General features: G+C 42.7%; 1 protein-coding gene across 1 annotated transcript; it reads right to left on the bottom strand.

The window, feature by feature from the left end:
• Window positions 1-19549: 19549 nt before the first annotated feature.
• Apob (apolipoprotein B) lies at window positions 19550-59606 on the bottom strand. Its single transcript, XM_090337587.1, has 31 exons — window positions 59546-59606; window positions 59265-59350; window positions 58531-59176; window positions 58397-58432; window positions 57153-57265; window positions 55655-55800; window positions 53064-53217; window positions 52334-52489; window positions 50640-50764; window positions 49923-49999; window positions 48615-48834; window positions 47741-47968; window positions 47419-47536; window positions 47178-47324; window positions 46267-46478; window positions 45765-46002; window positions 45164-45340; window positions 43135-43326; window positions 41798-41965; window positions 41141-41352; window positions 38479-38658; window positions 37785-37906; window positions 36312-36522; window positions 35642-35817; window positions 35332-35519; window positions 34800-34945; window positions 31969-32342; window positions 24055-31551; window positions 23134-23248; window positions 22846-23032; window positions 19550-21401 (listed from the first exon to the last, which is right to left on the bottom strand). Exons 1-31 carry the CDS (start codon window positions 59604-59606, stop codon window positions 19776-19778), a joined length of 14334 nt encoding a protein of 4777 aa, XP_090193713.1. The 3' UTR covers window positions 19550-19775.
• Between the last annotated feature and the right edge of the window lie 12483 nt (window positions 59607-72089).

Here is a 72089-nt window from a genome sequence, read left to right as displayed (position 1 = left end):
AACTCATTAATCACCACACTCTTTGGGGGCCTTTCTCTTGATGGTTTGGAAAAGGAAGTGATGAAAGGAGGACCAAAGGATATTTCTGAGAATTTTTTCAAAGACATTGTTAGCATATATTAATTATGCAAAGGGATTTTACTTATCATCCTGTATGTTTATTATTTATTCATTATTACTTATTTCCATATTCACATATGAATACTTATTTTCTACTTTAATTTTTCCTCCTTGATTAATCTTTCCTAGCTCTCTCCCCTCTTTTTAAAATAATTTTAACTGGTTGCATAATTTTATTTCCATTCATGCATATAAAGTATTTTACTCTTATTCACACCGTCCATTATCCTCTCTGTCTCTCTCTTTGTCTCTGTCTCTGTCTCTCTCTTTGTGCTGGTCCTGGGGATTGAATTTAGGGCCTGTGTACCGTTCCTGAGTGTTTCCACGCAAGTCCAACAGCTACCACTTGAGCCACAGCTCCATTTCCAGCTTTTTGGTGGTTAATTGGAAACAATTTCATGGACTTTCCTGCCTGGGCTGGATTAGAACTATGATCCTCAGATTCCAGCCTCTTGAATAGCTAGGATTAGATGTGTGAGGTATTGCCAGATGTCATCTTCTCTTATTATTCTCCCTTCCCACTCATTTTCACCTTGAAACAGCGAGTACCTATATTACACCTGTGTCATTTTTGACACAGATTTTTCATATTAAAGAGAAGCTGCAATATTTGTCTGTCTCAGTAGGCTTATATTGCTTAATATAATGATCTCCTGTTTCTGAGATCTTAAAAAACATTGCTCCAGCTGACCTGACATTTGACAAACGTTCTGAATATTGGGTCATTTCTTTGTCTCCTTTTCCTAACTTTGTATGGAAGGGAAAAGCAGAAACCCCTTGGGAGAGCTTGGATTAAAGGTAACTGTGCCCCAGCCTAATTCCTTCCAGCTGAGAAATGCTGATTTTGACCAGTGTGTTCCATTGGCTCACTGGGTGGGGTCTACAAGGGAAGACTCTGTACTTAGACAAACCAGAAAGGAATGAAGATTAGGGAGGGGCAGAGGACCAGCCCATGGTCTGGAACGAGGATGAAGCACAAGGTTCAAGACTTGGGGCCTTAAGGAATCACTTACCCTTTGAAGACACAGGACTTTGGGGCCCCTTCAGCCTCTGGAAAGCCTGGAGGTCTGATGGAGAGAGACTGGATGTAGGCACTGTGTTTTAGATTGAATTGTGTTCCCCACATTCAAATGTTGGAGTCCTTACACCTAGTTGGAACCCTCAGTCACCCATGAATGTGCCTTTTTTCAAAGGAGGCCCTTTGCAGATGTAATTTGTTAGGATAAGATTACTTAAGGGGGCAGGGACCCAATATTACTGGTCCCTGTTAGAATTTGGATTCAGATGAAGGCAGGAGTTGGAGAGATGCTGTCACACATCAAGAAATGACAGAGATTGCCAGCAAGTATCAGAAACGAGGGTAAGAAACATAGGGCAGGTTCTTCTCCATAGACCTAAGAAGGAGCCAGACATGCCAATGCCTTGAGTTGAGAGTTCTGGACTTTACCATGTAATGAGTGACTGTGGTCCTTAATGTACTGTTATCTCTCATCTCTTTTGCTATCCCTTGGTTATCTCATATTGTTATAATATTTCACCTTGTTATCTGATATATTTTATATGTGCTTAATTGGTTATTTGAAATTGGTTAGGGAAGGGGGAATCAAGATAAGTGGGGGGGGAAGGAGGGGAGGGAAATGGGGACCATGTTATAAGAAAGGGTATCAATGTTTGTGAAGTTATGCACCTTCTATCTGGTGAATATAATGTAACCCTTCTATTCATCGCAATAAAAAATTATTTAATAAAAGAAATGTAAAAACACACAACATATGTAAATGGCTTTTGACTTATCCAAAATCTTAGGCTTATTTTCCCCTTCTGTCATAATTAAAGATTTCTATACCTAAAAAAAAAAGAGTTCTGGCCTTTAGAATCAAGACAATAGATTTCTGCTGCTTAAACCACGTGATTAGTTACAGGCGCTCTGGGATACTGAAGCACAAAGTACAGCTAAGTAGGCAGCAGAGGAATTCAGGCTCATTCTAGCACTTTCTTGTATAGGATTTTGTGTAAGATCTTATACAGGATCCTCATTAAACATGGAGATGAGCAGAGTAGGCTAAAGTTTGTTTTCTACCAGTTTCTCAGTTTCTGATTTAATTGTGTGAGGATTCGTTTAAGCCTATGAAGCAAAGTTTAGTTTGGTAGGAGCCTACACAATCAACAGGAATAGGATGTCCTTATAAGTTTGTAGGACATGGCTTTATACTCGATGACTTAGGGTCTGTTCAAGGTTTTAGGGCTTACTAATCACATCTCCAGCAGGTTAGAGGCCAGAGTTCAAGAAAATGAGAGCCTGTATTTATTCAGGAAAGGAGTGGTTCTGGCTCTCAGTGTTCAGACCTATTGGTTCGGGGACTGAGGACCTAAAGTGGAGATGCCAAGCATCTCAGAAATTTTGGCTGTTGCAGTGCATGTTCCATCCTTGATAAATTCACCATAAAGTTAGTAGAGAGAGACCAAGTGACCAGATTATCTTCAGAGCTCAGCCCACTGACCCAGCCGAAGGCCAGGAACATGAACTGTAAAGTCAGGGTAAGGCAGGGGCAGGGGAGAAGGCATTTTGCTCCACAAGGGGGATGGAGAGTAATTCTAGGGTCTGCTCCATCATGGGTCTTCCATCTCAGTGAGTTCTGCATGGTATTCCTGATAATCCCATTGAGGGTAAAAAAGCCCTATGAAGGCCATGGCAGGCTGGGGCTGTTGGTGCATAATTTGACTCTGGCTTGAAAGCCAGTAGAGTAACCTCTCCAAAAATAGACACCATGTATAAGATATCAGTCTCCTTTGGATGGAGATGGACCAAGTTGCTTTTTCTGCCCTGACATGCTTGTAGATGCAAAGGGCTGGTAAGAGTGAATATTGAGGAGAATTCTTGTCTACTCTACGGAGACACGTGCCGCCCAGGGATGTGCCTCCCATTCTCATTTTCTTCTTTGCAGCCAGGTGGCACAAAGGAGAATTAATAGTGAGGGGAGATCGACTAGATACATGCACTTTGCAAAGTAGATTCTTCTGATCCAAATCAGCAGTAAGTTTATGGGTCCATTGCTTCTGTTGTGAAGCAAGGATTTGCTACTTGACGTGGGTGGAAGTCAACACTACAGCACTGATATTACAGAAAGAAAGCTGGTGGATCAACAGAGACAGAAGGTATGTTTAAATCTGCCTCTCGAAAGGCTTGTAATGAGGGAATGTAAGGGGCCTGGAGGAGGAGGAGGCATAGAGGTGGTTGTTTGTAACCTGAGTCTTAGAGGAGTATGATGGCCCAGGTTGGACTTGCAACTGGAATGTTGACAAGTCATTCTGGCCTCTCTGCAATTGTTGACAACATTCCTCCCTTCTAAAGCTAAGGAACTTTATTTTCATTCATTGAGTGGGCTCAGCCTTTTCATTTTGTTAGGCTCTCAAGGTCACTTTGGGTCAGAGTGCCCGCAGACAGCTTCAAGACCGTTTTTTAAAAATAATATTTTGTTTTCTTTTAAAGGTGATGTACAAAGGGGTTACAGTTACATAAGTAAGGTAATGAATACATTTCTTATGAACAGTGTTGTCCCCTCCCTCATTTTCTCCCTTTCCTTCCCTGCTGACTCCTCTACCCCCAAGTTGTAAAGCTCATTTCCAGTATAGTCTCTGTGAGTATCGCTATTGCATTGGTTCACTCTTTGTCCTTTGTCTCACCATTTTGTGATTCCCCTTCCTTTCGCCAAATCAGATAAACATATATACAAGACACAGGGCATCAAAAGGAAAAAATAATGACAACAGGGTATAATCCAGAAGAAAAAAATGAAAGAGGAAAGAAATAACTTCACACAGTACATTAAAAAACAAAACAGAAAAAGCACCTCTTGGGCTGGGAGTTTGGCCTAGTGGTAGAGTGCTCACCTAGCATGCATAAAGCCCTGAGTTTGATTCCTCAGTACCACATACACAGAAAAAGCCAGAAGTGGTGTTATGGGTCATGTGGTAGAGCACTAGCCTTGAGCAAAAAATGTCCAAGGGGCCAGGAGTTTGGCCTAGTGGTAGAGTGCTTGCCTAGCATTCATGAAGACCCAGGTTCGATTCCTTAGTACCACATACATAGAAAAAAGCCAGAAGTGGTGTTGAGGCTCAAGTGGTAGAGCTCTAGCCTTGAGAAAGTCCAAGGACAGTGCTCAGGCCCTGAGCTCAAGCCCAGGACTGGCAAAAAAGAAAAGTATCCAAGGACAGTGCCCAGGTGCTGAGTTCAAGCTCTAGGACTGGCAAAAAAAGTAAATTAAACAGAAAAACCCTCGTTTCCATATCTTGGAGTTCATTTCAATTAGAATCATTTTCTATGGTTGTTAAGTACATAGCTATTGAGCTATTGTTCACTCATTTGTAATAGTTGCTTTGTTCTTTTTAGATCAGGGAAGTTTCTGCTTTGTGGCTTGGTTTCATCTCTGTACCTGGTCTTCTGCTATGTGGGGAGATGTCATAGATGTTGTAACACATGATCTCTGCACACAGCAGAGGCACAGTGTTCTCTTCACGCTGGAGGCAGGTGGGTAGCAGTAGGATACAGTGGCTTGGTCTAGGGGCAGTCTCTCGGAAGAATGGATCCTGAAGCATGACTCTGTCCCTCTTGACAATCAGGCCTGAGAAATGAATCCATCAGTGTCACCTCTGGAATTCCCAAGAGGCTCATCTGTATGGAATGGAACAGGGACAGTGTGCTTTTCTTCACTTGCAGGACTCTAGCCCACTCTTGGATGGAGTCTTCTGGGTGAGTAAATTTAACTTTTGGAGGATCTTGCTATAGTCAAACACTCTGCAGAAATTTGATCCTGGAGAGAAAGGGCAATTATCTCTACACCTGACACACTCAGATATTGAAGGTCTTTCCTTGCAGTCTCAGAGTGTGTTTCTGGCTGTAAGATGAGATGTCTCAGGAAGTTACTGAATAAACAGTCTGAATTGAGAGGGATGTGTGTGGTTCTCACCCCCAAATGGCTTGTGATGGCTCTAGCAGAAGTCACAGAGGCAGACAGCTATGACATTACTGAGAGACAAGGGGAAGTTATGATAGAATATACTCCATCTCCCTTCTGTGCTTGTTTCTTGGCACTGTGTGTTACCAGCTAGAATAGGAGGTAGCGATCTGAGGGAGTCCTGCTTCCTTGCTCAGGACTGACTTGCACAGTGGATTGTAGAACAAAGTGCTATTTATAATGCTTTGTGCTGGAAAGTTCAAGAAATGTCCAGAACCACATTCACTGTGTGTCTTAGAGTACCCCATAGAGAGCAACAGGCCAGCTGAGGAATGATCCAGCAGGAAAGCTGGGCTCACATGGCACTGGCAGAATCAAAAGACTCCTATGTCATTCCTGAAAATGGTTGAATGAATGGTTGACTGGTCCAGCTAGAAGCTCAGTGACTATTGACATTCACAACTGACTGCCTGTGACTAGATTATTTTCTCTCTTAAGTCAAGCATAGATGTATACCAGTCCCACGTGAGTCCTATGCGATAGGACTTTCTTTTGGTTCTCTCAAAGTCTGGCCATCTAAACATTGCTGATGAGTCCTCTCTGCTTTTATGTATCAGGTAGTTCAGATCTTGGTTTCAAGAGTAGAGGCTGATAATCAGGCTAGACTGAGGTCTCTGGAAGCTGCAGAAATGCACTCAGATGGAGGCTAAGCTAGGAATGTATGTGGAGGTTAAGTGGGAAGTGATGCTTCTCTTTGTGTATATGGGGGCATACATTTATGCAACGTGTGAAGAAGCCTGTGTCATTACATGTACATCTCTGTCTCCTTGTGTTCTCGATGTGAAGATATCAGGTAGTTGAAAGTGTATTGTGAACTTGCATGCCTGTTTAGATACTTAGGGTATTGTCATGAAGGAGTAGCACTTAGAATATTTAGTATCCAGCCTCCTGCAGGCACTGACCAACCACAGTGGATACTGTCAGTTACTCAGAATTGGCTGTAGAAGGCCCACAGGATCCCATGGGAGCGTCCAGAATGACAGAAGTGCAGGAGTATGTGGGGAAATGAGGCAGCAGCTAGGAACCAATTGGTATAATTCTATTACCATATTTTTATTTTTTATTAAAGAATTTATTAACATTGATTTTTACATCATATTTCAAATGACATGTTTAACAAACAAGTATTCAAGAAGGGAATCTCTATAAACAATCACTGGCACTTAGATTTTAGAATATAATTAAAATTAGGCTGAGGGTTTGCATGTCATAGATACATATTAATCTATGTAATAAATGTCTATAGAGTCATAGATTTTTATGTCTATGTAGTTGTGTTTATATTTCCAATACCATATTTTAACAGTTGGAGCCCTTCCTTATGTTACTGGAACAAATATCAGTTCTGCTGCACCAAAGATAACCTTGGGTGAATAATTAGGAAAATGTTATGGTTAGAGTTCATTTTATTTTCAATACAAGGTGTAAGACAATTAGATTCGCACATCAGAGAACTCTGTTAATTAATCTGGGATAAAACTGGGATGATGTAACCTTCTTTTGTAAAGTTGGTATGAAGGTGTGACACCTATGCGAATGTTCCTGACATGAGGGTCTTGTGAATATTATCAGTGTAACAATTTTTATTACAAAATTACATAACATATTTCCAGGTATGGTTTAGGAGATAATGCAGATATAAATCTTAATCACACTTGGCTATTTATAAATCGCATTTAACTTCCTTGAATGTGTCCTCATTTGTAAATACAGATCACCGTAGGTCACTATGGGTTTGCGGTCACATCATTAACACTGCTCTGCATCTACAGATGAATCTTGCCATTATTTCTACTGGTGATATCAGTAATGAGGATGACAGTGGCATTGTCTGCAGAACCTGATGCCTTTAGAGACTATTTGATGCAATGGTGTCATTGCACAGATCGGCCTGCTGAGGCCTGAGAGGTATAACAGGCATAAGGAGCTTCCACTTGAGGGTAGCTGGGTTACTTTGCTGCGTCCTGGGCTCTATGGCTCATGAGGAATTGGTGTTAGGTTTGTCTTCATTTCCTTCAGTGGACTTATACGTTCATCACCAGAGTCACTTGTTTCCCTTCTCCTCTGTGGAACCTGTGCTCCTAGTGGCCCTGGGAGGAGGTGCTCACTGAGGTCCTTCCCTGTTGAATGGAGCAGTTGCTTGACTGACTCGTCCATCACCTGAGGAATTTCTCATCCACACGTGAGGTCGTTAAGTTAGGAGAAGAGGCAGAAATGCAGTCAAGACCCAGAAATTACAGAATTACAAAAACCAGTAGGTACTTTTGAGGACAGTGAGGGAAGTAGAGCTTGATGGCTAGTGAGGCTGGTTTCAGAAGGAGATCGCAAGAGGATAAAAATAGCAAGTACTTAATAGAGAATTTACATTAATTTTTTTTTATTAGCTGGGCACCACTGGCTCACACCTGTAATCCTAGCTACTTCGAAGGCTGAGATCTGATGATCACGGTTCAAAGCCAGCCCAGGCATGAAAGCCCATGAGACGCTTATCTCCAATTAACCACCAAAAGTTTGAAGTGGCGCTGTGGCTTAATATGATATAGAGTGATAGTCTCAAATTAAAAAGCTCAGGGACAGCACCCAGGCCCAGAGTCCAAGCCCCATGGCTGACAAAAGAAAATTATTATAAAGGTGATACACAGAAGGGTTACAGTTAAGTAAGTCAGGTAATAAGTACATTTTCTTTTTGAACAGTCACCTCTTACCTCGTTTTTTTTTCTTCTGGTTTTTCCCTCCTTACTTTCTTCCTGCACAAGTTCTATAGCTCATTTTCAACATAGTGTCTAGTGGAGTATCACTGTGAGCATTTACACTATGTCAGATACTACTCAAAGAATTACCACACAACAAGTTTTTATAACCTGCACAGGGATCTTCTGAGCCAAATACACTAATTTCCTCCATTTCTGTAAGTAGAAATGGAAGTATAGAACAGCTCTGAAGCCTTGACTGTACATGAATAAGTAGAATTTATGATTTAGGTGACCTGAAGTCTTTTCTTTGTAAGCCTTACTTAGAGATGGGAACGAAGGTGAAGCCTCTTTCCCTTTGGTGAAATTTGGGCTGGATGCTGAGAATCTGTGAGTGTGGATATTTCTTCAGGCAAAGAGAGAAGCCCTGGCACTTCAAGGAGGGGTGAAGAGGGTCGGGAAGGCAGCTTGCACTGCATTCCATGGCAGCCATGGCAGTTGCTTAGAGAACCTCAGGGAATTCTGGGAAAATCATTAATCATGGTGATCCCCCCTCGAGAGGACTGGCTCTTCCTCACCCTGATTTCCCTCTCACTGGCCTAATTCTCATTGAGAGATGGACCACAAGTGGGCAACTCAGCCTTTCCTGTTGGGGTGGGTTCCTAGCATCCTTAAAGATGCATGACTGGGACTAGCTCTGCCCAAGTTGATCTCAAAGGTTTTGCTGAGCCTTGCTAGGGCTCTGGATCCTGGTTGAGGCCTGTGGATCGGGGACAAGGCTAATGAGTCTCAGGCCCAGCGACATGTGTAGGGGGAGAGAGGGCTGACAGCTGGGAAAAGAGGGAGGGTTCTGTAGGCTGTGTGGTTGGGGTGTGGGAGGGATCACTAGACAAAGCATTTGGGGAGCTTTATGAGAGTAAAGAGCTGACATATCACTGAGAAAGAGAAGAGAAGAGGCTGGAGACAGCTGGGAAAGTTTTGGAGGTGCATTTGTGAACCCCTTTCATTTTATAACCTGGGGTTGATTGTGACTCAAGGAGGAAGCCAGCATTCTGGTCAGAGGGCTTCCTCCTGTGGGAATGAGCGCAATGTGGTATATTTTCTTATGCCTGTGTGCTGCTTGTGTTATCTAGCTCATCTATATGCCCCATAGTAGACTCGAGGGAACTAAGAAGTGGGTGAGATTATCTCACCGCCCTGAAAAAAATATCCTAGCAGAGTCCACCTGGGAAGGGAAGGGTCTGCCAGGCTTGCATGGACTCTATGTGGTTCTTCCCTGGCCCTTTGAATTTCTGGAATCGGGTCTGTTTAGGTAGTGTTGCAGTGGGGCTATGTATGCTCTGGCTCCTGGGATCCCGCTGACAGTCTTCTTGGCTGGGACAGTGATGTAGGATGTCTCAAAGGGAGGCTCATCTCCAAGGGATTCATCTTATTCCTCAGCTTCTAGGGAGTGAGTGGCACCACTGGCCCAGTCTTAATGTGGCCCAAACCATGGGATTTCCAGGGAGACAGGGCATGGATGGGCCCTGTTTCTTACCAAGGGAAGACAACAAAAGATTCTGGCCCACCTTCTTTCCTTTCCCCTCAGAGTCTTCCAGAGTCTAGGGAAGGAGCCCATGCAGGTTTGTACATACTGAAGAATTTTGATTTTTCTGTCTGTGGGGAGCTGGGGAAGTTAGTAGCTAGGAGCTCCTTCTTCCTACCTCTGAGCAGGCTGGAGTGGGCAAACCATCCTTACCTCTCCAAGATGGAGGCAATGAATTCTCCGGGGTCAACAGGATTTAGATCTGAACCTCTCCTGGGAGATTATTTTATACTCTCACCTCGAGGTATTTGGTCTACAACTGCTCACACTATACTTCTTTCTGTACTTCATTTACAAGCTATTGAAGATATGCTCTTTCTTATTTTTCTGTTTTTAAAAAGATCTTTTTGCCCTAAGATCATGTTGGTGTCAATTTCCTTTTAAAATAATTCATTACCTGTAGGCCACTGGTGTGAAGTCCCAGCGGTAGCTCCCACCCCTCCTCCCTCCATAATCCCACAGCCTCCCCTCGCTCACCCTCCCTTCAGGGGACCTTGGCCTCTGTGTTTATACACTAATGTTTTTTTCTCACACATTCATTGTAGGGCTTTCCTTAATTTGGTGTCTTGCTGGGTGCCAGTGGGGGACCACTCAAACATTATGTCAGTGATCTCAAAATTGAACCACGGGGCTTTCTTCTGCCAGTGGCTTGAGCAGATGTGTGGCACACTTTATTAACTCAAGTACTCAGGAGTTGAAAATTTCATTAGTTTGAAGGGAGGGCTAAGTCTCATCAAGAGACCTGGTCCGGACAGATTCTTTGTGTCAATCTGACCCCTAGCAAAATGGATTATTGTTCTAAGTGAGACAAGTGACCTAATGTTCTGCCTATTATGCACACATGGTCTGTAACCTTTTAAAATACGAGTGTGGGAAAACAGCGCATTCTGCCACATCCCTGATCGCACATTCCTGACAGGTGGCAGCCAGCCTCTTAGCAACACCACAAGGAGTTTGAATTATCCAGGGGCCATGGTGGTTCCCTTAGGCCAGGTATGGGGTGGTGTCAAGAGACCACCTGCTAAGGAGGAAGGGGCTCCCAAAGGCAGATCTCAGCCTCCAATGCCACCCTGTGACAGGCCAAGGGACAGCTTTAGCCTGGTGGTGAAGTGGGATGATTGTAGAGCAGTTCCACTTTTCTTGCCTTGAGCCTGTGGATTTGAGATTTGCAGCAAGATTGGAAGATGGATGGAAAAGTGTGACTGTTTTTTGTCCCCTCAGGGTATGTGTGTGTGTGTGTGTGTGTGTGTGTGTGTGTGTGTGTGTGTGTGTGTGTGTGTGTAAATCAAGACAATATCCACACTTGGTCCTCAGCCTCAAGTGCATCCTAGCAAGAATACCTTGCCAACTTATTTCATCTGTTCGCGCGAGTTTCCTCCCAGCCTTGTTATGTTCTCTCTTGGTCTATGTATGTTTGTTTGCCTGTTAGACACACATAGTCTGTGGCTTTTTAAAGTGAATATGGGAAAATGACATTTTATGCCACAATCCTGACCACCCATACTGAGTAGTAAGTATCCAGGCTATGTGGAAAAAGGCTTGCTTAGTGGAGTTTGGATCCTGACCCTGGAGTTTTAGAGAAAATAGAGGAGCTTCTGTATGTCCCAGGTGTGTGCAAAGATTGACAATGGGAAGGAGGAAGGACACTGAAGAGGAATATTTCACGTGTGGAGGGTGGATGGAGGGAGAAGCAGTTCTGACTATGGCCCTTGGGACGGATTCCAGGAAGGCTCAAACAAGGCTGGAACAATCAGAGGAAACTTCATTCTGGGAGTCATTCTGCGACTAGAGTTGGGTCTTGAGGGCACTTTCAGAGAGTATAAAGAGGTGCCCGTGATTGTCCACAACACACTTGCCCAGTTTGGTGCTTGGGCTCAGATATATGTTGAGAAAAAATCCCACCACGGGAGCATTCAGACAATGTCTCTGGTAGGCTGTCAGTGTCCAGTGGGGCCTGTGACGGGGATCTAGTTGTTGATATACTTAGCCATTGTAGAGTGACTAAGAAGGCTGGAGACCACAAAGCACAGCCACAGGGCCTGAGCTTGGCTCTCCTGGAGTCTTAGTGACCCGGCCTCCCAGAGAACTGAGGGTAGCACTGCACTGGCCTGCACCTTCTGACAGATACAAAGCAGAGCAGGTTGTAAAAACTTCATTAAATGAAATATTTTAACAAGAAATTCCAAGAACAGAATGCCCTGCTCGTAAGCAGGCCATCATGAAAATAAAAGCTGACGGGAAACGTGTGTTCTGTCCAGTGAGAGAGTTTCTGCAAGAAACAAGATAGCTCAGAGAAGTTGTATTGGAGAAGTATGTGGTGGCTGGCTCCGAGAGGCAGTTCCCCAAAGATCCAGGTTCAGCTGGCTAGGGTGAGCCACGGACCCCTTCCTCCCTATTTGTTTGTACATTCAAACCCTTCCTTAGCACCTGCCATTTGCCAAGTAGGGTGGGGATACAATGCTGTCAAGTCTATTATGTGCTGCTGGGAGAGGGATGGAGACATGTCGTCAGGATGTGGTATGACACAGGCTGAGGCTGAACTGGAGTTAGCTCCCAGAACTGCAGACCCACACTCTAGGCTATTTTTACAACTGACCAATTCTTTCCACTGTGTCTCAGGTGGAAGAGGTGCTGAAGAGGACACAGCATCTGCATTTGTGTGAAGTTATAGTGGCTCTAAACAGGGTCATTTCCAGACATGGAGTTTGCCATCCAGATTTCCTGGTGGGGGAAAACCAAATCTCATCTTCATAGTCGATTGAGGGTGGTCTAGAGCCCTTGCTCTGCACTGAGGTTTGAAGACTGTGCAGCATGCCCAGGGACTGAGGTGCCTTATCTCAGATACATGCCAAGAGAACACAGACCTGAAGGAGAACAGGATCAATTGTGGGCCAGAGAGTCAAGGCTGAGGGAACTTAGGAGAGGGGCAGAAGGTCTTAGAAGGCTTCCTTCAAGAGGTAGACTTGAGAGGACCTGGGTATGTAGAGTAAGTCCTGAGAGGAGGTAGCAAGTATGAGGTATTACAAAAGGACAAGAGGAGTTTTTCCTGGCAGATGGAGTAGAACCCTGGTCAGAAGGAACTGATTGTGCAGGGAGTGCTGTCGTCTGCATATGTCAGCGTGGAGGAGACCATGGTATGTCTCCTGCCACTGTGACAGTCTGGGGCCAGTAGGAGGAAGAGGCTGTGCACGTACCAGGAAAGCAACTTGCTTTATTTCTCTTGATTGATTGTATCATGGAAGGAAATGGAGTATTTCTATAATACAGAGCCAAATCCCATTCACCTCCCAGATCTCCATTTTAGACTGTCTTCCACTGGCTTTAGCTGACTTGACATGGTACAAACTAGATTAAGAAAATGCCATTAAAAACTCCTGAAATTTACAAGAAAAAACTCATCTTCGATCTAATGGTTCACAGAGTAAGAGAAAACTTTGCTTTATGTTCAGCAAAGTAAACCAGGCTCAGAAGGACACAGGTTGCATTTTTTCCCTTCATATATGGATGTCAGGATTATAATTTGAAACCAGCCCAAGTAGGAAAGCCATGATATTTTTCTTAAATTTTTAATTAACCACCAAAAAGCTGAAAATAGAGTTGTGGTTTCAAGTGGTAAAGTGTTAGTCTTGAGCAAACAAGTTCAGGGACAAAACTCTAGCCTTAATTTCAGTCCTTGGATCAGAATAAAATATTAAAAAAAACACACACATACCCCCCACCCCCACACCATGCCTCCATGCTTGTAATTGGAGGATTGTTGGAGGGAATTAGAGGAAATAAGGAGAGGAAAAAAGAATGTTGAAGGGTAAACAAGGTTGCAATGCTTTGTGTCTACTCACTGAGAGCTGTTGAATGATAGGCGGTGGAGGGGATGAGCAAAGTGAGCGTTAAACAAACAAGAGGTCAATCTGATTAGTGTACTACAAAACATGTGTGAAGTTCCATGGCAGAACCCCCTTTCAACAACTGATAGATACTTAAAAAATGATTGGCAGGTATGTAAAGCAGACCCTGCCCTGGGAGTGAGTTCTGGTAGGAGAGGTGAGAATGAATGGAGAGAGTACAGGAAGGTGAAGGTCACCAAAGTGTTTTATATACATGTATGGGAATGGAACAGTGAAGTTCATTGAGACAGGTTTGGGAAAAGTGTGGAGGGAGGAAGGAGAATAATGGAGGGTGTCTGATCAGGGTATACTGTGTGTCTGTATGGACTTGTTGAGATGAATCTCCCCTTATAGCTAATTGATGTCAACAAAAAAATGTAGAAAACAATATTTCCCATCAGGTTCTCTTATCTTGTAAGTTTCAAGTATTATTTGATTTCTTCAAGTGAATGTCCAAATTTCCTGCCATCAAGTGAACTTGAAGTGAAGTAGGCCATTATCCATTCAGAAATGATGTTGCAAGGTAAACGACTCCTGTTCTTCCTTTAAGCATAGAAAAGGAATTATGTTCTACCAGGGGCAGGAATCTCTAGGGCCCTTCCTTCTGCTCAGTATCTACAGACTACTAACTTGCCCCTTTGGGAGGTTCTTACTTTGGCTCTTGGGAGAAGACAAGTATCTATAGGCCATGCTTTGCCCATCTGCCTTGTTCAAGGAAAAATCACTAGAAAATTTTTGTTAATTTCTTGCAAAAACACATTAGGAAGAACCATTGTTTAAATCTGCATGCATTTGAAGCCTATACTCATAAAGGAAGGCAGAATGTTCTCTAGTCTGAGTAATGCTTGCGTTCCTTAAAAGAAAAATAGTTCAGTGGCACTGTGGCTCCAAGGTAGAGCTCTCTAGCCTTAGAAAAGTTCAAATCATTTTATGGTATCAGGGTCTTTTTCTGATCTTCCCTGCAGGTCTGAGGATCTGGGGCCAGTTGGAAGAGGAGGGAGAGAGAGCAGATGGCTTGTAGGGACAGCCGTGTGTTAAGGATGTCAGAAGCTCGTGAGATTAACTCAGATGTTAGATGATGATAAATAATCCTGGAGATGATAGAGGCCAATACATGGTGACAGTGACTGATAGTCTTGTACTTCTCTGGGATTTTGATTTCCTTAAATTCCATTCCCACTGTCAGTACTGGGAAGATCCTAAAGATGGAGACCTGGATGTGGGTGGAGGCTTGTCCATGGTGACAAGGTCCATCCTCCCATCAGTAGATGGGGCCAGGATGTAGGCCTCCTGATTCTTGTAGAAGAGCTCCTAAGCGGAGGCTCCACCGGTAGGATAGAGAACTCACTGGAGTCTACATTTCTCTGGGGAATTTCAAGCACTCAGCCTCCATAAGATAAGTCCGCTAGCTTCTCCCAGGAGAAGCTGGGTAGCCCTTGGGAAGGGAGAAGAGAGTTCAGTTTTGGAGAATTTTATATTTGGATTACCCTCTGCCTCCAGGGTTGTGGGATAATTGGATCTATATGTGCATTGCTTCCTAGCCCTGTGGTTCCCGCTCCCTTGACACACAGGGCTGAGGTAGGGGGAGATCTGGTGTCCTCAATTCACATCTTCACCTGTCAGGGAACAAGTTGGTCAGGAAAACCTAGGGACCTGTGAGTGGGTAGGAATTGTTCAGAGTGTAGCAGATGGGGAGGATGGGATAGAAGTAGCTGGATTATACTAGCGTCACACAGGGAAGGGGGACTGCCATTGTCATTTGCCATGCATTAAGGCCCTCTTTCCCCCATTCCCCTGACTAAGTCATATAGGTCTTTGGAGAAAGTATAATGAGAAAAGCCATTAAAATGGACCAAGTGGAATGGGAGGCCAGACTCTATAAAACTTAAATCCCTACCTTTTTCCCTAAGGCAAAAGAAGTATAGGCAGTGGGGACCTGGAGCTGCGAAGGCAGCAGGTCAGCAGGTGGGAAGTGGGAGCTGGGCATCACAGTGCAGGAAGGCAGGGTTGGTGGGGAGGCGTATGGCATCTGGAGCAGGTGTGGAGGAAAGAACCCCCTTGACATATCTCTTCTAGGCATTTGCTGTCACCTCAGCCTCCTTGCCTCCAAGAGAGAAGAGAGTGTCTTTCTGGAGACGCTAGCATCGTGGAATTCCAGCCTTTCTCTTCTCCTCCAAACCTTTTATATCAGAGGAAAAGTAACCATTTCTTAGCAATGATTGGTCTTTAGGAAAAAAGATAACATATACTAGTACTGAGCGAAGTGTTTAGTGGCTGCCGATGAAGGGGGCAATGATTTCAGCAACCTTAGGGAACCCTTATCAGGAGCACTTTCACACCCAGCCATAGGTGAGAATTAAACCAAAGTTCTAGAGGAACCCTTTGGAATGGGTAGGTCAGTCAGAACAATAACATGGGAGAGCACTACAGCACACGGCCAGTGTGCTTCAGACGAAACTGCTGGGACCAAAGCCTCTTTTCTGCTGGATCTTATGGGAATTTTCTTGAGAGACTAAGAACCAGCCTTAGAGCTAGAAGGCATAAAAAGACCCAGACTATTTCATTTCCTTATTGTTCATTGAGGTCCCATTTTACACATGAAGTTACTAAGGATCAGAGCGGTAAAGAGACTCTTCTAGGATCCCCACAGCAGTAAGCTGCAAAGTTGGGAACTCAGCCATGCCTGTCTCTCAAGTGTGGCCTGTCGGTCTCTTACCAGTGTGTCCCAGTGATCCTAGGATTCCTATGAATTATCATTTGGGACCCTGAAGGGTGAGGGCGCCAAGAGCTGCCCTGAGATCCATGATTCTGTAGGCACCTTGCTACCAGCCTAGATGGGCCTCACTTGATGAAAGAGATTGGCTAAAGCAGAAGCCTCTTGGAGATCTGGGAACACTGATGGACCTGGGCTCTTCATGGGGCTGCCCTTCCCTGCAGCCATTGTTCAGCTCAGCCTTTTGACTCTGGAAGCCACTGCTCAGTGTGGTTCCATGATCTGTTGTACATGTGACAGCCTGAGACACAGCTTACAAACAAGGATGGGGCATAGTTCTGCAGCCCAAAACTTAGGCCACCTCTGAGGCTTGTGCCATCCTTTTTCACTTAAATACAGAGCCTTGGTAATATCAGTCTAGGAGAAAATGGGCATAGAGCCAGGGGTTAGTACCTAGTACCATAGGCATCCCAGATGCAAAGTCCAGGTCTGTCTTGGGAGGCAGGAGTCAGTTTGAAGGACAAGAAGTGGAAGGCTCTCTCCTCCAGAAGACATGTGTACCTGCTCTGCCAGCTTTTATGAGCCACTGGAATGTTGTTTGTTGGTGACCACCCAGTCATCCCACCAACAAATGGAACACTCTTGAGGGAGTTGTAGTGACCTCTTAATCTGAAACAGCATACAAAGAGATGAGCTAAGAGGAAGGGTCTGTTTCTGCACATTTATCTCTGGTTATTAGACACTTTTAGAGGGAACATCTGTTTGTTCACTCTGGCTCCCATATTGCAGGCCCCATTTGAGGACCATCTTGGCTCCTTCTCTGACGGAATGGGGACCAAACCATAAATTAAAGCCAGACGGGGGGCCTAGAATGGGAAGTCAGAAGGGGCTTTGCCCTTCTCACCACAAAGGGGAAATTGAACTCTTCAACTGACCTCAGACTGGCCATTTTCTTCGGAGACAAACTAAAGAAAATGGTTATATCGCTACAGAATCTGATGGTACACCGTCCAAATGGGCCCATTCATTCATTGTTAAGACTTGTCCTGGGGACAGCATCCCGAGTCTAGATGGAACGTGGGATCAAAGCCAAAGTGCACAGTTTTACCATACTTCCAGATATCCTGGATCTGGGCTGGGCTTCATTGTTTGACTCCTCCTTTGGTTTTAAACCTTGGATATTTGTTTTATAAGAAGAATATCTGTGTTTATGGCAGAATGTTCCACGTCACTTGACAGTATGTTCTTAAGAAATGTACATTTTGCCTCATTCTCAGGACAACTGGCCAATTAATTGTTGAAGAAAACTCTTCATTTTCTTGTTAAATTTCCAAAGGTACATGAAAATAACACAGTCATTGTTAAAAAATTTTTCCTTTGTCCTCATTCCTTTGGATGTTATTTTCATAACTCACAACTCCCGTTTTCTTCCTAGTTATTTTCCACTTGAGCACACCAAACCGAAACTCATGATGGGATCCCACAGTCTGACTCCAGCCGGGATGTCTGAGTCCATGCCTACACTCCTATTCTCTTTCTTCCATTCTGATTCCTTCCTTCTATTTCTGTGGATGACTCCTAACTCTTCAGGTTACACAGCTTCAAAATGGCATAATTTTACACATTACTGTGGTTTTGTATTTATCCTAAAGTTTATATTGTAGAAGCTTAATCTCCAAAACATCAGTATTAGGAGATGGAACCTTTACAAGGTGATTAGGTTGTGAGGGCACTGACCTTATGAATGGATTAAGACTGTTTATCAAGGGACATGATTGATTACTTAAAGGGGGGAGTCTGTCATATTTTCTCTTCTGTCTTGAGCATCTTGCTTGTCCCTCTGCCATGCTATGACATCACATGAAAAGCTCTTGTGGGCACTTGCTTTTGGACTTCCTAGCCTCCAGACATGTGAAAAACTATTTCCTTTTCTTTATGAATTATCAAGTCTGTGATATTCTTTCATATCAGCAGAAAAGAGACTAAGATGCTAAATCTTCTTCCTGTTATTTTCCTCCCTTGCTAGATTAAAGAATGGGCAAGTAGAGTCTAAACTCTCCAGAGAATCCTTTCTTTCTCCAACTTTCTTCAGCTTGATGAAGACATTCAAGCTGGGCGTGGCACCTCCCAGGAGGGATAGCCGTTAGGGAGCCAGGCAAGGTGTGACTAACTGTATGATTCTGAATTGATGATTCTTATTTCCCTTCATTTCAGCCCCAGATGTAAGTGTCAGCTCATTAGCATGGGGAATATGAGGTTCTATCTTTAGATGAAGCCATAATTCTAGAGCTTCTTTCAATTTAAAGGTTCAAGAGATTCTTGTTGCTCCTCCTTCCTCAGGAGAATTTGCAAAACTAAACCTAGAGTCATTCATATGGTGCCCTCACAACTGATGCCCTCATCGACTCATTCATTCACAGGTCCATCAGTCTATCTATCTGCCCATCCATCCATCATCCAACAGACACACCTTGAGTATCAGGTACAATACTACCATGTTTTCCATCTGGCCAGACTCTTTCTAGTTTCTAAATGGAAGAATCCTTATAAAGTATTAGTAGGGTGTGTATACTTTTTTCAAATAATTTTTGTACACTGTAACAATGGGATTCATCAAGACAATAAAGTAGCTGTTTGTAAAAAAATGGTGGATGTCATAGGTACTTTTGGATAAACATGATTTTGTTTTGTTTTTGGGCTGAGAACTCAGGGCCTGAGAACTGTACCTGAACATCTTTTGTTCAAGGCTAGTAGTACTTTAATACTGAGACATGCATCCACTTCTAGCTTTTTTTGTAGTTTAGTGGAGACGAGAGTCTCACAGACTTTCCTGAATAGGCTGGCTTTGAGCTTCCTCAGTAGTTAGGACTATAGGTATGAACCACTGATGCCTGGCTAAATAGGTCTTTTCTTAGAGACTTTATGAAGGATTTCTAGATTACCTCTAAGTTCTTTTTCTTAGTAATTGTATATTCATAATAGAAAGTATTTTGTGTATGCATATATTGCACACTGATCAGATTAGCCTATTCTGCCCTTTACTTGTAATCCCTCTTTCTACTTTCCACAACTTTCAGTGGGGTTCTGATTCCCCATGGGTTTCACTTCCCTTTTGTTCTTCTATGCCATGGAAGGAATGTGCCTTTTTAGAGTCCCCCAGATTAGATGCAGGGGGACTTCTGGGATCTCTGTTGTGAAGAATTCCTAAGGGATGCCTCAGCCATTCCTTCTCCAATACTAACAGGCAGAGTGAAATAAAATGCCTTCTCAAAGTCCAACTGTCTGCCTGTTGAGGAAAATTGTATGGCACAGATGTGAGATGTTCCACATGATGAAACTAACTATGTATATGATTTTTGTGAATATTTTTCCCCTTCCACTTGGTGTATGCAGTTGCCTCTTTTAGGAGGCAAAGTGTTTTGCTTCCTTGCCACTTGAATCACAATATCTGTTCTTCTAGTGATTTTTGAATGTCAGAACATTTGAGTTGATACTCTTATCACACTTGTTTAATACAAATGAGGCATATTGAGTGCTGTATGATACACAATAAAGAATCCATTTATTTGCTTCCCCCCTTCCTCTAAGTTTAACAAAATAACACAAACCCTGATTTTCTTTAACTTGCCAGGAAAGCCTCCGAGTTCAGAGACCTTCAGAGCTCCTGTGCTGTTTTCCAGTGAAAGTGTTGTTCATACTTGCATTTCCTCCCCTACAATGTGTAAACTTAATTGGAATAGATTAATAAATGAGGATCGTTTTTAAAAATTAGTAAGTGATTGTCAGTTGTCCCGGAATAAGGCTTATGTAGGGGTTCACGTCACTGACTGTGGCTGACCGTAGCTTTTCCAGTAATTCAATGATGTAACTTACGACCATGCTGTAGCTTTGAATGGACAGGTCAATCAATCTTTTGGACTCAGCAATGAATTTTTCATGGTAATCAGAGAGTTGGTCTGAAAACTCCTGCAATTTAGATCTGAGCTGGTGGTGGTAATCAGAAATGATTTCCTTTATTGTAAGAAACCAGCTTTTCATTGTTTCCTGAGCAGTGTTCCAAAACTCTTCAATCTTCTCTTTCTCTTTTCCATCTACATCTGCAAGGATGCTAAAATATCCTTGGGTTTCTCTGAGCATGAACTCCTTAACTTGAATTGAGAATTGCGAAGCAAAGTGAGTCACAGTGGCTGAATATGTGTGATGGAAATCTGTAAGGGTAGTCACAATATACTTGATCAGGGCAACTAACTTTTGTTCAAGTTCATAATATTTTACTGCCTGACCAAGTATGCTTGGATCAAAATATTCTTCACGAAAAGCCTTTACGTGTTGATGGAATAGCTGCAGCTCCTGAGAAGCCTGCTGGATATTACTTTGGACAAGCTCACTGAACTCAGTGAAGTTAAGGTATAAGTTTTTTTTCAGGAATCTAAAACCATATGGAATATATGTACTGAAAGTCATTTTACTATTATGAATGAGATTAGTTAATGTGACATCCCGTAAGTATTTAATTTCTTCTTCTGTCTCTTGGAAAACTCTTTGTAAAAGGCTCTGAAGCTTCCTTAATATCTCTGTAAACTTGACAGATTGAAGATCACTAAATATGTGTTGAACTGATTGTGATATGGAGTCCAACAATTCCCTAGACTCAGCAATTACATCAATTAGTTTGTAGGTTCTTGAATACACAGGACATCTAATCTTTAGGTCTTTGATTAAGTCAGACTTCTCCACCAGGTTTTGAACATAAGAAAGTAGTTTTTCTAAGCTATCATGGATGTTTGAATATACTTGGGACAGGGTCTTCCCTGCTTTCCTGATGACCATAGTGCAGAGCTCATCGCTAGTGAAAGTCCCAGCTTGCCCTGGGAGCTGGAATCTCAACTTCATGAAATGAATGAATGAGTCAATCAGATGTCTGAATGCTATATAGTACTGCTGATTGACTTGTACTAAGCTGTCAAACATTTTATGCTTATATTTGTGGAAAGTGCTTTGACCTTCCTCAGCCAACATTTCCTGGTAAAGGTTCCGAGCCTTATTCTTCCACTCCTGGTACGTTCTTGTGGTACCGTTGGCTGCTGTCCGGAATTCCATACCCATGTCATCAATTTGCTTCATGGCCCCCTGGTAGGCCCACTCAGCATTGTTATGAATGCTTCTTCTTAGCCTTGTTGAAGCATCTTCCAGGCTGAGTCCTGTGTACTCCTGGTGGTACTTGTTGACATAATCATAAAATGCTTCTGTAGCTTTGGGTACATTGTCTTTTAGAGAACTTAGCAGGATGGAGACTGCTTCTTCTTCCCAGTTAAACTTGATCTCATTTTCATTACTAGATTTCTCATGTATCCACTCAGTTTTGAATATGTTGAGTCTTTGATCTGGGGAAGACTAAAACCAGAAAGGCAATACAGATAAAAATACTCTGATTATATAATATGCTACACTAAAACCTCATTAGCAGTTAAAATATTAGAGGATATTTCATATTCTAAAAAGAGTTTATCTTTCATATGCCAGTCCATATGTTTGCTTTATGGTTTATAAAAAGGCCACTGTTGTTAATTTTTCTTTGTCACATACCCGAGAATAGATTGAAAGATGTGTTTGTCCTTTACAAAGTGACACTTAACATTTGGGCTTTCGTGGGAAAATTGGGAGACTGGAGAGAAAAATGAAGAGAAAGAGGTGTGGGGAAGAGGAAGAAAAAGGCAAGGAAAGATATATTCATGGAGGGAGGAGACAGAAAGAGGGAAGAGGCAGGAAAAGGTACATTCAAGGAAAGAAGTAGAAAAGAAACAGAAAAGGTACGGAGTTCATCCAGAAGAGATCTAGAGTACCAACTTCAGTAATCATTCTCCAAGACTATGAGAGATTTTAGCTTTAAGTCTCCTTCTTTGGTAATGGCATTTTTATATGTTTTTTATTATAATTAATAGAAGGGTTACATTATATTCACCAGATAGCAGATGCATTACTTCACAAACACTGATACCCTTTCTCATGTCTTGGTCCCCATTTCCCTCTCCTCACCCCACCCCTCATCTTGTTTCCCCCCCTATCCTATTTCAAATAACCAAATAAACATATATACAATATATCAGATAACAAGGTAAAATACTGTAACCATATGAGATAACCAAGGGACAGCAAAAGAGATGAGAGATAACATAGTACATTAAGGACAACAACCACTCATTATATGGCTTTTGTTTCTATATCCTGGAGGCCCTTTCATTTAACATCATACTATATGGCATTATGTATCTAGATTTTGCTCTATTGTAAATCTCTGCTAGGAGAGCCCAGGGTTTCTACTGATTATGACAAATGAAGGAAACCATTGAGCCTATGTTCCTTTGAGTCTGGTCTACTTCACTTAATATGAGTTTTTCTAAGTCTTTCCATGGTAATGGCATTTTTGATTGACCCTAGCAGAGCCTATAAATGACATGAGAGAAACTTGACATATCTCCGTGAATATTCTATTGAAGAGTAGAGTTTTGAAGCCTCAAGCACACAATTTGAAAAAAATGAAATATGTGCACAACAGAGTTTACTAATGATATAGGTAATGAGGCATAATTCTCATGTGTCTGGATTTGTTGAGAAATAATAAAATAATAGAACTGATATGATATCATGCAGGCAGCTACTAATTAAGCTCAGTAAAGGGCATATTATAATATTTTCTGAAGAATAGCTCCTTAGGGAAGGAAATCAGCTTGCCCACTGCCTTTCACCTGGTTTGAATACTCTGAAAGAAATTCTTTGGGTTAAATGTGTCTGCTCCAATTCTCTTGTTCTTGAGTGTGTGCTATTGGAAGGGACTCACCTGAGGGTGGAAGTAGACATCCCATTTTACACTATTGTTAGCCCTGCTCAAGTCCAGGCCCACAGTGCCGATGGCTGGGGAGGCCATTGAGAAGAATAGTTGTCTCTTGCTATTTCCTTGGTAGCGCAGGTGGAGATCAGTGAATGCTGGACTGGTGATGTCAAGGCGAACTTTTTCCTGTGCATTCCTGAAAGCAGAAAGGTTGGTGAGTGGTTAGGAAAGGGGTACAGGGGTGACACACATCACAGGGTTTTGTAAAGTGGTGAGGTTTCAGTATATGTTTCCTACCAAAGTCCTTCATATTTGACATCTTCATAATATTCTGCACTGAAGTCACGATGTGCAAATGTTCCTTTGGTCTTAGAGATAAGCGCACCATCTTCGAGACTGTGTGTTCCCATGACTAGATAGGAAAGATTTTATATTCATTAAGTAAATAACATTGTGACAACTAGAATTCTCTCTTAATCAAAACTCAACTTATATGTATAAGATGTAGTGTAAGCCGGGCATGGTGGCTCACACCTGCAATCCTAGCAATTCAGGAGGCTGAGATCTGAGGATCATGGTTCAAAGTCAGCCTGGGGACTAAAGAATGTGAGACTTTGATTTTTTTCTTTGTTTTTGCAGTGCTGCAGATCCTACCCAGCATCTCATGCATGCAAATCATGGTCTTTATCAATGAGTTGTACCAGAAGCTCCAGTTTTATTAAAAAGTAAATAAAAAGTATTAAACAGAATTACAGGGGCTGGGCGTTTGACCTAGTGGTAAAGTGCTTGCCTTGTATGCACAAAGATCTGGGTTCAATTCCTCAGCACCACATAGATACAAAAAGCTGGAAGTGCTACTGGTGGCTAAACTGGCAGAGTGCTAGCCTTGAGAAAGCCCAAGGACAGTGAGTTCAAGACCCAGGATTGGAAAAAAATCTCTCAATTACAGAAAATGTATTTTCTTTGAATCTTCTTGACTATCAGATATTTTATGTTTTATTTTCCATATACAGGGTAGCTGTGTGAATCAATCAATCAATCAATATATCTAGCTATCTATCTACTTAGTTCCTTCTTTAAATTTTGGTACAGAACTAAATACATCATCATTTCATACATACAGAACTAAATACATCATCATTTCTCATAACATTCATTGAAAATATAGAGGATGACAAGGGAAGAACAGGGGAAGGAATGATAAAACATTTTCCTTACCATTTAGGTCATATTCCAGAAACTGTAATGTTGAGCTGCATGTGGAATCCAGGAATGTTTCAACATGATCTGATTTATTTTTCAAACCAGCACTCCAAGTGGCATTATACAGGGGAGAAGTCACCCCAAAATTTGCAGTCAGTATTCCAAAGACTGGAATAAAGATTCCCACAGGTACAGAGAACTTAAAGGAAGGAATCTCAATAGTTTGCTCAGGCACAGTGATGGTAGGCAACTCAAAATCAGCAATCTTATTGGCCACCTTATTTAGATCCAAAGTGGTACTGCCAACTGAGAGACCTTTTGGAAGGGTGAACTGGGACACAGTTAACTGAGTTTCAGGCAGAGTTATCTCAAAGTATGGAGTCGAAGGATCATCTGATTGAGAATATTTTGTTATCACATCAACTTTGGGGAATTTTACTTTGGGGAGCATTGGTAGGTTGAGAGTAAATGGGGAAGTACTTAACTTCTTATGGATTTCAATTCTACTCAAGTCAAGTTTGTAGGATGGAATCTTAAGATCTGTAAATGGGACTTGGAATGGAGGGGTAACAAGATCTAAGTTCAGATCACTGAGTTTCAGTCCTGGCATAATGAATTTATCAGCCTGATCTTGCACAGGGATAAAGAAAAGATAGCCATTGTGGTTTTTGGTGTATACAAGAGAAGTTGAAGCATGAAAATACTGTTTCTTGCTAGTTAGATCCAGCTTCAGGAGGTCCAGTATACTCTTGTCATACACAGGCAGGATGATGTTTTTGAGATACCCTATGTTTCCTTCTAAAGAGCCTGCCATGTCAAGGCGTGCTTCTTCTTGGTCATTGGAAAACTGTACATTGTTCTGGAGTAATCCAAAATGAACCTGGACCTCACTTTTCCAGCTCACCTTCTGGTTCTTAGTGTTAGCATTCACTGCCACTTCTTGTCCAAAGTGAGAGATATCAAGGAGAGAATTGGGTTGACTTGAGCGAAGCTGAACAAGGGCTGACATCATCCATGGGGAAAGCTCAAGGGTGGCTTTGCTTGTATGCTCACCATTTGTGGAAAAGAGGCTCCTTAGCTGTAAGTGGTTCTTTGTATTGTGTTCCCAGATGGCGTATATGCGTTTGAGAGTGGCTTCTCCAGCAAAATTTTCTTTTACTTCAAGATTCCAGATACCTTCAACTTTGGAAGTCCCTTGTAGCTTTACTGAAGATCGACTGCCTTTGGAACTCAGGTAAGTGTTAGCTTCACTGGCAACAGTTCCAGAATAGTCCTGTGAGAGGATGGAACCCTTGATATCACCTTTGGTAGATGATTCAATGGCAAAGTAAGATGTAAGGCTTTCTAAGCTGAGCTTGTGGTCTAGTGCCCCTTTCGCCATGGAGTCCAGTTTGGAGGAACTGAAGTTGTATTTTAGTTCAATGGATGAAGAGATAGTTGGTTTGGATTTGGTATTTCCATTAAGTTCTTGCTTGAAGTTCATTCTCAGAATTGGAAAGTGAACTTTTGCAGTCGTTGCTACTGATGCTTCCACATTTTTCTTCATTAAGCTAATGGTGCTGTCATGACTTCCTTCCACGTATTTGTTACTCAGGGATAGAGCTGTGGCTAACTTCCACCCTCTTTTTCTCGTGAGACTTGAAGTGCCTTCTAGTTTGTATTGCAATGCGTCAATGACAAATGAAGAGGAAGAAAGGAAATGGGCAACAATATCTGACTGGTTATAAAGCCCAGCATTGGTATTCAGTGTTATAAAACTTGATTTAAAGGAAAAGTCATAGGTAATATTGCCCATGGCTGGAATAAAAATATTGTCTGTGGTACTCAGTTCCTTGAAATCTGGCAGAGAAAGCTTGAGTAAATTTCTCGGGAGCTCTAGGGATGGCAGAGCCAATGTATATGAAGGCACAGAGAAACTAGAACTTGGGATGGTGAAACTTGGTGTGCTGATGGCTTTGGGGATCATATGACTGGAGGCCAAGGTCTCGACTGTGAATGGAGACACTTCAATGTTGGCAACTGGGATGGTGTATCCAGGAATTTGAAAGGTCCGGGGAGGGTTGTTGAAGGAGTTTTCAACTTCATACCTGTCAGACTTATCATTATATGATGTAGTGAGAAAATGCAGTGCATTGTCTCTGACTTTCTCAAAATGCCTGTTCATTGAATTGATGTTCTGATTGATAAACGCATAAAATACACCCAAAGGAATTGGAATGGCATGCTTGTCTTTGTTTTTCTTATACTGAGCATTCATGCTTAAATCAAATGATTGCTTTGTTGTTTTCAAGAATTTCTTCAAGCCTGTTTGTTCCCATATGGAGAAATCTTTCAGTGAGGGAGTTGTGAATGTTGTGAAAGGTAGATTCACTTCAGGAATTGTTAAAGGAATGTTTAAGAAATCCAGGTTGGCATCTCCATTGATCCCTACAGAGGCTTCCATGCTGTTCTCATTGTTGGTAGCTGAGAAAATTTGGTTGTATTTGTATTGATTGAATCTAGCACTTGCTTGCCAGCTTGTTTGCTGGGCATGAGGACTCAGGAACAGTGCATAGTTATTCAGGAAATCTATCTTCCCTGTCAACTTTAAGGGAAAACTAACTTTCAAATTTCCTTCATTAGTTGTGGATGCTGTCATCTGAAATGGCTGTGCAGAAAAGAAAAGGGAATTTTTCAGAGTTCCAATAACTTTTCCATTTAAATGAGCACTGTGGTCACCGATTATCTCTGCGGTACTTTCCCTGAGCAATGCTGTACCTCTAGCAGTTAGAACACTGTGGCCCACATGCTGAGATTCAACTTCTGACTTAATTTCAAAGTTAAAAAAGTCAAAGAGGCTAGATTCTGAGGTTAAGTTTTGGATTACTCGCAGGTGTTTGCTGTTGATCTTATTAGACAATCCAAAGGAAGCAGTAGGCCCTTTTACAGTGAGGTCACTTTGTGATTCATGTGTTCCCTCATCTGAAAAGTTGGGACAGGACCATTTCCAAGAGCCAGACCCAGAAGAAGTCCATGCTAAGTCTCCAGCTCCCAGTAGTGTCTTCATTTCATGGAGCAGCTCAGCCTTACTGGAAAAGTCAAACTTAGGCATATTCAGTTTGTGAAAGTATTTTGTGCGGCTGTCCAGGGCGAGCTGATTGTTTATCTCGAGTATCATATTATTACTAAACTCCAATGTGTTCTTTTCTGTGTGTAAGCTTGCCGTGGTATCTGATTTTCCCTCAATGGAATTTCTGTAAAATAGCATGTTACTCTCATGCTCCATTCGGAGGTATTTGCTGGAGAAGTTCATAGACTCCTTCAGCATCAGTGGATTGACCTTGGGCTCGACAAGTTGTGCATTTGCTTGAAAGTCAAAGTTGAGAACTTCTAACTTGGACTGTCCTTTGGCGGTGATGGAGGCAGTGATCTCTGCCTTGTTCTCTGAAATAGTTACATTGTGTACGCCAGCATTTGCATTTAATGTGAAAAAGGGAGACTGGATTTTCAAAGTGCTATTCAGCTTGCCAAAAGCAGGTATGGTGATTGTGTCTGAGATGTGGGGAAGCTGGAATTCTGGTATGTGAAGGTCAGCAACTGGAAAATTGTTAAGGCTGAGGTTTGGGATTGTGAGTTCTGGAATTGCAATTTCAGGGAAATAGAAATCTGGCAGAGTAAATCCAGGAAGAGGAATGTCTTTCATCAGATCTCCCAGGTACATGTCTGGAACCGGCCACCGCATTTCACTCCCCAGCATTTCATCAATGGTTCTGATGAACTTGACTTTCATTTCTTCCAAGTCAATTGTAAAGGAAGGAACATGGAAGGTGTGGAGGAATGTAAACTCTGGTGTTGAAAACCTGGATGGAATTTTTATATCTTTCAACGCTTTGAGATTTATCTGAACCGATGGAACCCTCAAATCTGTTAAGGGGATGATGAAGTCAGGAGTCAGGAAGGTAGCCTCCTGGAAAGCACGAAGACTGACCTCAAAGGCAGGCAGGGTTCCAAGGGAAGTCTGGATTTCAGGAATGACGAACCCTTGTTCCACCAATGCTTTCACATTTTCAGCCCAGTCTTGGATAGAATATTGTTCTGCAAAGTCAGTAAGGTTCTTAGCAGCAAGAACCCACCAGTCAGAAATGTAAGTGATCAGTGTATTGTAAACTTGGCTGACCAGAGACAGGTATCGTTCAATTTCCCACTGAATGTTTATTTGATAAAGTCGGTCTCGTAGATCTTCCAGAGGGTCTTGGAAATAATCTTTCACGAGATTCACTGCATCTAGAAACCAATCAATGAGTACAGATATTTTGGCGTCCTTTATTCCTTCTAGACAGTCTTCTATAAACTGTTTTAGTGCTGCAGCTTTCTTTTGTAGTTCCAGCCCCTGAATTTCACTATTGATTCTTTGAGTTGCTTCACGGATTCTATTGTTAGTGTCATCTACAAACTGGTGGTAATCAAATGATTTCAATTTCTTTACCAACAGGTCAAGCAATCTGTTTACTTCACCAATGAATTTCTTAAGCGACAATGCTTTAAGCTGCTTCACAGCATTGTCAGTAAACCCACCCAAATTCTCATAGTAATTTTCTAATTCAACTTGTAGAACATTGCTTAGTTTCTGAACAGTCTCCTTCAGCTTCCATTGGTGGGCCAAATGTACTAATTTATCCACTAAAATCTGGATTTGTGTGTCTACTTCATATTTCTTAACGAACTCCTGGAGTACAGTTCTGAAAGAACTAATTTTATCAGTTACTTCAAGAGTATCAATAAAATTCATAACAAAGTATTTGACATGCTCAATAATACCATTTATTCTTTGAAAGTTAATTGTTCTCAACGGATCTAAAAGCATTTGGACATCAGCAGCTTCAATCTGTTGATTTAACTTTGCAGAAAGCTTCTGGATGTCTGCATTCTGAATTTGTGTCCTGAGCTGCTGTAATTTTTCTTGTATCTGGATTCTGATTTGATACTTGGTATCCACATTTTGAATCCAAGATGCAGTACTGCTTCCAATTTTATCAAAATCAATGTTTTCAATAAACAGATGTAGATCATGTATTGTCTTTGCTAAATTTACACGGATATGATAATGTTCATCAAGAATTTTTAATTTTTCAAAGATTCGTTCAATAATCTTAGCAATAGCTATCTTAAAATCATGTAGATCATAATTATCTTTAATATACTGATCAAATTGAATCATGTATTTCTGAAGTTCAGAGAGTTTTTCATTAATATTGATTTTGGCATTATTCAACACAACTTGTAAATCATTTTCTATGAGTCCATAATTTTCTGTGAAAGTGGTTAGTGTCTCTTTGGCACTGGTAACTTGTCTCTCCCAATTGAAATCATTCATATAAGCATTAACTTTCTGTGAGAGGCTTCCCAGGGATGCTTTGTATTCTCTCACAACTTGGTCAATGTTGATGCTTTTCAATTCTTTCTGTATACTTTCCAGCAAAGCTATGATGACTTTTCGATTTCTTTCCAAATAGTCTGGCAGGATGTTCAAGAATGGGAGCCTGATAGTGTGAACATCTTGGTTCTTATCATACTTGATGAAAGCAACAAGTGTAAATTCTTGGGGCTTGTCAGCAGCATCCTTCATGTCTAATGAGTTAAGGACATTGACAGGCTCGCTGAGTAAAAATGGCACTTTAATTGGGGAGTCTAGAATAGAGACATCAGTCAGGGCTTGCCCAGTGAACTCCATGCCAATTTTGTCTTTAGTATTGTAAGCTTCAAAGTCCTGGCTGTACTGATTATTATTGAATTGGGTCTTGAATTTCCAGGTGCTCATCTGTTCAGCAGGAGTAAGAAGGGTGCTAACTTTGTGATCATAAGCTGTGCTGATGATTTTCCTGGACATGAAATGGTGACTTGTAGATCCTTTGTAATCATGAGCAAAAGTAAGAGCCAGAGGTTCTGCTTTCAACAGGAATTTGCTGTAAAGCTGCCCACTGTGTTCTCCCCAGAGAGACAGAATCCCATTGGCATTTGTGTGTACATCAGTGGTTAGGACAAATGGAGCTACAGCAGAGTGGACAATGTTGCTGAAATGCAGTGAGTCTGAATTATAGGTTGTACTGATGTCAACTGAGGAAGCTAGTCCAGCAATGTCCGTGTTGAGACGATGACTGAACTCTGCACCTTGAACTCTAGCTACAGTATCTGCTTGGTAGCTTGCTGATAAGTCGGCGTAAGAAAAGGCATAGATGTGCTTGATTTCATTGTTTTGGTAGGTTCCTTTTAGGTTACCCCCTACATTGAGCTTCAGGGGTTCCAGCCGTAACTTGCCACTGCTGTTCCAATCAAGAGCACTGTATTTCAGGTCATTGTTTAAAGTGGTTACAAGAATATAGGGCTGCAGATGCAAATTAAAATTCTGCTTATAATACTTATCAGAGCTATAAATGTTGTCAAGTTTGGAAGAGATGTCCAGGGATAGACCTGCAATGTTCAAACTGTTTGTATGGTCAAGTTTCATCTCAGCATAGGAACCCCTCAGGTCATTTGAAAGCTTTAGTCCTTCTCGGCTGATTTTGAAGTTGAACACATCTTTACTGTCCAGACCCAGAATCATGGCCTGATAAACACTTCCCAGTGAGAGCTCTGTGAGGGCAGCCTTTCCATCAAGGCTGAATTTTGCATAGTGCTCCCTGAACCGGCCATTGGTTGTTAATTTCATGGATGCCCCAGAGAGGCTAAGGTCTGCATTCAGATTGTTCTCCAGCAAGAGAGGACTGTATTTTAGGTTGGTTGTTGCACTGGTAGACAACCCATTCCATGCAATCTTTAGTGTTGCTTTGTGAGCACCACTATTTACTTTGTCATTGCCCGTGATATCAGCATTTAATTCGACACCATGGGAATCTAGTGATCCAGAAAGCTGGGTGAGGAATGTCAAGGACTTGTAATCAGCCTGATACTCAGAACGTAGAAATGCTTTTTGTTTAGAGAAAGTCAGATCCAGGATGTTAGAAGTAGCAAAGTTCTCATACTTCCCATTGCTGTCAGATTTCAGTATCAGTTCATGGTTCTCATATTTCAGGGAAGCAGTGTTCTTGAAGATGCCATCTTGTAGATCAGAGGTGGAGGCAAGGGAGAGGATGCCATCCTGGTACTGTCCCTTTATCTGGTTGGTGCCTTGGAGGTAGGAGGAGTTAAACCTCAGGTCAGACTCTCCATTCAGCTGGCCAGTGGTAGAATCCATCTGTAAAGCCAGGCCGTATGCACCTTGGGCATAGAACGAAGAGGCTTTAAACTGTCCGTCAACCTTGATGTCTTTGACATACATGTCTTGTTTCTTTTTGGAGTCCCAGTGAACTGAAGTGGACATCTTTGATTCCCAGGCACTAGATGCTTCAAACGTTAGTAAACCTTTTGAGGCTGGGCTATTTCCAAATTTTTCCACGTGACTGAACTTGACATTTGAATCTAGAAATTTATGGTGTAGAGACCCATCACTTGACAACGTGAATATATTCTTATAGTCATACGTTGTTTCTCCAGATCCTGAAATAAAAATGAGAGACAATGGTTATAAAGTGACATTTTCAAATCAATGTCTATGTCGAAAGTCTCTCCATAATAAGGTCTCATTTGTCTGAATCACTTGATCAATAGTCTCCTTAACTATAATGTACACATACTATATAACATCAGTACATAGGAAGCCGTTAGTGTATCTTATGTGCCCATTATAACATTTGTGAATTTTAATTTACAGTTTATATAACTGCTTTTTCTGTAATTGCCTAGCTGAGCATTATATATATATAATGTTTAGAAAATATTTCTATTACTTGAATGCATGAGGAAACTTCTAAGTAGAAAGAAAAGTATCTGTTGGGAAGAGTAATTTCTTCCTTCCCTGAAGCAGCCTCTTCTTGTCAATTTGCCCTGTGTTCTCTGGACTTGAGTGGAGCTTACCTTGTATACTGTAGGACAGCAGGTCAACTATAGAGTCCGCCTTCATATGATACTGAGCCTTAAGGCTGAAGTGTTCCCTGCTGGTATTGCCACCGGTATAGGAAGCAGACCAGTTGTACAAGTTGCTGTAGACATTTGTGGAGAGGTCTAGAACACCCAAGAGTGGCACTTGCAGTTGGTATAACTCAGGGATTGTAAAAGTAGGCATTTGGAACTGTTGAGCTGGCAGGTGGATTCCCACAGACTTGAAGTTGATGGCTGGTATCCTGATGGTTTCTAACATCTTTAGATATTTGGAAGATTTACCACCAAAAGGTAAAGGGATCTCAATTTTCACAGTGTTCTGATTCAAGGTGTATTTGACCCGGCCATCACTGAAGTGAACAACAAAAACAATGTCCCCACAGTCAGACATCAAGAATTCAAAATTCAAACCTAAATATCTGCCCCACCCCCGAACTACTCTACATGCCTAATTGCTTTACTTTCCATGCTTGAATCCCTTTGTTTTTTCCTTTACCTGTCAACCTATTTCAAATACTTCTAAGAACCTCACTTTATTATCATTGCCTTCCCACTGAAGCCACAGATGATTTCACTCATTCTTATGGTGATGCAATAACACATGTAAAAAATGTCTATATTCTGCTTTTTTTTTACCAGTCCTAGGCTTGAGCTCTGGGCCTGAGCACTGTCCTTGGACTTTCTCAAGCCTAGAGCTCTACTACTTGAGCCACTGCACCACTTCCGGCTTTTTTCTATGTATGTGGTACCGAGGAATTGAACCTGGGTCTTTGTACATGCCAGGCAAACACTCTACCACTAGCCAAACTCCCGGCCCTGCCTTTATAGTTAGTTATTTGGTGTCTGCATGCCATTTTTCTGGGAGGAGAGATTACACCTTGTGTAGTTTATCTTTTCACTTCATGTACTTTAGTATTTTGTACCTAGTGGAGACACAATGTATATTTACTAAATTTAACTGATGCAACTTGGTATGTGGAAAGAAATAGGTATGTAAATTGGTAAATTTGGATGATAGTTTTGACTTTCACTACTTGGTGATGTTATCTTTGTGAAGTAGTTTCCCTGAGTCTCAATGATGCCACCTGTATATTAAAAATAATAATGCCCTTTCTTCTGACCCCGCACAGATGGGTGTCAAATGAAACTATAAGACTACACATGCAAGAGGTTATTATGATCATGCATTAAAAAGAAAGCCAGATGGCAGGGTTTGACTATCATAAGTAAATAAATAATTTATTGTATTACTACAAAGGGGGCTGGATGCTGCCTCTCCAAAACTCCCACATTCGGAGGAGAATGGTTGATGACCACGGAGGTCCTATCCAGTTCTAAGGTTGTAAAATGTCTGCAGCAAAGGGAGGTCCCAGGATCCAGTAAGCTGTTACTCTTTTTTGGGGGGGGGGTTCATGGGGCTTGAACTTAGGCTGGGCACTGCCCTGAGCTCTTCAGCTCAAGGCTATCACCTACCCTTGAGTCAAGCTCCACTTCCCCTTTTCTACAGGTTAACTGGAAATAAGAGTCTCAGGTCCTTTTGTGCCCGGGCTGGCTTTGAACTTTGATCCTCAGATCTCAGCCTCCTGAGTAGCTAGGATTACAGGCAGGAGACACTGTGCCGGGCTTTAGACTGTTACTCTTTTATCCTTGGTAGTCTTTGTCCTAATTCAGTGTGCTGCTCCACAGAAGGGCCCATTTAACATACAACACTTAGTTTTTCAAATTTAAGGATAATACACATATCAATCAGCGTAGAAAGACCATTGTTTTCAGCTCACTGTTGGATCTATTTTCCTGAAATAAGTCCATCAGAGTATTACATATTTGTGTAAGTATAGATATGGATAGGGCTATTTGGCATCTGACTTTACTCTTAGCATTAAATTGTATCTCTCAACTGACCATCTCTTAGAAAACTGCTGTCATTCTCTGCTCTGTTTTACCCTTCATTCAACACAAAGCCCACAGTCAGTAAGCTCCCCAGTCCCTTTTGGAGTCTTTGCGGTTAAACCAGATACTCGTATATCCTGACCTGACACAAAGTGGGCACTTGCTGTGTTAGAAAAAAGAGGAATGTCGGGGCCGGGAGTTTGGCCTAGTGGTTGAGTGCTTGCCTAGCATGCACGAAGACCTGGGTTCAATTCCTCGGTACCACATACATAGAAAAAAGCTGGAAGTGGTGCTGAGGCTCAAGTGGTAGAGCTCTAGCCTTGAGAAAGTCCAAGGACAGGGTTCATGTCCTGAGTCCAGGACTGGCCAAAAAAAAAAAAAAGAAAAAAAAAAGGAATACATTTTGTATTTATCTGAATGGTTTGTAGTGAATAAAGTTTCCTAAAAAGAAAGAACCAGAATCCCCTAATTATTTCCTTAGCTTCTTGACTAGGTTAATGTTCACATAAGGACCTCATGTTTAATAATGTAGAAATGCCACAGCATTTATGTTATAGTCATTCTTCTCCTTAATGCACTTAAATTATTTCCTTAAGCATTTATGTTCCAAGCTGGGTGCTTGTGTCTCATACATGTAATCCCAGCTGTTCAGGATCCAAGGATCATAGTTCTAAGCCAGGTTGAGGAGGAAAGTCTGTGAAATCTCCAATTAACTACTCAGAAAGCCTAGAAGTAGTGCTCAAGTGGTAGAGTGTTAGCCTTGAGCAAAAGAAGCTCAGAAACAGCACCTAGGCACTGAGCTCAAGCCCCCAGACTGGTGAACACCCCCCCCTCCAATATGTTACAAAAGTCTAAATAATGCTAGGTAAACATTTCCATTTGCATGATTTAAGGAACTTCTTTGTGTTTACTTGTACCTTTTTAAGAAGAGGTTGTCTGGAATGTGGAAATCTGGCAGCCCCAATTTCTGGAAGTTCAACTCTGTTAAGCCACTGAGGTGATCCTGCAAAGTCTGACTATAAGGAAGAGTCCGCGATACCATCTGAAGCCATGTGCTTGTTGCCTACAAAATGGTGGGACACATTTAGAGCAACTGTCAGGTCTGGTTGGATCTCAAAGTTTAGTCAACATTAGCTAATAAATCATATTTGACTGGTAAATTATCAAGCATGGTGATACACTGAAAGCCAAATATTTACAAAAACATGAATTTTGAATATCAGTCATTGATCTCTTCCTAGTTTATAAAATGAATATTAGAATACAGTTCTACTACTAGCTTCTTTTGATGCCTTTAGGGACAGCACACTCATCTGCTTGGAAATGTATTCATTTGGTATGCACAATGTTTCTTTCATACATCTTTGTATGTCTCTTATATCTAATTCAGAGCAGGATATGGTTAGCATTTATAATAATATAATTTTTTGCTGGCTGATTCATACTTACAGCTGTTACTTTGGAACCCATGTGTCGGAAAGTCATGTCTGTTTCAGGGATTCTGTGATCCAGGAGACTGTTGGCATAGTGATGCAAGCTTCTAGGGTAATCAGAGAGATCCACAGGGAAATGGAAAGCTACTTTTTTGGTGTCTATGTTGGTGCCTGTATTCCAGTCAAATTCAATTTTCTCATCATCTGAAAATGCACATATGTATATAGAGTTATCAGTGATGCTAGGTCAGTTCATAACTATTCAGTGGTTACATTCAAACACACAGTGCTCTTGGAAGTGTTCCAGTGGGAGGAAGAACACATACCATAACGCCATGCCACCTTCTTGGAAATTGTTGAGCCGTAAGCTGTAGCAGATGAGTCCATTCGGAGAAGCAGTTTGGTGGGGGACCAGTCACTGTGGATCTCACTCCTGGCTTCTGCTTGCAAACGGGGTATAGAAATGACACCTTTGATCTTGCCTTCTCCCTTCCTGTTGTAACTATTGAAAGGAAATCAGTTGATATTCATGAGTGTGCCTACTCACTCCAAGGAGATACAAATGATTCAACTATTAGGTTGATTTTTGTTGATTAAAAAAGGGTACATACATGGATCAGAGACATTACAATAGATAGAGCAAATTCATTAACTTTGGAAACCAAAGTACAGCATAAATTCATAACTTGGTAAGGACAAATAAAGCTTAAAAACTGTTTCCATCTTGCTCTGCTGTTTACTAGCTCTCTGCCTCTGGCCAAGTGAATAAACTGCTCCAACCTACCATTTCTTTGTCTATAAAACAGCAAAGTAGGACTAAGATAATTTTTTATTGCACTCAACACAGTAAATGAGAAGTGCCTGATGAGTGACGGGAAGATCCAGCAGAATGTTGAGGGATCCATCTGCAACTCAGATCACAGAGCACAGAAAGCCCTGCTTTGTCTGGTGTAACAATGGGAAGAGCTCTGGTGGGTCACTGTGACCCTTCCTTACCTTACATGACCTGTGAGAGCTACTTCAGTGATTTTCTTGCTCTGAATGTCCAGCGTGAGTTTGTAAGACTTTTTGTCTTCAGCAGATTCATCACTAACTCTGAAGATTGTCCCAAAGTCAACATCAAAATCTGGAATTTGGATTTCACTAGATAAACTCCTACTCCGCCTGTTGTATTTGAACATCATCAGAGCCTCAGTCTGCTTCACCCCTGAAAAAGCATAGAGGGGTGTCAAGAAACATGGTTAGGAAAAGGACACAGAAGAAAAGGCTGTGGAAGCCCAAGTACTCAATGAGTTCAAGTGAGGGCATAGTTCAGGATTTCCTCGTATATTTTAAACTCTGTGGTAGGCACACACTCCTCCGCTTTGCAAGTGTTCACAGACAGGCTATTCCATGATGGCATTGCTCTTGGCATGGAGCTGTCTTACTCTTGTGTGGCTTGCTGTCTACTTGGGGATAGATTGTATAGCTAATAAACAAGTCTTAAGGTAGATGGTAACAAATGTCAAGAAGAAGAGTGAAACTGGAATGAGCCAAAAAGATAAGTGATAGAGGAGGTACTGTATTATATATGATAGTCAGACAAGTTCTTTCTGTTCAAGAGACAAATAGGTAGAGCCATAATGAAGAGATGAGCAGGGCCATGCTGAGTTCTTGGCGGAACACTCTAGGCAGAGGATCTGACATGCAAAGACTCTGAGGTGGGGAGTACTCAGAGTGTTTGGGGAAATGTAAGAACTATTTTTCAAGATGTATCTATCTCTTCTACCACTGTAGTACAAAAGCACCATCATCTCCCCTCTGGTTTATTGCAATTTTGTCCCTGACTCTAGACAATGTTTTCTCAACACCAACATAAATCAAATGGTGAAAACTCTCCCATGGCTTCATAGCTCATTCAAAACAGATGCCTTGGGTTTTTACTATGGCCAACTAGACCATCTTTCCTCCACCTCCTCTTCTCTGATTCTAATTTCTATTTCTTCCCTCTGTGGTCTCTCTTCTTCCGCCATCCTGGCTACCTTCCTTTTCCTTAATCATGGAAGGGATGTGCCAGCTTTTTGGTCTTTGTACTTGCTTGCCCCACTGCCAACAGCTCTCTTTCCACATGGCTTATCTGCTTACCTCCCTCAGGTCTCTTTTTTATGTTCACTTTATCAGTGAAATTTTGTTCAATCAATTTTATTCATGTTTCTACCATTCCTAGTATCTCTTAGACCTGTCCATGCTGTTTCTCTCCCCAGAAAGAGTCTGCATCTTGCATATTACTTGTATGATTATTGACTATGAAAGTAAAGACTGAATCTTCATTGTTCACTACACTAGCCTCAGCTCTTAGAAGAGGCTTGATACTTACTGGACACTCAATTAGGTACCAGGTAAGTAAACTGGACCAAATCAATTTGCCTAATGAATCTAGAACCTGACACCCAGGACAGAAAAGAAGCAGTCTAATTTTTGGTTCCTCACCTTCTGTTTGAATTACAAACTTCAGTGTGTCCACCAAGGCTTTCGTGTGTGTCTGGAGTTCATAGGTCGCGCTGGCCGCATACTGCTCTACCTCGCCTGAAGGCTGCAGTTCCAACTCGTATCTAAATACGGTATAGTGCATAGTGTTAGAGATTTCAGGATGGTAATAATGTCCCCCAAAGACTCAAGGCATTATATTAACATGTTTCACTTTTACCCTTAACTCTTAATGACCTTTATGATTCCCTTCAGTTTCCCCATATTCCAAAGTAAGGGCGGATCTCAGGATCCTCAGGGCATCTGGCTAAGAGGAATTAGTTGTTTCTGCCAACAACACTGAGAATGTGCACTGACAGTGCAGAGGTGCAGACGAATCTCAAAGCATGGCAGAAGCTTTGAGCACAGTGGTGAGTTCCAGGCAGTTCATACCAATGAGTCTGGAGACTCAGTAACTCATAAATCAGATTAGGAGCAAAATCAGAATCTGCTGTGGCCTCCTCCTCAACTGTATAAAGGGAACAGAGAATATACCCAGTGTTGGCCAGAGGACAACTGCTTTAAGTAGCCATAGGATATTATGTGTCCCTAAGGCTGATGACACACACCTACAACGCTTGACATTTTCTTCTCTGCCTGTGACCCTCCTTAATGTAAAAGGTAGGCAGATGCTGGCCAGGCACAAAACATCTCTTACCTGCTTCCAGTCAGTGGGTAGGAGGAGGCAGACTCCATGGAGCTATCACTGGGGTAAGTGCCTGTGGTACAGTAGTTCAGGCCAGTGAAGAAAGGCTTGCAAGTTGACCAGGTCTGTATGTTGTCAGTGCGAGGTAGGATTTCTTCCATTTTGGTGGTAGAGATCAAATGCTTGGTGTTGCTGGAAAAGTTAAAAATTTGAGTTATCTTCAGGTCAAGAATCAAAATGAACACTTCTGAATAGTATCATGCACTTGCCCCTGTGTCCTTTCTATCTCTCCTTTGTCTATACCCACCTCATGTTAATTTATTTACTGAGTAACAAATAATAGTAGGAAGAATGTTAATATGACTGACAATCCCCAGGACTGGCCTGTCTCTGACCTTGTATACAGTTCTGTATGTGTGTGTCATCTGCAACTCCCATCACAGTAAGAGCAAGGTTCTTGTTTTACAGAGGAGTCAGAGGCTCAGAGGTGCGGATGGATGGATCCCTGGGCTGACTCTAGGTGTGTTCCTTCCTTTCCATGATGTGGGGTGAGAGGAACCCCGTATTTCTCTGAAATTTCCTCCGAAATTTTTTCCTCCCTTCTAGCTTCTTTTCACCAGCATTAAATATGTTCATGCCTCTTTTCCCTTTACCCCTCCACACACATCTTTCTTTTACTCTTCTTGGCCCTCCTTATCTTCTTCACAGTCAACAGGCTGTTTGCTCTTTCAGTATTCTTCCATCACATTTCTCACAGAACTATGTTCTGATCATGAATGCTTTGATCATCTGATCTTGCTACTAAATTGGATCAGAATTTCTAGGCTTTGTCTTCCTTGACTGGCAGAAGCATTCAGTAGAGATGCTCCTTTAAGTTCAGATTAAGGTGTCAGAACCTCTGGCCTCTGAAGAGATTGCCACTCTTCAAAATTTGTATTTGGTTATTTGAAATTGGATAAGGAAGGGGGGGAAACAAGATGAGGGATGTGGGTCGGGGGGAGGGAAATGGGGACCAAGACATGAGAAGGGTATCAATGTATGTGAATTAATGTACCTTGTACCTGGCGAATACAATGTAACCCTTCTATTAATTACAATAAAAATATATGAAAAAAATGTGGCCTGAAGCCACACTTTGTGGATATGCAGGAGCCCTGGTGCCAGCAGTGGTCTGCCTAGGCTGTGTCCTGTATTATGGCTGCTCCTTGATTTCTATGGCCCTTACCAACCTTGATTTTTCTCCTAGATTTCTGGCCCCTCCTTTTTACTCTTCATTATTTATTCCCCTTATTATTTTACCTGTTTGTAATCTCCATACTCCTGTCCTCATCTCTCATGTCCTACCCTGCACCACTGGACTTCGACCTGTAGGGTTCACTTGCTACCTAGATAGTTTTAGTTGGTTGTTTCGTAAGGTCATCCAGTCACTTTCTGCTAAACTAGCAGTTCTTTCTGTGTGGTCTCTACTTTCCTTTTTAGTTTTATTTTTCCCAATATCTGTCTGTTCAGTCACCAAGTACTCATGAGTTTACCTCCTTGCCTTTTCTAGCATCTCCTCATTCTTTCTACTCCTGACTGTCCTCAGCTAGTTCTCACCCTTCTATGTCTGTATCAGACTCCTAACTGCTTTCTCCTTGGGCTTCCTTACCAGCAGCTTCAATACCAGCCTCATTGTTCTTGCACTCTCCTTTTCAGCTCCTTCATCTTCAGCAGAGTTCAAATTCTTTTAAGCTTTCAGGGCTGATTGTGCTACCTTGGCCCCATTCTATCTCACTCACTTTCCTTGTACATTTTACTATATTACACTTTTTTTTCGGCTCCTTCAACTATTTTATTTTTCCTTCAGGCAATTAAACATGATTTATTTTCTATGCTTAGGCATTCACTCTGTCCTCTCTCTCTTCGATGACTGGTATGACTCTTGATAGCAGATCAGGCATACTTGGTTCAGAAGTCATTCCCTTTTTCCCACAGGCTCTGTGACCACCGATTTCATGGTTCTAATACTTCCCTGAACCTGGTCCTCACTGGTCACTATTGTTTCCTTAATGGCATGTCTTCCCTATAGAAGAAGGTCAGGGACCTTGTGTATCTTATTTAACACACTTAGTACATGGTAGGCAATTAAATTCTGTTTCTAAAAGAATATGTCCAAAATATGGAAACTAAGTTACAACTAGAGTGGAGGATTATTGACAATAGAACTTTGCATCTGAGGTTGCATTCTATAATGATGTGATTTAGAGGTGATCTACCACAAATCAGTTTGTCCTTTGGTATTTGTCTTGGAGGAAAATAATGCTCATTTTCCAAAAAGGATTTCTTTACAGCTACTGTCTCTTTACTCTCAAAACAAACAGAAAACACAATAAAACCAACCTGAAAAGTTAAAAAAAATCCTTGATAAAGCCCCATTTCTTAGTAATTATTGACTAGCAGATATATCCTACTTAAGTCTCAATGTAGAATGGTTTGGAAACAATTTCGAATATCAGGTATCAAAAGAATAAAAAGCAATTCGTGTGTCTAAGTCTAGGCTAGGTTAAAAATTGTAACCTGGACCCTTCCCTCCCCACTTCTCTGTTTCACTGGGACCAGAGTGCTCTGAATCAGCTGTTTATCCTAGCCAGGATAGGTTTTCAACAATCCATGCAGCACTGGCTGTCAGAATTACCTGGCACTGAATATCTTGATGGGCCGCTTTGGAGAGGGAATGACCAACTTCAGCTGCCCAGCTTTCAGGCCCATGCGTGCTTCCAGGCCTGACTCATGGAACAAGTTGGTAGTCATTTGGATGCCACTCCTAGCAAAGTCCGGGATAATGATGCCCATATTTGTTACAAACTCCACAGATACAGAGGGCTTTGCTACCAGTTCAGCCTGCATCTGTCAATCAAAAAACAACCTGTTCAGTTTGGTTGAGCTGTCAGGTCAACAACATTTTCCCATCTTTGGGCAAGTACCTCTGGAATACTCATACCTCAAGAAACATTATTATGATTTATTGGAAGGAAGAAGAACTAAATTATTAGACTATATTACCAAGGATGAGAAAGTACTTTGGGCAAAACTGGATTAAAGAAAGATGACAGGAATACTCATTCACTGAGGGAACAGCTGAGTCTTGCTGTACCCCAAGTACAGGTGGTGAGGTGGTACATGGTTGTGGTACTCCAAAATTTTTCATAAAAATCAGTGGCACCAGACTGTGATGATTAACTTTCACATAACAGACTATGTTTGAACTAGAAAAACTTTCTAAAAATGTGCATAAGAAACCCCTTATATAATCACTGGTTATGTTAATGATCAACATAAATAAAATTCTTACCTTGACTAATTCCAGCTTTACTTCAGCCTTGGTCCCGGGTGTGATGATTCCCGATAAAGACATTTGCAGTGGCAGTCCCACTCCAGTGGGGAGCTCAAAGGCTTTGTCCACGAAAATATAGTGAAGAAATAAGTCATTTTTTGAGCCTTCCCTCATGGCCTTTGCGATCTATAAATCCAACAAAAGAGATCAAATTCAGATCAGCCTTATAAATAGGTGAATACAACCTCACAAACATCAGATCATGAAAGGAGGATATTAGCATGCCTTGGTTAGCTCAGTAGTTTGTTCAATACAGGCTAATTATTACCAACTGGAATGCATTAGGGTATAGAAAGCTGCTCTGGATTGAATATCACATCATTTCAAGCAGTGCTGAAGGCACTTGGGAATACTTCTGGGCCTCAGAAATTCGTGAACTTTAGGTAATGTGTGTGGCAATATGACATGGCTTAAAATTCTCTTTTATTTTACCTGAACTTAAGTGAGAGCTTATTTGAAGTATATTATAGTGAAATCAATGTGTTGAAAACAAAGAGCTACTGAAATGTTAGTATGTATTGGTCTTTGTTTCTTTCAAATAATTTGAGACCTGATTCTTCTTCTTTCTTCATTTTTAAATGCTGAGCATTGAACCTAAGGCCTCACTTACGCTCGGCAAGTGCTCTGCCACTGAGCTGTATTCTAGCCCTTGAGATCTAGTTTTTTGTTTTTGTTTTTTTTTTTGCCAGTCCTGGGGTTGAACTCAGGGATGTCCTTAGGCTTTCTCAAGGCTAGAGCTCTACCACTTGAGCCACAGCACCGCTTCGGGCTTTTTTTTCTGAAGAATCGAACCCTGGTCTTCGTGCATGCTAGGCAAACACTCTACCAGGAAGCTAAACTCCTGGTCTGAGATCTAGTTTTGAAAAGCCAGAATTATTATTCATCTAAATCATAGGGACCATTTAAAAATATAGTTTCTCCTTTAGTGGTAAACTGATAATAAAAATTATAACAAATATTTCAATTTGCCAAATTCTTTCTTTCATAATCATTGTGTTATTTTGATATCAAAAGGAACCTGTAGCTAGGAAGAAAAAGGTACATATAACACTGTTTCTTAGAAGATCAAAGTACTATTCTCAAAAGGTGTTGCTACGATGAGAAGCTTTATATCTGAATGCTAGCTTTTTCTTATGTACCAACAATTGTCTTCAGTGAAATTCAAACAAACCTGTGTCTTTGAAGGCAGTTGAAGCACTTGTTCTGGCTTGTTGGGGCCAGAATATTAAAAGTGTCTTGGATATTTAGGAAAAGTCCCAGCTAATGGCCCCTTGTGTGGGGCCTGGCTCACTCACCATTTGTGGGATTCCCTGTAGCGTCCGCGCACCATTCAGCAGCAGCCTTCCCAGGAGCTGGAAGTCTTGGAGCCTGACAAAGCCAAGCTCTTCTCCCAAGATGCGAAGATAAGCTCTGGCTTCTGGGATTTCTTTGGATTTCAACTCATTGAGCAACTTGTCCACAATGGGCATAATGCCTTTAACCATGTCCTGAAATGTTAGAAACAATGTCTAGTAAGATGTCATCTCTGTCCCACACATTTAGATCCTGAAGTGGGATTGTTCTATTGCAAGTGTGAGGGTCCTGAACAAACCCTTGAGGTAGGGGTACAGGGCAGACAGTGAAATAAGGTCCCAGACTTTTACTAAGAGATAATTTCTCTAAATAAAGATGAAAAATCCTGAGGTCTTGTCAGGAACTGGAGTGCTTCCAAAGGTGTTCTTAATTTGAGGAAAAAATATAAATGTAATAGGGGAGCTCATTTCTCCAAATGGCAGGCTTCTTCCCTCAGATACCTCAAAGTTAGAAGATTACCTGGTCTCCTCTTCTGCTTAGCTTTTTCTCTTTAACTAGAATACTAGGGGTTTCTTAAGAAAAATCAGAGGCGATGTCATAGATCAGCCAAAAGCTTGAAAAATATATGATCCTCGACCCTTCGTAGACCTGTTCTTCAAACATATAAGAAGTATGGAGTGGGCGAATGCACAGGTATTGATAAAGAAAAGAGACTGACAGACTCAGAACAGATTAAAGACCTTCACATCAGAGGATGGAAGGGTTGCTATAGGTGAATATTTAGGATTAAACTGTTGCCCTGCATGTTCATCTTGAACATGCCTGTGAGTCCCCTGAAACCCTACTAGAATCAGGTTCGGTTTCAGTAGGTCTTGGTCGGCCTGAGAACTAGCATGTTTTTCCTTTTTGTGTATTTTGTGTTAGCATTAATTACTTGTATGGGACTTTATTTTGACAAGCCCCTTATGCAGTCTCACTTCTACCACTCTCTTCCCCTTTTCCAAATAATCTTAGCTAGCTTTATTGTTTTATTTACACATTTACATAAAGTAAATAATCATATTCACCTTCTTTTACACTTTCCCCTTTCTCACATCAGTACCCCTATTACAGATAGGGCTTGTTTTACATTCCTTTCCTTCATTTATGCCATTTGTTCAAAGGGCTTTCATTCTGGAGTTCCATACATGCCTTTAAAGTATTTTAATCAGCTTCACTCCCTGCTTTACTCTCATTTTTCTCATCCCCACTATCCTCTATTATTTCATGGCTTTCAGTGAGCTTCATTTTGCTATCTTTGTTCACAGATGAAGCATCCTTTGGTATTCTTCACCCTCTAACATTGTCTTTCCCAGTCCAATCCCCACAAGTAACTCCAGGGTTGCAAATATGTAGAACCAGCATTTCTAACACACTCTGATATGTCACTAACCACCAGTCTACACTATGGACAGCAGAAAATGAAAGAATAAGATGATCAGAATATATAACCTTCTTTCCACTGCTCTAATGGGAGCGGACTGCCAGTTTCAAAGTGGCTGTTTGGTCCCATTTGCTAGGGAACTGATATGAGTGAGAGTTTAAGATGAAATATTAAGGTAAAGCTTAGAGTAATATCTGATTATCTAACAATCAATATGTAATGTGCTTAGCACTTTACATACTAATTTCATTCAAATAACCTTGTGACCATATGGATTATTTATAGTATTTGGGGAACAACGAATATAAAGCAAAATGTGTCTAGTTTAGTCCAGTTTGAGAACAGTGAGATTATCATGCCAACTCATATTCTACACTTCACTTTTAGTTATTTTGCTAAAGTGGCTCCAGAAACTGGGCATACTGAGTTTCCAGAAGTGCCTTAACTTCAGAGGAGACTGGCCCTGATCCCCCATAAGTCAAAGGACTGGTCAGTGTGTAGCCATGCTGTTAATTTTGATAGATAGAACTTTGCTTCCAGTCTAAGAAAGAATATTTTTGCAATGATATACAAAGCTGTCCTTGAGAAGATACTTAACAAATGTGTACCTGCTCATGTTTGTCGTCTTTGGTGTAGCCAAAGTGGTCCATCAAGACCTTGGAGATGTGATCAGGAACTTGACCATTGACCCAATACAAAGCCTTGTTGACACTGTCTGGGAAAAATCCTTGCTTCCCAAAAAGAGCTTCAAGTGTTGGCTCAAATCCTTTTCCTTCTAAGCCAATCTGAAAAAGAAAATCCGGCGAGAATATGACACTAGATTATATATATATATATATATATATATATATATATATATATATGTTTTCTCCTCCCTCTTTATGTTCATTTAATTAATTAAAGTGTTTGATGAAAACTATAGGGAAGGCGATGAGCATAGTGCATCATGGAACTAAAACTCATTTGCCTTTTTCTAGAAGATGCAGATAGAATAAGTAATTAAACTGAGGAAGACTTGGATTTGGGAGTGGATTTCAGGGCAGAACCCGCTGTGATGGAATGGCTCCTGTGTTTTGAGTTGAAGGGCCTCTCCCAAGAGAACTACAACCCCAGTAATACCAGGACTTGTACTTCAGGTGCCCTCTAGTGGCCAGAGACGTGTCATGACAGACAGTACAGGCCAGAGCCCTTGAGATGCGTCAGACATACCTCAAAGAGGTCGGTTGCAGCATATCCAAAGGCAGCGAGAGTTGTTTTCAGCATGCTTTCTTTAGGTAGGTAGTTATTTGGGTCAAATATTAGATTCCCTTCAATTTTGGCAGAGACTGGGTCAATCAACGGAAGAGAAACAGATTTGGAAAAGTGATAGTTTCGGGAAAATCTTAGGAAATCCTTGACAGTTGGAAGCTGTGACTCCTTCAGAGCTTCTGTCACCAAAGTTTTCAGACTAGATGAAAAGAAAGAACAGGCTTTGAGTCAAAACATCACATTTCTTGCTCCTTATCTCTCCAGAGATTCCAAGTAGATTCGGGTTTCTAATCACCACTGAAAGAAGTGGTCTCTAACCCCAGCTTTGGCTCAGGGTCTGTCTGTTGCACATTCATGTAAGTCTTTGCTCTGGAAGAAAGCAGCACCATCCTGAGGGGCAGACTAGAATGAACACCTGAATTCCACCCTGAGGGGGAGAGGACGGGAAACAGTTCTTACATACCCCTCAATATGCATTTCTTCTGAATTTAAGATGTTGGCGAGATGAGAAGCCACAAAGTTCTTCACTTGCTCATCACGTTCCCGTGGCAGAAGCTTGGCAATTCTGTTAATGTCTGAGGAGGAGGGCTGCCTCATTAGCATGAGATAGGCAGCCAGTCGCTTCTCCACTGAAGCTGTGCTGTTGACAAAAGTCTGAAGAAGGATCCCTCGCACCTGTGGTGGAAAGGGCAGACAATTGGTACTGTCCTTTGAACAAGCCAGACTACCTCGGGCATCTAGTAGTTCTTTCATGCTGTAATTTCTTGCTAATAATACTGTGATTGCTGGAACTGCATCTTTTCCTCATTGTTTCTCAGGGCAGCCAGCTCAGCCAGCCCAGATTTCTGTCAAACATGTGGTGAATTCGATTGTATTAGAACACACAGATTCTGACCAATTTATGACTTAGTTGGAAACTTGCCATTTCATGAAGATAAAGTTGCTTTGATACAAGTTATTTCAGTGTGAGAGTAAAGGTAGAAAGGGCGAGAGTTTGGGGCTAAGAACTAATAACTTCGGGAACTCCAGTTCCCTAAGCACTGGAGTTTTTGTCATCTGAGGTAGGACCAAATCCACTATTCTACTTTGGTGAGACTAGGAAATATAAATATCTTCTCGAGCTGACAGTCTGATAGTGGGATAGCATGCCACAAAATATCTCATGTTCCCCAAGGTATAGAGTAGCAGCAAGCTCAAATATGTCTTTTCCATCCACACACTGCTAGACAGTCAGGCCAATAGGCTGGTTGAAATTCACAGCCAGAAAACAGTAGAAGCAGGTCAGTGGGATGAGATTTATCATTTTATTCCCCTCTTACTTCCTCAAACCTCGATGATGCCCATACATTCTCAGAACTCCTCTGAGTGCCTTACCTCATCGTCAAGCTCCATCTTTCTGAGGGCCTGGACGGCAGCCTTCTGAATCAGCGGTGATGGCCTTGTGCTTCGGATGCATTTTAGGACGGAAGACTTGAGTCGGGGTGTGACCTGCTCCATGGTGCTTCCCATATTCCCAATGACCTGCATTGAAGAACAGAACCCATGAGAACCCATCAGAGGGCAGGAGGGGAAGGGAGAGATGGTTAGGAAGAGTTAACCCAAAGACGGAAGATACCTTCAGGATCAAGTAGGTGTGCTCTTCATCTCCCACGCATTCATTGCGAATCTGTTCCAGCAGGTAGTTGGCAATGTCCTGAAGGTCCTGGGTCACCTCCTGGTTTATTGTACGATAGCTATATGAAAAAAAATAACACAGGTAATTCGGTCTCCACGGGCATCATTAGTCTTCTCTTAAAACCCAACCTGGTCTTTGCTGATTTCTTATTTCAAAATGACCAATAGGAAAGTGCAAGCATGAACGTCATGGTTGGAAAGTGGATATCAAGACATGGGTCTTCCCCTGCTCCCAGAGGCAGCAAGGCAGTGTGGATACTTACTTGGTAACCACGCGGCTCAGGGCATATAGCGTGATCCGGCTCTGCTGCTCCTTGGCTGTATTAAAAACTTCTCGTAGCCTCTGTGCTGAGGGTTCTGGGATCATGGCCACCAGGTAGGTGACGACATCTATCAGGAGTGGGTGAGCTTTCTCATTCCTGAGCCACTGGAGGATGTGAGTATAACACTGGGGCTGTCCGCACTGGACCAAGGCTTGCAAAGTGATGGGGCTGAGAAGAGAAGCGCAGGGAGTTATCCAGAGCACCTTCAACCAGAGAAACAGCCCTGACACACAGTCAGTCCTCTGTTGGGAATTTCCTTATTCACAATCCAAATCTATAAGTCTTCCCAAATCCAAGTCAGAGCCCGAGAGTAAGAGCTATGATGCCTTTCCTGGGAATGTTTCCAGTGGAGAGTGCCAGCAAGGAAGTCAGAAGTCTGGTCAGGATTCAGAACATGCCAGGCCAGGACTCCTGTGACTTCATAGCATTTAGAGATAGTGCCTCAAAGTTCATAAAGTCACATTATTTAATTTCTTACATGTAAGAGGGCACAGACTTCTTTTTCTTTCCTAGCTTTCCAGTGAGCAGGCAGTACAAGTAGGATAAGGAGATATCTATCAAAATGTGAACCATTTCACTCCCATGTTAAACATACAAATACCCAGTGAACTTGAATGCAGTGTGTGTATGCATGCATGTGTGCGTCCTGCTCGTGAGACTCTAAGAAACTTAGCTGACATTTCTGTATCCAGAAGCTATTATGAACTGCACTGCTTAAGTAGATGGATGGAATTCTATGTTCAGCCAAAGTTCAGAAGTTCTGTGGATTCTGTAATGTATGTGGAAGACTGGGCTGTCACCACTCAACGCTTACCTAGATACCTCAATCAGCTGGGGCAAAAGGGATGTGACAGCCTCATCGCTGAGGCCTCTCAGCTCCATAACCAGCTTATTGAAGAGACTGGCTCTCTTGATGTTCTGCTCAGAGACAGACAGCTTTGTCAGCTCCTGGAGGGTCTTCAAAACAGTCTCGGCTTGCTTGGGCTGAGATGTGGACTTGGAACTCTCAAAGGCCAGGCCGACCTGCTCAGCACCTAGGAGAAGGAAAGGACCACAGGAGTTCTTGTCTGTCCTGGCAGCTCAACCATGTCTTTGTGTAATTAAAACTGTGGAGTTTTAGAAGCAGAAGAAAGAGAACAAAACAACTGTTTTCAAACCACCTGTTAAGTATCTGGTTCTGCACTAGGTGATGGATTTAATTATTTTTGCTGGGAACATCCCTGAGGGATATTTTATTCCCAAACTTGAAGAAAAAGGAACTAAGACAGAGAGACTTACTTTGAGATTTCTCTAATAAGAATGCAGCTCTTATTAATAAAATCTCTCTGGGCTTATGAGGCCTAGCTAGAGTTGAATCAAGGCTTCGTCTGGCTATGGTATCAGATCTCCCCCTGCTGGGAGGAATGGAAGGCAGAGCCGAGGCCTCCAGTGGATCTACTAGCAGCTTGTGGGAAGGACACCCTGTTACAGCCCCATGAACCTGTGCAGAGACAAGGTGAAAGCCAGCTGGGAAGTTTGACGCAGTGAAGAAAGTCGTGCCTTCAGTCAGACCTGGGTGACATTTTGCACCATATCTTAGTCTTGATGACGCTAACTGCATCACTAGGCCTCTGTACAGTGGGTAGAAAACCGTACACCTCCACCACCTGACTGCTAGGCTCTAGGAGCAAAGGGACAATGCAGCCACATACAGGAAAGAGATAGATTTAATTACACATGGTGCTGGATTTAAATACAATACAGTATTAGGGATGCATTTTGGCTCTTTAGGGCAGATCTTTGGATTCATTATCTGTCCAGACCCTGAGTATTCTTTCTCAGTTGGCCCCCTCAACCCAGAAGGCCTGCACCATACAGGATATGTGTGTGCCAGTGCTGTCCAAGTGTCACATTCCATTTGGGGCTCCAATTTCAACCTTACAAAACCCTAGGGACCTTTGGAGACATGTCCCTTTCCTCTGTCACACTCCACAGTGACACTGGGGAAGGCTTTCTCAGTAGTGGTGGCTCAGTGGCCAGAGCACTGGAGTCTACGTCGAGACCTTTCACTAGCCCAAAGCTAGCCACAACTGGCACTTCTTGGGCAGATTTCTCCCACACCTGTGTAGGCATAAAGTCTCACCTGCTTCAAAGAAGCGGCTGTTGATCATAGGAGTGTCTTCAAGTTTCAGTGTCTGCGTGACATGCGCCATCACCTCCCTGGCAACCAAAGAAGCACATCACATCAGAGGGCCTGTACCCCAGAACACACTCTACTCCTCACTTTGGAAGGTCTTCTGCCTGAACGTTGCCCACCTTTTAAATCATGATGACATCCAGCAGTCCCCGGTGAAGAGTGCCCACCAGCTCCCAGTGAAGCCAGCTAGCCTCTTATCAGAGGGACAGATGTACTTATACCACATGCCAGTCCACAATGCCAGTGGGGCCCACACTGTGCTTTGAAATTATTTTGCATCTCCAACAGAACAGTGGCAAGAAAGGAGGAGTTATCCAATAAATATCAGTAGACCATCAAGTTTTCAAAACAGATTTGGATGGACAAGTCTCCAGCCAAATTCCTGAATCCTCTAAGAAGCCATTTCTAACCAGGGGGCCTGCTTTGCTGGGTTTACAAAACTGTAAAGCTGGAGTTTTAAGACAGTTGTTATGGCCTCAAAAATGGTTTCACATGTTTGAGAGCTTCATGTTAGTCTAAAAAGGTGCCGAGGGATGGGCTTTTGCCTTATGCCTTTCCATAGCTCCCTTCTGGAGATAGGCTGATCCAGAACTGGACATAAACTGATGCCTGGTTCCCATCAACCCTTTACATGATGAAGCAGAGGAGAAGTGGGTAACCTACTTCGAGGAGAAAGGCAGGAACAGATGCTGCTCTTTGCAGGTGGCTTCTGACACATGCTTTCTCTTGGAGTCCAGGGTGTACTGGCAGGACTGGTTGCTGCTGATCAGAGTTGACAAGGGGAAGATCTGGGTATAGATGGGTGGAGGGGAGAAGTAGTTTGATCAGTCCCTGGGGCTTGAAGCGGACAAGGGGCCACAACTCAGACACTTAAAGGCTACAGACGATCCCACCCAGGGGGAAGCACCACCTCCCCTGAACTTACTGCACATCACATACATACCCTTCCCAACACATGACCTCACACACTACTGCTCACTTAAATGTCTCTGCTCAGACACCTGTCCTCACATCTCTCTTCTATTTACAGATCTTAAAAATGAATTAGTTTGACAGGTACCAAACCAATCTAGCTTGCTAGATGCTCACCCTACCATGAGAGCCACTCCTCCGGCCCCTCTTTGTGCTCGTTATTGTCAAGGTGGGGCCATCCTAGGCCATGATCCGCCTTCCTGCTCTTTCCCATGTGGCTGGGGGCCGACTGGCATACACCAACTTGCTTCTCCTCTGCCTAGGGCAGCAGGCAGGTGCCCTCAAACCGAGCCACTCAGGGATGGAGTCCCATGGACTTCAAGGCTGGCCTTGAAGCAAATGACAGTGGCCTGATTCCTGTTTCGGAAGTAGCTGAGAGGACAGCCAGCCACTGTGCCTGGTGATCCTTCATCTTCTGTGAGGTTTGTGCTATACATTCTCCATGACTCTGCCCCACTAGCTATGGAAGTAAGGTTTCCATTTTCCAGTCTTGAGATGACCCAGCATTGCCTTCCTGCCTTTTCAGTGTATCATTCCATTGGCTGTGCTGCATATTGTCCTTTGGTGCATGCATGACCGCCATTGTTCCATTAGCCTACGAGTCTGTTGACAGGAAGGTTCATGGCTTATCAGCAATTGTCTCTCGCTCAGTGACCCCCAGAATGGGGCTGAGAACATAGCAAGTGCTAAGAAAAGACACTAGTCATGTGCATGCCCTTGGACCCTTCTGAACGTGGCCCTCATGGTCATCTGACTCCCTGTTCTTTTAGGACGAAGGACAATCATCTGGACGATTCACAGGCACAATCATGGCTGCTCAAATACTTCACATTTACTGAGGCAGCCAGGGGCTCTTCACCAAGCTGAGCTTGACAGGGCTGTGTGATCCCGGTCAGCACTAGCTGAAGGGGGCCCGGGCAGGAGGCTGAAGGTCATGGCTCTGGTCAGGGTCATCCTTGTCATAGAAGGACAGGAAGTTGGTACACACTCAGGCATGAGTGAGGAGATGGGGGGGACATAGCTTGGGATTCCTTGGAGACTAGAACTTAGGATAAACTGCTCTTAGGGAAAGAAGACTAGGCATCTGTGCCTTCTCAGGGGTGGATAGTCATTATTCTGAAGTAATGGCAGATGTTGTGATGCCATGACAGGAAGGACAGTGGGAGGAATAGAGCTCAGTGCTGGGGACTCAGGAACCCGACTGCAGCCTGGTAGATGAACAATCTCTAGTTGGCCTTGGTAGTCCTTCCCATGTCTGGCCCTCAATGTCCTGCTGGGGTCTATAGAAAGAACAAGCTGAGCAGACTCTTCTCTTAGGTCCCTGGAATACACTACAACTTTCCTATTAGGTTTCAGTGTGCAAGACAAGGTGGTGTGAGACTCACCGGGCCCTTGGTGAGGGCGAGTGGACTGACGGCCATGAGCATGGGCTGGAAGCCATCACACTGATGCAGGTTCCTCTGGGTGGATATCTCTGTCGCCACATCCCCCTGCCTGGTCTTCACCGTGACGTCAGTGGAGCAGTTTCCGTACACGGTGTCCTGTGGAGGGCATTCCACAGGGTCAAACATCCATCCATACCGGGGAATGAGCAAAGCCCAGGGGCCAAGGTGGAAGGGATGAGGATTTCGGAGTGAGGTTCTTTCTTCCCAGCCAATGATGGGAGGGAGCACTATGGCAGGCGGGGAGGCAGTGTGGACAGGACAGTGCACCAGTGCACGACATAGTCCTGTGCTTTCCAAAACACGGCAGCAGACACACAGCTGGGGCTCCGAATGTTCACTGGACTAAAGTACATTACATTCTCCATGCAGCTGAAACTTGAGCTTCATAAGAGGGACAGGAAGATATTCCAAACCTCCTTGGTGTCTGAAATGCACAGGCTTTCAATGGTCAAGACTCTCTAGTCACTGCTCTAAGCTTAGGCCCAGGAGGAGCCATCGGTGAGCTCAGGAGATGAGAGGAAACATGGATTCTGGTATAGCCTTCCAATGAAGGATTTCCAGTTGTGTTCACCTGCAGCCGAGCCAGCCATTCGCTCTATCTACTGTGGATCTGATCTTTACCGGAAAAGGGGGTGAGTGGACTACTGCCCTCAGCTTTCAGAATTCTCACCAGAAATAACACTTGCTGGTCCTCTTCTGTATCTGGGGGAGCCAGGAGGGCAGAGATGATGCCTCTCTTGATATTCAGGATGTGTTCAGGTTCATCCTTCTCCGGATACAGGACAACTTTCCTTCCTTCAGAAACAGCCAGCCTGAGCTCATACCTGTTCCAGAGAGAGAGAGAGAGACAAAGAGAGAGAGAGAGAGAGAGGAGATGGAGAGAGAGAAGAGAGAGAAGAGAGAGAGAGAAGAGAGAGAGAGAGAGAGAGGGAGGGAGGGAGGAAGAGAGAGAGAGAGAGAGAGAGAGAGAGAGGAGAGAGAGAGAGAGAGAGAGAGAGAGAGAGAGAGAGAGAGAGAGAGAGAGGGAGATGGGGTGGGGGGAGGAGGTGTTTGTCACTTTCTCCAGCTTGAACCTACTGGAAGAAAGCCAGTGGCTGGGGAGACATCTTTTCACTCAGGTATTCTTTTCACATGATCTCTTTATAAATGTATCTCCACACACACACACCAGGGCATACTCCCAGAAACATTTTTGAAAATGTGTACAAATAGATGTAGATTTTGGCAGTCTTGTTTCATTTCCCTATTTGTCGCGCGTTGCGTGCGCGTGCGTGCATGTGTGTGCGTGTGTGTGCGTGTGTGTGTGTGTGTGTGTGTGTGTGTGTGTGTGTATGGCAGGATATGGGTGGGGGCTTGGCTCATTTATCTCCTCTCTGTTTTTTCCATTTACCAATTTGCTCCCATTCTTACTCCCCACATGGACACTATTGAGTATTTCATTGTCTCTCCATGTGCATGAAATCCTGTACAGATGTGTGTGGGTGCAAACACAGACACATGAAGGGGTTTTTTTAGTCATTTCTTTGTTTTATAGAAACAGCATTGTTTTGTGCATACTTTCCTTCATTTTATTATACTCTGGGAAAATCCAGGATCACTTGGCATAGCCAAGTGCCAGTGGCTCACACCTGTATTGCTAGCTACTCAAGAGGCTGAGATCTGACGATTGTAGGTTAAGGCCGGCCTGGGCAGGAAAATTTGTGAGACTTATCTCCAATTAACCTCCAGAAAACTAGAAATAGCACTGTGGCTCAAAGTGGTAAAATGCTAACCTTCAATGAGAAAAGCTCACAGATAGTGCCCAGGGCCCTGAATTCAAGCCCCACAACAGGCCAAAAAAAAACAAAAAAACAAAAAAACAACAACAAAAAACAAAACTCTATAGCTTTCTATCCTATGATTACAGTTTATTTAACACTGTCCCATTTACTGGCATTCACTTCCTCTTTTTCTGGAGCCCTTTTCCCCTCGTTGCCGTTATAAGCTTCCTTATTTAACTGTGTTCACACATTACCTGCTTTTATTTCCATAGGCTAGTGTCCCAGAGCCTGGAATTGCCGTGTCAGAGGTATAAATCTCTCCAACTGGAATACCTACTACCCTATCATGTTTACCAGCACAGCAGCAGATTATATTTTTCCTCTCTAGCCTGCCAACAAAGGTGCCATAGCTGTTGAATGTACTATAGTCTGGTGGATGTATGCTGATTAATATCTTTTGAACAACTTTTCATGCATTTGTTGGACCGTTGCGTTAAAAAAAAAATTATTCAGTCCATGTCTGAAATTCATGTTGACCTTGGGATTTCCCATTGGAGATGTTTGCTCTGTTTATGTCAGAAGGTGGGAGTGAAGACCAGACATGCCTCTCATGGTCCTGTAACTCCTAGAGAGTTCCAGGCACAGGAGAGAAGGTCTAAAAGGCTTTGGTTAGGAGCAAGCACCACTTTGGCTCGGAGAAGAGGAAGGGCAAGCAGTCACGGCTCTTCTTTCCTACCACCACACCCCTTCCCTCATGCATACCTACATCCCTGCCTGGTTAAGTAAGATGTTTCGGTGGAAGACCGAAGCTTCCATCTGCATTTCACAGGGACAGAACTGGGTCCTGACATTTGAAAATTGGAAGATAACCAGGGATGGAGTTTCCTGGTACCACCCAGTTAACCACTGCAGAACTTCTATACGTAAGGCCCTCGAATCTATAATTGGGGTCAAGGCAGGGGTGAAGCCCAGTGTGCCCCTGGTACTGCTCCATAAGGGGCAATGCCCGGCAGTGCACACGGATACTCACTGTCAGTGCCGTGTACAGGGCTGCACACCAGCTCTGGGCAGGGGACCTGCTCTAACCTCCTGTGTGTTCTTCACCCTGGTCTCAACAGATCCTCAACTTCAACTGTTGCCTACCTGCTGCAAACCAAAACCCTCAGACACTAGCCGTCTATGAATCTTCAAACAACCACCTCCTTGCTTAAACACACCCTCTCTAACTCCATTGTCTCCAAGAGCTTGAAACCATGAGGTGTTTTTAGAAGCCCAATTTGAAGATAACCCAGAGAACTCAACTAAGAGAGTGTAAAACATGCCTCCCTCATTTATTGACAGTTCCTAATGCAGGGCAAGTACTGAATAGAAATGCTGTTCTCACAGGGGATACCTAATGCAGACAGATGTACTCACACGTCCAAAAACATGCCGCATGCCACACTAGCGTGTGTCCAGGGATGCCCCAAACTGGGTGTGTTTAACACACACATGTCCTTACCTGGACATGGCGGCCTCAAACTCCTCAGAGTTCCTGGTCTTCTTCAGCAAGGCCTTGCCCTTGAGGTTGAAGTCACGCAGCTCTTCCAGGGTACACTGGCTGGCTCTCAGGATAAAGCTGCAGAGTTGAGGAACCTCCAGCTCCACCTGCAAGTGCAGAACAGCAGCATTTCGAGACCCCCCATCAGAAGCAGGAGATGTCCTCACATCTTCATCCCCGAGGGGGACTGTGCTCTGCTCCCCAACACTGCGTGTGCCCTAAACGTGTCTCATGGGTTTCCATGCACAGCCTAGGCACTGTCCTATTTCTGGCCTTCTCCTCCTTCTGGGCCCAATGGGTCTCTTAAGTTTTGCCACATGCATGAGCAAGTGGACTTTTTAAATTTCTCTGATACTGGGGCTTGAAATCAGGGGTTTGGGGGACTGCCGCTTAATGGCTGGAATTGTACTTTTTGAGTTACAATTCAATTTCTTTGTTGTTGTTTTGTTGTTGTCAATTAATTGGAGCTAAGACTCTCACAGACTTCCCTGCTCAAGTTAGTTGCTTTATACTCAGATGTCCGCTCTGGCAGCTAGGATTACAGGTATGAGCCATCAGTACCATAAAAAAATGGATGTGAATAGTCAGAAGAAATGGAGTTAGAATTAAGAAAGGAAGCAAGGAGAGGAGTGTCATTAGTTTTTGTTTTTTGTTGTTATTTTGGTTTTTTCTTTTTTGGTCACCAGGCTTGAAGTCAGGTTCTAGATGCTGTCCCTGAGCTTTTCTGCTCAACGCTTGTGCTATATCATGTTAAGCCAAAGCCCCACTTCCAGGTTTGTTTGCTTGTTGTTGTTGTTTTGTGTGTGTGTGTGTGTGTGTGTGTGTGTGTGTGTGTGTGTGTGTGTGATTAATTGGAGGTAAGAGTCTCATGGACTTTCTTGCCTGCGCTGATTTGGAGCCTGACCTTCAAATCTCAGCTCCCTAAGTAGCTAGGATTACAGGTATGAATCACTAGTGTGAATATCAAAGTTTCATTAAGAATCTGAGAAGATCGTAAGAATCTGATTGTATATTCTAAGGCCCAAAAAGAGCTTCACACAAAGCTGGAGTTAAACAGATGTAGTTGTTCTGTGGGACTATTCAAAGAAATCAGTGCCATGGTGGAAAGATTTGTACTATTTAATATTGGGAACAAGAGCCTTCGCTGACTTGTGGGCCCTTGAAATACGGCTAATGACACTAGGAGGCAAATCTTTAATTTTACCCAACTTAAATAGCCATATAAGGTAATTCTTATGTTTTCAGATGATACAGGCTAGCACTTGGACATCAGAGAGAAGAAAGCAACTTTACAATTCCTCTTCATCACATGAACCTCAGGGGAACCCTGGGATCCATTCTGTGCCTCCAGAGACCAGAGTACAGCTATCTCTAAGTATGTTCTGGAACCTCCTGGAAGGTTTGGTGTTGTCACCCTGTGGAGCAGGGGACCAGCTGAGGGTGTCAGGTTCCCCCATACCTTGCAGTTGATCTTGGTGGCGCTTCGTAAATCCTTGGTCCCAGGGGTTCCACTTGAACTCTCAGCCTCATAGTTGTATATGTACTTCCGGAGGTGCTTGAATCGAGTTGAATCTTTTAAAAAGAGGAGAAACAAGTCAGTTATACAGCTAGAATCCACTCTCCCAAGGGCAGTCAGTTCAGTGCAGAGAGGGCACATGGAAAAGATAATAAAGAACAGCAATTGTCCTCTAACTATTTTAGATTGATTTTTGTCTTGTACTTAATTTCCCCTTATAGATTGAACTTATTCATTATGTTTTCTTTTTACTTGAGAGTGATATGTAAATTAGCTGATTCTTTGCATGTGAGGTATGGGAGTAGAGCTTCAAGAGTCAAATAATGGAGCTCTGAAAATCTGAAGAAGGGACTCTTGGACAACTTGAGAATTGATATTAAGCAAAGAGGTTAGGGCAGCGCTGAGACTTTCTCAGTTTGGCAATAACATTACCCTGTGACTTCTTTTTGACTCTATAAAATACTTGAGGCAAATTTTATTAAGTAGGAGTATCTGATTGACCTTACAGAAACCTTTAGGAAGAAAGGTCTGGAGGATTCCACAAGTAGGAGAGTGAGAGAGAGAGCGAGAGAGAGGAGAGAAAGAGAGACGAGAGAGAGACGAGAGAGAGAGAGAGAGAGAGAGAGAGAGAGAGAGAGAGAGAGAGAGATAGAAGAGAGAGAGAAGAGAGAGAGGAGAGAGAGAGAGAGAGAGAGAGAGAGAGAGAGAGAGAGAGAGAGAGAGAGAGAGAGAGAGAGAGAGAGAGGGGAGAGAGGGAGGGAGAGAGAGAGAGAGAATATCTGGGTCACAAGCCCAGCCGTAGACCAGTGGAGGAGAAAGCCAGGGCTGGTGCTTTCCCAGGGGAACCCAGGGTATGGCCACCAGGCCAGCTACTGTGACCCCTAGGGCTTAGGCAAATACTAGGGGGAGGGGGTGGGGGGGACGTGTGGTGGCGGAGTAGATTTCCAAGCAAAGGTTAAAGTCAGCATTTCCTCATCCTCATGCACATTGAATCAATGCTTAGTCACTGATAAACGGGACCGGTGATGCATGTGTCCCGGACAAGCCTGGGGGGGGGGGGGCAGGACAGGTCGAGGAGGGCCGGAAGGCCCCCCTCCCCCGAGATTGCTCTCTGGTGTGGGAGGGGCCCTTGGTGACCTGAGAGGTGCAGAAGGCCGGGCTGGGAGGGGGATGAAGGAATGTCTTACATGCACAGCTCAGGCTGACACTTTTCAGTCCTTCCTCTGTAAGAAAAGGAGGAAAGAGAATTGGGGTTCCCGCCATCTCCGGATGGGTGTCAGCGGCTGAGCACCCCCCAGGCCTGAAGTGGGCTCTGGAGAACCGGCTCTGCAGTTCCTCGGGCTGCTGGCCCCTACCTGGCCCCGTGCGTCCTGTGGCCGCCTCGCCCTCCACCAGGCCCCCATCCACCGGGTCACCGACCGCGCCCGCCCCGCGCCAGCCCCACGGCACTCACGGGCCTGGATGCCAGTGACCACCAGCAGCAGCAGCAGCAGCAGGGGGCCCGCAGGCCTTGAGGAGGCCATGGCCGCCTGGAGGGTGAGGGGGCTCCGGGCTGCGGCCTGGCCAGGGCCGCTGGCTCCTCGGCGGGCTCCTCCGAGGCGGCTCGGGCAGGCAGGGCTCCACTGCAGGCGCGCTGGGAATGCCCGGGGCGCAGCAGCGCTCCATTTATAGGAGACCTCAGCTGAAGGAGAATTGCAAAAGGTCCAAAGGGCGTCCCAGGCCTGTTTGCTTTTCCGCACAGCCTCCTCTCGGAGCAGAGGGGTGGGGCCCGGCCAGGGTCCCACTCCAGACTCAGCCACGGCCACCCCAGGGTCTCCTCCGCTCCGCCGACCCTTCTGGGGGTCTCCAACAGTGGACAGTGGGCCGTGGAAGCGCCCGAGAAGCTGCCTGACCCCTGGGCAGCCAGAGATGACCGACCCCAGGGACAACACCCAGTCCTCACTCAGGATTCCGTTAGAGAGCCGGTCCTTAACGACCCAGCCCAAGAATTTTCATAAGTCCCTTTCCATTCCAGTGGACTTTGGGTTTGCCAGGGCCGCCAGTTCCCATCAGTACCAGTGGCTGTGGACAGGGAGGAGAGAGAGGGGAGCTCAGGGGTTCGGTGGGGAGGACACGGCCTGGGCTCCAGCTGCCCAAGTTGCCTGAAACACAGGGAGCAGAAAGACCAGGCCCCCAGGGCCACCCAAGGGCAGGGCCTCCTGGGGGGTGGGGAGCTGGAGGGAAACTTTTCCCCACAGCATTTGATCTTCAGTTTTATCCAGTGAGGTGGGGAAGGGACGCCAGTGAGGCCCCAGGCAGAGGTGGAGTGGACAACTTCCAAATTTCTCACTGCCCACCTCCCTCCTGAAGCATCAGTGAATGCTCTCTTCCTCTGACGGGCTGCAGGGACTCAGGCATTGTGTAAATATCTCACCAGGCTTATTTTACTGACCAGAAATCAACCACAAAGGGTACTGAAGGATTCTGGCTGTTAGAGCCTGTCTGGGTCCCTGAGGGTGCCTCTAATCCGGATGGGAAAGGAAGATGCATAGACAGGAAACTGCAGGTGTGCTGTGCTAACTGCCTGGGTTATTAGTGGTTGAGAGCACGCTTGGAGGGCAGAGTGGAAAGTGGTCTTGGAACAAGCTGCTGGTCTGAAGGGCATGCAATACCCAAGTACTATGGTGCGCTCCATTTCCACTGTCAACAAGGCCTCAATTTTGTTGGATTTTTAAAGATATTTCCTGATGTATCTCCTTACTGCGAGATTGTTTAATCTGCTGATGGCATTTATAGATGACTTCAGAAGGGTCAGTTCTGAAGTTGTAATCTGCTGTGAAGACCTCTTATCTCTCAGAGGAGAAGTGCCAGGATGTTTACTTTGTTCTTTGTGTCTAACCTCCTCCACCCTTCTCCTCACTCAAGTATTGCTGTCTGAAGTCACAGACTCCCACCAGACAGCTAAACTCTGAGCTGTTTGTTGCATCTAAGCCATAAATGCTTAGATGGTTAAAGGTGGATATTAGAGAGAGCTCAATTCAAGGCTGGCCAAATTTATACCACCGTATCTCTAGAAGTCTGAAAAAGTAATTGTCGCCATACCTTGCTCTTCTGAGCACTTTATTTGCATTGTTTTATGTGTACTGACTTTCCACAGAATCAGCATTGTTGATCTCTTTCTCATGTCTGTGTACTTGCGGGAGAATGGTTAAGAATATTTGGTATAGAGAAAGCTGGAAGACAGGTGAACATTAAAAGTAAAGTGGGCTTTCTCAGATGGATGGTGACAAATCAAACTGTCCTCTGTCTGTCAGTGCACAACACAAATTTTACAAGTTGGGAATCAAAGCACAATCTGATTGTCACCACCTCTAAAAGAGAAAACTCGGCCCATGCCAGGGTCCCCCAGCGGATCTTAGCCTCTATGCTTGTCTTCTGATAGGGCCCAGGAAAACCACAGAGGAAAGGTCACATGGCTGGGTTGACTCAACTGCACACAGAACTATGGTTGCATCTCATGTGCAGATTTTCCTGACATTACATAACGCACCTAGATCCTCTGTAAAAACCTATTAGTGCTTTTGACCATTGATACTACCCTTCCTCTCTTTTCTGTTGAGCAGAACTTTCTTACTTTGCTGTCTTAAACAAGTTTAGTTTCAAAGGCCAGTTTTCAGAGATGCTATGTAGAACCAGGAGTCAAGAAATCACTTGTGTAAAAGCTACTCATTGAGCAGAGAAAATCCTGGTCCAGAGAGGTCAGCTTTTGTAAGGGAAATGGATGAGGAGGGCATTAGACTCGGGAAGAGCTAGGATGGAATCTTTGCTGGGTTTCTTGTGTTTTGTCACATCTGGCTGGGTTGATGTTGCCTCCCAACCACCAAGCCTCTCTGTGGTTGCTGAATGAATGGTATTTGCTATCTAGGAATTTTTATTGAGGATTAAGTAAAATAGTTATGTGAAACTTAAAACACTTGGCATGATTCTTGGTAAATCACAGACAATAAATGATGACTGTTGCCATTCTGTGAGTGTGTGTGATACCATGGAAGTGTATTTGTCAGAACCCACTTGAGCTAGCTAATCACAGCCTACGTATAAACAGGTTAATAAAACACAAGTAAGAAATGAAGGCTAAAGAATGTGATCGAGGTGAAGGCAAGTTTTAGCCCAGGATATAGCCCTGGCTAAGCATCCACTTGGATCTAGCGATTCTTTAGAATTCTGGGCCTGGTAAGTCCATATCTCTTCTGAGGTAAATGGAGGCCCTCCTAAAGACAGCTGGCTGGTGACTCCCATTGTGTGGCAGAGAGGAATCTCATCCAGTCACTCTGACTTATGAACTCATGGATGCAAAGTCCTTGTGGGCAGTCTCTCAGTCCAGTAATCACAGGGCTTGGGTGTCCATTTGAAAGCCACTGGACTAGATGACTTTAAGAGCCAGATCAAGTTCAGTAGTCTCCAGACACAGAAGTGTCTATTTTTTATGTCTACCAGTGACCAACAGTGTCATGACCAAGTCCAGGGAGCCCTAGAGCTAAGGTCCTTAGCAGCCCAATATGCTGAGTTCAGTGCCATTCACATACCAATCTAGGTGCTCAGTGCATGATTTGCTGAATATAATGAACAAATGTATGCCATTTAGTTATACCCCATTGCTTCCAAGATATTTATGCACAGTGACCGTGATGCTAAATAAATGCTTCCAGTGACATAAACTGAGGAAATACAATCTGATACAAATTATTCCCAGCCATGCTGTTCAAAAAAAACTCATTTGGCAAATAGGGACTGATATGGACAATGATTAATTAGCCTATCTCTTTTTTTTTTGCCTGTGACAGCATTATAATTGCAAATGATGCCCAGAAGCTAGAAAGTAAATTTCAAGAATCATAGATGGAACCATGCCCAGCATGGTCTGACCATGCCAGTGCCAACATGTGTGCGTGTGTGTGTGCGCGCGCGTGTGTGTGTGTGTGCGCGCACGCACGTGCACACATGCACACAGACACACACACACAGATGGTGTGTGTGGAGATAAAAATGGTGCCTCAGGGAGTGGATCAGGTGGAAGGTGATGGGGGAGGTGGTGTCGGTGTCCGTCAAATGTAGACATTGAATGATGATTAATCTATGAGGAAGCAAAAGAAATGTTCCTACTCTGTCATTCTGCTGTGTGAGAGATAAGGTCAGAATGTGACTGCAGCTCTGAACTGGGAGAGGAGTCAGAAGTCAGGAGGACTGAGATGCCATGTATGAAATGTACTACCTGGACCTTTCAGCTCTCAGCTGCCCTTCCATGGCCAGCCCTTGCCCCACCCATGGCAAGGAGCCATCACTGGAGACCAGCTCAGCTACCCTTCATGTCTTCTGACTCTGACAGTACATCAGTCAGTCCGCACTGAACAATGGAGCATGAGAGATCTTCATGTGCTTTGCATGACTCTGAACTTGCACTTTTTTCTCTCCTAATGTTATTTAATTTTCCACGTGTTTGCATATTACTTTATCAATTAGTGAGATAAGCTTGGAGGACAAGGACCATGGTTTACACCTTTGGATCTCCCTCTCTGCCCCTCCCTCTCTCCTTCCCTCCCCCTCTCTCTTTTTCATCTGTGCCAGGTGGGGGCAAAGAATAGCTCAGAAGCAAACGCTGTGACTGTAATGGCATGTGCTTGGAGTGAGATGGAGCCCCCTTCCTTGGTGCTTTTGGTTTCTCTCTGGTGTGCTACTGTCGGTGTTTGTATCTGAATTTAGCATGCATTGTGAACTTGGAGCTGCAGGAGAGAGGCAGGGCCTGTGCAGAGATCATGGGACAGACTATGACAGAGAGCAGGTCTAGATCCCTCAGGCCCATGCCAGCTTTGACTACTGATTTTATGGAAATTGTAGGATTTAAGAGACCAATGTGTAGATAACACTGGTCTCCAGTGTCGCAGTGATTAGGAGATGGCTGAGGATTCAGCTGTATCACGCTGATGAGTTTTCTTAGAGGCCTAGACTAGACTCGTGCTGCCCATAGGTAGAATTCTTCACCTGTGTTAAATATATCCAAATAAGGACAAGATACTCTCTTGAGGGCATTGAGGCATGCTGAATCATAACTCTCAGGAAGTCTAGCTTTATCCTTCATTTATACCTTGAATCCAGACAATGTTCCTTGGATATAACTTGGTGTTTTCAACTACTGTTTATAGTTCAACTACCTTTTTGTCTTTCTTACGGTGGTCTGCAGATTGAACCAAGGGCCTTGCACTTGTTAGACAAGTGTTTGATCACTTGAGTCATTCTCTCAGCCAATTTTTCCTTCAATTGTTTTACTGATAGTGTCTTGTTCTGTTATCAGAGCTGTCTGTGAACTGTGGTCCTCCTATTTCTACCTTCCCAGTAGCTGGGCTTATAGGTGTAATATATTGCACCACCATGCCTAATACTATTTACTAATCTTTTTTTTTTTAAATTAAAACTTAAGTTACATGAAGCCTCCGGCTCAGAATGCACTATCCTTAGAAGGCTGTGACTGATGCTGAGGCAGAAACATATCCATTGTTCTTCTGCCAGCATTCCAGGGTCCCTGAGCACTGACTGTCATGCAGGGGCTCAGAGAGGAGCAGAAGGGCATCATTACATGTCACAGTGACGTGCACAGTGGGGGCCTGGCACAGGTAAATTAGTAATGGTACAGTGTGAGCCCATGGACCTCAGAGGAGGAGCGAGACTGGAGCTGGGCAGCATTTGGGTTTTCAGAGTAGTGACATGAGGCTGAGATTGTTGATGTGTCTGACAGACCCTGGTGTGGCTTGCCAATAGTGGTGCATGGCGAAGCTGGGAGAAGGGAGACTGGGGCCTGGGAGGGAACTCAAGGGTTTGCTGTGTCTGGGCCAGGGACTGAGACGCCAGGCTGATTAACATCTTTGACTAAACTGGGGGTTACTGTAATGCTATGCATGATATACTTGGCACTCAACATTGCACATATGGCAGTAAAACTGTAGATTGTACAGAAGGCTATGGACACAGGGATGGATTCTCCTTGTCAAGGGCTGTGAAGGAAGACGTAGAATCAAACTCACAGTCTCAGACAGAGGGCGGATCTTAGACATTGACTCACGTCTAGTAGTCTCATTTTATAAATAGAGAAGTCAAAATCTAGACAGACTAAAGTGTCTTTTTTTTGCTTTAAATGCTTATTTTCATTATCTGTGTTTTTTTTGTTGATGTTCAAAAATGTTTTTCATGACAATAACGGGGCTGGGATCTCCTAGTTTATAATATGGAATATTCATTTTTTCTTGTCATTGCACTAAACCTATATTGACTTCATAAAATTGTTTAGAGATTGCCTTTAAAAAGATGAATCTTTAATATCTATAGCTCCTTGCAATTTATTACTCATTAAAATTGAAAAGTAGATTCACTTTTAATTACTCATTAAAAGTGAAAAGTTTTAATTGGGTTTTGCTTAAATTTAGAATAAATCCAAGCTAGCCCTATAGAATCATACAGACTTAGAATAAATCTAAGCTAGTTCAGTAGAGTCACAGAGATTTGGGGCCAAAGGTCACTGAATAGAACTTTTCTCCCAAGATGGATGTTCTCCGAATCTGAGAATACTTGGGCGTCAGGAGCAGGCTTCCCATCTGATGGAATTCAGTGAAATTAAGTGATTCTGTAGCCTGTGTGGCAATTAAGGATCCCCAAAAGGGAAAGTTTTTTAGTCTGCCTATCTACATATGGCCAGATGGATCCTGCATATGTAGAGCAATGCTTTGTGGTCGCATCTCAGTCTCGGCTATTTCTGTTCTCCATCTGGGTTGTGGGCCATCTATTATAAGGAAAGCTGGCAACCATGTCCATCACAGAGCTGAAAGTTTCTCAGATGCTGTCTCTACGTAATTCTAAAGTCAAAACTAAATCAGTCCATTCAGATGGTCACACATAATACTCACCATTGTGCATTTTTTATTTACTTGTTATATATGTAAAACACCCATCCACAAGTACAAGAGTTGGAGAACATTAGTTGTCTGAAATGTGGTGAACTAGGGTGGAGCCAGGAGGGCGTGAGACTCCTGGGAGATTTCTTCTTTATTCTACTTGACTTTTTTTTTTTTTTTGGTAGTCATGGGGCTTGGACTCAGGGCCTGAGCACTACTATCCTTGGACTTTTTTTCCCCAAGGCTAGAGCTCTACCACTTGAGCCACAGCACAGTACTAAGGAATCAAACCTGGGCTTTCATACCTGCTAGGCAAGCACTCTACCACTAGGTCAAACTCCTGGCCCTCTATCCCTCTATTTGACTTTTGAAATGGAATGTTTTAACTCTTTAATAAATAACAAAGCATCTATCTATCTATCTATCTATCTATCTATCTATCTATCTATCTATCTTTTATCTATCCAGTCTGCATAAAATTATTACTAGATTACCTGATGTTTTTATCAGTCTGTCCTTTATTTCCTCTGCTAGTACAGGGAATAAAGTCATCACAGACCAAAGCAATTTGGTCTCTGCTAAGGTTTTGATGTCGAATGTCCCTCAGAAGTCCATAGTTTAAAAACCTTGTCTACAAGGGTGTCACCACTGGAATGCTCTGGGAAACTTTGGGGGAGGTCTTTAGGTCATGGGAGGATACCCTGGGGGCCGAGGGGCTTGTCTAACTTTTTCTCCTTCCCTGATTTCCTGTTTGGCAGTGTAAGCAGTGCCACATGCACATGCCTTTCACTCCTCATGATGTGCTGCCCTTCCACATCCTCATTAGAAGACAAACTAATGATGCCCTGAGCCTGATCTTGGACTTTGAGTCTTCAAAATGTGTGCTTAATATACATTTCTCCCCATATATATCAGCTGCCTCAGGTATTTTTCTGGGACTATTAAATTCAACCAATAGTTTCCAAAACAGAAAGTCAGTAGAATTGTACGGTTTAGCATCAGAATTTCCTATGCTGTTGTTTCTTCTCCATATCCTTGTCCTTGTCTTTCCTCCTTTCCTTGTCCCTCTCCTCTCTTGTCCTTCTCTTCCTCCTTTCCCTCTTCCTCTTCCTTCTTCTTCCTTGAAATAGTCACAATTTTTAACAATGTTATTTTTGAAAATAATGGCCACCTTAGCCACCTTTCCTTTCAGCCTGGAAATAAACTTAAAAATAGGTTCATTAGAAATCTGGAAGAAATGGAAGAATTTCTGGAAAATATTGATAAACTCAGACTAAACCAAGAAGATTTAAACCAACTACATAGACTCATATCAAGTAATGAAACAGAAATGACTAGAAGAGACCTCTCATCCAAGAAAAGCCCAGGACCAGATGGATTCACAGCTGAATTCTATAAGGCCTTCAAAGCAGAACTCACACCAATACTCCTCAAACTCTTCAATGAAACTGAAAGCACTACTTAACTCATTCTAAGAAGCCAACATAATCCTCATCCTTAAATCAGACAGGGACTCATCAAACAAAGAGAATTATAGATCCATTTCTTTGATGAACATTGATGCAAAACTTCACAACAAAATTCTGGCCAATTGACTTCAACAACTCATCAAAAAAATTACACATTATGATCAAACAGGATTCATTCCAATGATGCAAAGCTGGTTCAATATATGCAAGTCAATTAATTCATCACATCAATAGGAATAAGCACAAGAACCACATGATCATCTCACTAGATGCAGAAAAAAATTGACAAGATCTAATACCCAAATACAATGAAAGCTCTGAGAAACTAAGGATCCATGCAACTTTCCTCAATATAATAAATGGTATATATTATAAACCTATAGCTATACATTATACTTATGGTGAACAATTAAAGCCATTTCTTCTAAAATCAGGAACTAGAAAAGGATGTTTTATCCTCCCACTCCTCTTCAATACAGTATTATAATTGCTCTAGCTAGAGCAATAAGACAAGAGACAAACATAAAGGGGATCCAAATAGGGGAAAATGAAGTAAAACTCTTCCTCTTTGCAAATGACATGATGCTGTATTTAAAGAATGCCACAGATTCCACTCCTATGTTACTCGAGTGGATCTGAAACTTTGCCAAAGTTTCAGAGTATAAAAAGTTTCAGGGTATAAAATCAATACACAGAAATCAATGGCTTTCCTGTATGCCACCAATGAGAAGATTGAGGCTAAAATCAGGAAAGTCACTACTTTTGTAATAGCCTCAAAAATAATATACTTAGGAATTAACTATCAAAGAAGTGAAGGACCTCTATCATGAAAGGTTTAAATACCTGAAAAAGGGAATTAAAGCAGAACTAAGGAAGTTGGAAAACCTCCCATGCTCCTGGACTATGAAAATGGCAATACTGCCAGAGTCTATCTACAAATTCAATGCAATGCTTATCAGTATCCCAAAATTATTTTTTAATGTAGTAGAAAAAGAAATCCAAAAATTCATATGAAACAAAGACACTAAATAGAAAAAACAATCCTTAGCAGAAAGAATAGCACTGGAGGAATATCAATACCAGACTTCAAACTGTATTGCAAAGTTGTAGTAATAAAAACAGCTTGGTACTAGCACAAGAAAAGGTCTAAAGACCAATCGAATAGAACTGAAGATCTAGATATGTACCCTTTAGGCCTATTGCCATCTGATCTTTGATAAAGGACCCCCCCCCAAAAAAACCCCAAGACAGAAGAAAGACAGCCTCTTCAACAGATGCTACTGGCAGAATTGATTAAACACTGGTAGAAAACTAAAGTTAGATCCTTATATATATTAACCTACACCAGAATAAATTCCAAATGGATCAAAAACCTCAATGTGAAAGCAGATACCCTGAAAATATTACAGGAAAGAAAAAGGAGAAATACTAGGGCTCCTTGGTACAGGTCAAAACTTTCTTAATAAAACTCAGAAATACAAGAAATCAAATAAAGGTTGAACAAATGCTATTCTATTAGACTGCAAAGCTTCTGCGTGGCAAAGGATAAAGCTAACAAGATAAATAGATAGCACAGAGTAGGTGTACAACAGACAAGGGCTTCATGTATAAAATATACTTAGAACTCTCCCAAAAACAAACCCTCAAAGAAACAACCACCCTATTAAAAACTGGCCTGAAGACTTAAAGAGAGACTTAACTGAAGAGGAAATAAGAATTGCCAATAGACACATGAAGAAATGCTCCACACCTCTGGCCATAAAAGAAATGCAAATCACAACAACATTGAGATTCTACCTCTCTTCAGTTAGAATAGCCATGATAAAAAAATCTAATAAAAACAGATGCTGGCATGGTTGTTACTATACCACCGCTGGCAGTGTAAAGTTGTTCAACCTCTCTGGAAAGCAGTATGGAGATTCCTCAAAAGACTAAACATAGGACTTCCTTATGACCCAGCAATCCCACTCCTGGGCATTTACCCAAATGTCTACAAACAGGGACACACTAAAGCTACCAGCACAACCATGTTTACTGCAGGATTATTTACCATAGCTAAGATATGGAACTAACCCAAATGTCCCTCAGTAGATAAATGGGTCAAGAAAATCAAATCAATGTAATTCTATGCTGCCATCAGAAAGAATAATATCACCATATTCATAAGGAAATGGAAAGATATGGAAAAATCATAAACCAGACCCAAAGAAACAGACTCCATATTTTCCCTCATTTGTAGTAATTAGTATGTCTAGGATCATCCTAGAAGAGGATCAAAATAGCTAAATAGCTATGTACATATGACCATACAAAATGAGGATAGATGAGCTCTTAGATATGGAAGCAAGAAGTTTTTCTTTGTTGTTGTTTTTAATGTACTGTGAGATTGTTTCTTTTATCTTTCTTTTTTATTTTTCCTTTGATTTATTCCCTGTCATCATTGTATTTGATTTTTGGTACCTTTGTGTCTTTTATATATATTTTGTTTTATTTTGTGAGTCACGGGGCTTGAACTGGCCTGGGTGCTGTCCCTGAGCTCTTCAGCTCAAGGCTACCACCCTACCCCTGGACCTGGACATTGTCCCTGAGCTCTTCAGCTCAAGGCTACCACCCTACCCTTGAGCCAAGCCCCACTTCCCGTTTTCTAGAGGTTAACTGGGGATAAAAGACTCAGGTCATTTTGTGCCTGGGCTGGCTTTGAACCTTGATCCTCAAATCTCAGCCTCCTGAGTAGATAGGATTACAGGAGTGAGCCACCCCGCCTGGCTTGTATAAATGTTTATCTGAATTGGGGAAGGAAAGAGAAGAACAAAATTAGACAAAGGATAAAGAGTGAACCAATGCAACAGCGATACTTCCAAAGCAAGATGTTTGAAATGAACTTTACAACTTGGTGGGAGAGAGGCAATTTAGGGGAGGGGAAGTGGGAGAAAAAGTGGGGGGTAACAATGTTTGACAAGAAATGTACTCATTATCTTACATATGTTATTTGCCATCTATCTGTACCTCATCTTGACAATTAAATAAAAAAATACCTTTGTTAGGTAAAATTCACATACCGTAAACATATCTACAGTATATACTTCAATGGGCTTTTTTTTGGTAGTAAAAGTAAGAGTTTATTAGGAAGAAACACACTTTCAGTAGGCCAGAAGTGAGTGGACTCTGGAGTAAGAATGACCTTAGTGGATTTCCCAAATTATATAACCATTCCAGTAAGGCATCTGGAACTAATTAATCATCCTTCTTTAGGTTTAGGTCTACTTTTTGTAGTGTAAGTTTGTATTGATATGTTCTATCAATAGAGTCAAATAAGGTGTACTATTTTATGGTTGTCTTTTTGTACTTCTCATAACATTTTTGAGAGGTCACCATTTGTTAGCATTCCATTCCTTAAAAGAGTATTACCATTAAATTGTTGTACAAAGGAATCTCAGTTTATCTTATCAATTTATGAGGACTATACATCTCCATCATTCTCCCCACATACCCCAGCCTTACCTATTCTCTCAAGTTACCTGGTCACATTTTCACGTATGTACACAGAACATTGAGTGTGCATAGAATATTGTGGCTGTATTTGCCTACTCCTCCTCACTCTGCCTGACCTCTTTTGATGATATGCGTTTCAGCTTTCTCGTATTTAATGTTTTTGAAATATGAGTTGTTCAAAGGGTTTTTTTGCAGGAATTATCAGTCCTCCCCTGCATATAACATAATTTGGACAATATTTTTAATATGTTTCTAATTTAGATCTATCCTCTACCTTTCCCTCTCTCTGTGTGTGTGTCTCTCTCTGTCTCTCTCTGTCTCTCTTTCTCTCTCTCTCCCCATCTCTTTCTTTCTCCCTTTGTGTGTGTGTGTGAGAGAGAGAGAGATATATATAGAGAGAGAGAGAGACAGAGAGACAGAGAGAGACAGAGAGAGACAGAGAGAGAGAGAGAGAGAGAGAGAGAGAGAGAGAGAGAGAGAGAGAGAGAGAGAGAGAGAGAGAGAGAGAGAGGGGTTTTCTTGATCAACTCATCTACTATAGAATATATGGGTTGTTTTCACATTTTTGTTATGGTAAATAATCAGGGATGAGTATCAATGTCCAAGTATCTTTACTCTATCCTGATTTGCAAGCTTTTGGATAAATGCCCAGGAGTGGTATCATTGGATCATAGGGTAGTTCTCTGAGGACTCTCCAGACTGACTTCCACAGTGCTTACATGAGTTTGCAATCCTACCAATAGTGTATTGGGGTTCTGTTTCTCTCACATTTACATCATTTATTGTTCTTTGTGTTCTTGATGATAGAATCTCACTGTTGTTTTGGTTTGCCTTTCCTTTATAGTCAGAGATGCGGAACATTTCTTCATTTCTACTTCTTTTCTGAGTTGCATCTGTTTGGCTTGTTTGTCCATTATTCAGTTATCAATTCTTTGGGGGTTTAGTTAATTGAGTCCCTTATATATTCTGTACATTAGGCCCTTGTCAGGTTTATACCTGGCAAAGACCTTCTCTTATTCTGTAAATGTCTTTTTTTTATTGTAAAGATGATGAACAAGTGTGTGTGTGTGGGGGGGGGGGAATTGTAGTTACATAAGTAAGGTAATGAGCATATTTCTTTCTTTATTATTTTTTTTTTGCCAGAGCTGGGCCTTAAACTCAGGTCCTGAGCACTGTCCTTGGGGTTTCTCAAGGCTACAGCTCTACCACTTGAGCCATAGCACCATTTCTGGCTTTTTCTATGTATATGTAGTATCAAAGACTTGAACCCAGGTCTTTGTGCATGCTTGGCAAGCACTCTACCATGAGGCCAAACTACTAGCACAGCACATTTCTTTTTAAACACTATTACCTCCTCCCTCATTTTGTCCTGCCTACTGTTACCCATGTAGGATGCCTTTTTAGCTTACTAAACCATGTCCTTTACTGTGCAGAAAACTTTCAGCTTGAGATTACCCACTTGTAATTCTCTTTCCTAAGTCCCTGGGATTCTACTCAGGGAGGTCTTGCGTGTAGCATTTCCTTGTTTTTCAGCTACTAAATAACATTCATTGTGTGGACAGAACACATTTTATTTAGAAATTCATCGGCTGATGGACATTTGTGTTGTTTCCACTTGATGGCTATTTTGAATAATGTTACAATGAACATTTGTGTTCAAGAGCTTACTGTTGGATGCCTATTCATTTTTCTTAGGATTGTAACTGAGTGAAATCGCTGGCATTTATGATCATTCATCTTATAATTTTTTTCAGGAACTTCTAGAGTATCTTTATTTTGTATGCCCACTCAATGTGTGTAGAGGTTATTTGTCAGAACTTATTGTAAGTACTTGTGGGGGGAAATGTCAAGCATTGGCTAGTATTTTTACCTGCAACTGTATTTTCTCTGGAAAAATGTTTAATCAAATCTTTTGAGTCCTAATTGTTTTTCACATACAGTCTCATTATAGATCCAGGATGTCCTCAGCTTGTGAGCTTCTCACTATTGTTTCTGGATTC

Source organism: Megascapheus bottae, chromosome 7, assembly GCF_031878675.1.
Source record: "Megascapheus bottae isolate mThoBot1 chromosome 7, mThoBot2.hap1, whole genome shotgun sequence".
NCBI classification, from domain to species: Eukaryota; Metazoa; Chordata; class Mammalia; order Rodentia; family Geomyidae; genus Megascapheus; species Megascapheus bottae.
Note: the sequence above shows the minus strand (reverse complement) of the source record. Positions and strands in the feature narration are given on the sequence as shown.

Excerpts from the sequence above, each read along its gene's own strand:
- Apob (XM_090337587.1), bottom strand. The coding sequence starts at position 59,606 with ATGCCTGAGTCCCTGCAGCCCGTCAGAGGAAGAGAGCATTCACTGATG. Across the intron at positions 59,351-59,545 it reads ACTGATGCTTCAGGAGGGAG|GCAACTTGGGCAGCTGGAGC; the intron begins GTGGGCAGTGAG and ends CCTGTGTTTCAG. Across the intron at positions 43,327-45,163 it reads AAGACGACAAACATGAGCAG|GACATGGTTAAAGGCATTAT; the intron begins GTACACATTTGT and ends CTAACATTTCAG.